The 72,089-nt window shown below is 38.9% G+C and overlaps 3 protein-coding genes across 6 annotated transcripts; 1 reads left to right on the top strand and 2 right to left on the bottom strand.

Moving 5' to 3' along the window:
- Positions 1-41,674: 41,674 nt before the first annotated feature.
- On the top strand, positions 41,675-43,439 carry si:dkey-246e1.3. 2 transcript variants are annotated; one of them, XM_044190502.1, is made up of 3 exons: positions 41,675-41,879; positions 42,010-42,106; positions 42,525-43,439. In XM_044190502.1, exons 1-3 carry the CDS (start codon positions 41,690-41,692, stop codon positions 42,715-42,717), a joined length of 480 nt encoding a protein of 159 aa, XP_044046437.1. In that variant the 5' UTR covers positions 41,675-41,689; the 3' UTR covers positions 42,718-43,439. The 2 variants fall into 2 exon arrangements, with proteins under 2 accessions (XP_044046437.1, XP_044046436.1); XM_044190501.1 differs by having other exon boundaries at positions 42,405-43,439.
- A 740-nt stretch (positions 43,440-44,179) lies between these two features.
- On the bottom strand, positions 44,180-54,735 carry xpnpep1 (X-prolyl aminopeptidase (aminopeptidase P) 1, soluble). Of its 3 annotated transcripts, none has more exons than XM_044190499.1 (20): positions 54,579-54,735; positions 53,326-53,450; positions 52,897-52,960; positions 52,182-52,286; positions 51,684-51,776; positions 51,185-51,328; positions 50,750-50,845; positions 49,637-49,718; positions 48,922-49,132; positions 48,606-48,695; positions 48,425-48,475; positions 47,931-47,989; positions 47,539-47,616; positions 47,324-47,395; positions 47,064-47,124; positions 46,775-46,844; positions 45,959-46,132; positions 45,188-45,264; positions 44,802-44,900; positions 44,180-44,474 (listed from the first exon to the last, which is right to left on the bottom strand). In XM_044190499.1, exons 2-20 carry the CDS (start codon positions 53,440-53,442, stop codon positions 44,355-44,357), a joined length of 1,863 nt encoding a protein of 620 aa, XP_044046434.1. In that variant the 5' UTR covers positions 53,443-53,450; positions 54,579-54,735; the 3' UTR covers positions 44,180-44,354. The 3 variants fall into 3 exon arrangements, with proteins under 3 accessions (XP_044046434.1, XP_044046435.1, XP_044046433.1); XM_044190500.1 differs by having other exon boundaries at positions 54,637-54,728; XM_044190498.1 differs by lacking the exon at positions 54,579-54,735 and adding an exon at positions 53,694-53,909.
- A 929-nt stretch (positions 54,736-55,664) lies between these two features.
- Positions 55,665-70,919, bottom strand: cusr (Copper-only SOD repeat protein). The gene is made up of 10 exons (XM_044190651.1): positions 70,620-70,919; positions 64,587-66,669; positions 64,106-64,205; positions 61,597-61,674; positions 60,730-60,834; positions 59,534-59,666; positions 59,235-59,349; positions 58,095-58,219; positions 56,759-56,839; positions 55,665-56,142 (listed from the first exon to the last, which is right to left on the bottom strand). The coding sequence occupies exons 1-10, from the start codon at positions 70,657-70,659 to the stop codon at positions 56,051-56,053; spliced, it is 2,952 nt and encodes a 983-aa protein (XP_044046586.1). The 5' UTR covers positions 70,660-70,919; the 3' UTR covers positions 55,665-56,050.
- Between the last annotated feature and the right edge of the window lie 1,170 nt (positions 70,920-72,089).

Here is a 72,089-nt window from a genome sequence, read left to right as displayed (position 1 = left end):
CAGTGACCCAGGTAATCACTTCCAAAAAAAAAAAGAGCTGAAAAAGATCTTTGTGGTTACTGCGTAATTTGGGTTCCAGTGTTGGTCTCAGTAGTGATATCATGGTCCATATATCAACCTGGGCTTAGATCTCTTCTCCACTATATCTTTGTCAGAGTCGGCTCTGTATCTGTGCAGATGTTTGGTTTGATAAATGTAATTCTGGGCAGACATCGTGCCCGCAGATGCACTTCAGACCCTCCATGTACTCCTGTAAGGACATTTCTCACTTTCACATTAAAACACACACAAAACATGCAAACACAAATTGTGATTACTGATGGAGAAAAAAAGTACTAATCCAATTTTGCATTTGTACAATGTACTCCATTAAATACTAAAAGCTGACGCTCAGAACTTTACTGATGTAAAATTAGAAGCAGTCACAATAAAATTAACTGCCGTTAGTGTTGAATCATTTGAAAAAACAGAAATACAGAAGTATACTGAATGAAGAAGATTTGAGTGTGTTTCTTGACCTGGAAGTCAAAGGCTTTAACAGTAAGGACAACAATTAAAACACAGACATTTAATGCATGAAAATAAGAATTTGCAGTACCAGCTGCAGACGTATTTCCAGACAGAAGTATTTCTTAAAAATTTAAATTAACTTGAAAATAATATAACTAATAATGATTATAAGCTCATCATATCTTTTCACATCCCACCATAATCTACAAAGGAACGAGTAACCACACCCATCAAGTAAATGTAGTGGAGTAAGGAGGAAAAAAATAATTTAAAGGCCTACAAAATGGAAATCCTCAGGTAAATACTAATACTTCAAAACTGTGCTTTTGTATAGGCCTTTAGTAAATGTCTGACACACACACACACTAACTCTGGTCTGGTCTGCGTTATGACCAAATCATCCATGCATCATAAACTTTGACTCCTTCCTAACCCCATAAAAGAAATCACCTCTGAGAAAACAAGAGTCAAAACGTTTTTCCAAACAAGTCAACAGCATTAGCCTCCAATGAGCTGTTACACAAGTTTACACCCAAGCACCAACTTTCAGCTATTTTACTGTTTTCTGTCCGACTCAGGCTAGCTGAGCAGGTTAGTAAGCCAAACAGTGGGACCTGTTGCCCAGGTGGAGAGCAGAACACGTCTGTCCACAGCACGTGGAGCCCAGACTGAGTTATGGAAGGAGAGGGAGCTCGGCGGGGCGCCAGGACTCGCTTTACTGTTTATTTACACTCCTGTTTAACAAGCTTTATGATTCATAAGCCGCTGCTAACGGCCTTTATGGGACCAAATATTTATGTAAGTTAGACCTCTGGTCACTAGTGAGGAAACTCACAAACATGCGCGCGCACACACACATACACACACACAGTGATCTGCTTTTCACTCTGCCTGCAAACAATTTCTCATTATGAGCATGTGGCCCCAAAACACCTTAAAGCAGACAACTGAGATTAGCTGCTGATGAATGGCTAAAACACTGTGTGTGTGTGTGTGTGTGTGTGTGTGTGTGTGTGTGTGTGTGTGTGTGTGTGAGAGAGAGAGAGAAAAAAAAGAGAGAGAGTAAGAGCTTAAAGCAAGACTGGCTGATGGAAAAAGGGGCACAACAAAGAAAAGGGGAGCAAAGGGGGACAGTGCTGTAAAGGCATAAGAAGGATGAACAGTGAATGCAGCAGGGGCCAGCTGGGACTAAACTCAGGCCGAGGTCTACAAGGAATGGAAGGAGAGCGTGACGGAGTGATACAGTGAGAGAGTGATGGTGCTGCTGTCTTCACTGGCGGCTGCATATGTTAATCTGAGGATGTTCTGGTGCTCTGGTTCCCATTACCACCCAGTTCTTTCCTCTGGACCTGTCGGATGTGCGGGACGATGACGTAGGCAGGGGCAGATTTAGTGAAGAAATTAAACATTCTTCATCTTAAAAATGAAAAGATTAATTCACAAGAAATAAAACATACATTTGATTACTCAAGATTACACAGATGAGTCAGATTGTTGACTTTCTACTTGTACTACTGTTATGCTACGTTTTAGCATTCACCATTATCGTATAACAATATAAATAGGTATAGGCCACATTGGTTGCTGTTCAGAAAAAGTTACATTCTCACTTTATGGCCTCTGTATGCTTAAAACAGAGTGTTTGTCGGATCGTTACACGCAGTGTTTAAACTTCTTTTTTATTCTTCACACAACTACTTTTGTCCCTTTTCATGTGTACAAACTTCAAGGACTGACTTCTTTCACCTACGCAACACTGCAAAAATCAGGCACATCCTGTCTCAAAATGATGCTGAAAAACTAGTCCATGCATTTGTTACTTCTAGGTTGGACTATTATGTTGCAATTCCTTATTATCAGGCTGCCTGAATAAGTCTCTTAAGACTCACCACTTAATCCAGAATGCTGTGGCACGTGTACTGACAAGAACTAGGAAAATAAATCATATTTCTCCAATATTAGCTTCTCTGTACTGGCTCCCTGTAAAATCCAGAATAACATCTTAAATCCTTCTCTTCACCTAGAAAGTTTTTAATGGTCAGGCAATACAGGCATCTTAAAGATCTCATAATACCTTATTACCCCACTTGAACACTGCGCTCCCAGGATGTAGGGTTACTTACTAAAGCTATGTCACTATTGCTATTTATCAAAGAGGAAAGTCTTAAGCCTACTCTTAAATGTGGAGATGGTGTCTGCCTCCAGAACCCAAACTGGGACTTGATTCCACAGGAGAGGAGCTTGATAACTGATGTGTTGGGATGGGGCATGACTGATGTGCAAAAATATCAGACTAATCAATATTTGATATATTAAATAGCATACACAGGCCTCTGAGTATTTGAAATTAATGTAATAATGGAAGAAAACGACTGATCCAGCCAGTATTTGGAGTTTGTACACAAAACAGACATTTACAAGCAAATTTGGAAGGACCGGGGTGAAAATGTGTAAATAAAACCCACAGATCTTTGACAACTAGTGTGTTTCAACCATCCTGTACATTAGATTTGAGAATGCACATTGAGAATGATAAAAGAAGCACAGAGAAAGGCATTTTGAAAGTTGTTTCAGACACAGAGAGGTGGATAATGTGTGACAAATGTCCCTGGTCTAAATCAATCCCAGGACATATTGTTGTTACATGGTTTGATCCATGAAGCACTGGCCCACATGGTGCCCAACATCTTTTTAAAAAAATGTTTTATGTTTATGTGTCTTGTAATTGGCAGAAATAATTAAAATTGTGCTTATTTTTTGGCCACATTTTTCAAAAGACTGAAGTAAACGATGACGGTGTGAGCACCAACAGCAACATGGGGATATTGAAGAAATTAGAGCCTGATTGGACACAAAATCATATCATATCAGCTGTGGAGCAAAAGAGCATGTAAGAAGCACTGGATAATCCAATAAATGATGAAAGCTTCAGGGCACACAAAGAACAGAAACAAAACATTTATATTTTTTATAAAACTATCTGGCCGTTGCTCTTTGTTATCAAATCAACAAAATTGTTGCTTTGTGCCTACAATGTTTCATACTTTCCTCTTTACCACGTTCAAACACCTATTTCTTGAAATTTCTTTTGTGTAGGCATAAATAACCCTAAAGACTCATCATTATACTCATATCTCAATTTTAACTTTAAACAATGAGGCAGGGCTGGCTAATCTTCTCCAGACCTGTCCTTTATAACCCTTTAGAGCCCTTTATAATCCTTTAATAACCTCTGACCAGAGCCCTCTTTATGGTCTTAATCATGATGGCCGGGGTCAATCCACTTAGAACCAGTCTCTCCTCCATCACTTCCTCTTCACATCCTCTTTCATCTGACCATCATGAGGGCATAAAAATAAAAGCCCTGCTCATTTTCACTTATCAGGTATCTGATCAAGTTGTAAAGACTTTTTTCCCCCCTTATACAAAGGTGCCTAATCTGTGATGATTAATAATTACCAAAATTAATTGTTTAAGTTTATCTTTTACAATTGAAACAAGGGTATGTAAAGCTACCACATGGTTGGTAAAAAATCTAAAATGACATCAAATTGGACCCAAAAGCACCCAGAAATGTCATAATAGACAAAATGTTCACCTGTTTTTCACAAAACACTGTCACACAATAATGTGGTTGGACATCTGTTTATTTCAGCCGTACATACCCATTCAGTTCAAGACGAGTATGGCAATTCCTACTGCATAAACAGTAGATTCATCACTTTCTCTAATGTTTGCTTTAATCAGCGGAGGGCTTTAGTGATTAGCATTCAAATGCTGCTATGGGATTATTACATTTACGCACCATCTGCACTGGAGATGGATCCAGTACATTACGATAGAAATGTAGGGTCAGTGTGGATTTTTATGTGTCCAAAATGATTTATTTTATAGTCCTGCTGTGCCAAAATGATTTGTCTGTGATTAGCTTTCACTGACAACACTCAGCTGTATCTTTAACTGGTCCAAGTAAGTTTAAGGTTAATTTGAAACATCAACAAAAGAGGTTTCACGCTGTGCTAAAAGAGAGACAATAGATGTAAAAAAATATATATGTATATAATAATAGATACCAACTGTTACAAGTGTTGCAAGATAACAAATTGACTTTTCAAAGATGAACGTATTCTTGGTGGAAAAATGGTAGCAGTTGGGACCTTCTTGTTTTTAAGCTCAGGTATTTTCCAAAAAGGACATCCAGTGTTCTGGAAATGAACTCTCCAAATACCTTCAGTCAGAGAAAACTCCCCCAGGCATACACTTCACACTCAAACACAGCACTTACACCCAAAACAGCTAATGACCGCCAGCCTGGAGGAAAACAAAAACCAAATCTAAACGTCTCAATCACTGTGCCAATCTGTTTGAGTTTAGACTCAGAGTGTTGGGAGTCCCATCATGCCTCCATGTCTGAGGATTAAGGGGGTTGTTGGCATACAGGCTCTGTACTCCTATAGTCTTCTATACTCTCCTTTTTTACACCTCAATAAAGGCCAGTTTGCTTGGAGCTGAAATCTCACATCATGAGCCTCCTCTAGCTCTCCGATATCCACAATTACCTCTTTGCTGCCAGTGTTCCTCCCTGATAACTCAATAGACACACCTGCCAAGAAAAACTGTAATTATGCTTTAGGTGAGAGTTTGGAAATTTTGAAAAAAAAAAAGCATCTCAAATATGTTGTGCTTTTTTTGGCTATGTTTGTCATTTAAAAAAATGGAGTTTGAGAAAGAAAGTGGAAAGTAGAAGATGAAGCTGTGGAAAGAGGGAAAAGAAGGAAGCAGACTGAGTTAGTATTACCAAGGAAATGGCAGAGTTGCTCCAGACTGCTCAGATATAGTGAAATGAGCTCAATGGAAATTGGGTTCTCCATTGAAAAGACATAAAAGAAAAATCTGTTTCCCCATCAAAAAACACACACCTCAGAAATTCAACCCACTGTGGAGACACAGTGGGTTGTTGTCATTCTTCAAACAAAAAATCCTCAGCAGGATTTTCAAGGTCTCATTTTTATAATTGTTTGACAAGATTTTCACCAGACCTTTGTGAGCATGACAAGGTTGACGCAGGGATTACTCACAGGGCTGGTTGGTGAACTACTGTAGACTGCTGCTAGTTATTTGCTATCTGTCAGTTAGCAAGCTTGTTAGCTTGGCAGGGCTGCCAACTTTTCAATTCAGTTTGGAGTGAGATTCGGTATCGGTGTAGTCGGTGCATTTTATGATAAGGCCTTGTGTTACTTTACCTACCGCAGGGGTCGGGGTCATCACTCCTCAACCCTCTGGAATTTTGTTTAAAAAGTTCAGCAGCCATATTCACAATTTTAAAGCATGTATAGATGAAAAGCCAAGTCAATAAGCATGGTTAATAGTGATGGGCAAGGCTCAGTGTACTGAATCATTAGAATCAGTTCATAAAAAAGATTAGTTCGAAAGATTCGCTCACCAAATCGTTATTGGAGCTCTGACTGTGTAGTCACACTCACTGAACTGAAGGATAAGCCAGTGAGCCGAGAGTTTAGTTGGATATACATACCATTTGCAAACTGAAAGCTGCTATAACAAAATCCTACCCTATAATGTACAGCATGTATATTTTTGCGACACCTAATTATTAAATAAAATATTTGGTACTACTTCCTACTTCCAGACTTCAAGACATGTGAAGGAGGAAGAGGGAGAGGGGCGGGCTTCAGCGACCCAGCGACTAGTGTCTATCACTCAGGGCTCACGTTCACTGTGGTTTAGTGAACGAATCACTGAGCACCATTCCCTCGCAGTGAAAGCATCTGAGACAGTCTCAGGCTCAGCCACCGGTGTTTTCATATTGCAGGTTTCACCACGCATTGTAAACTGCGAAAGGTGGTGAGATGTTAAAAGAAATTCAGAGATTGTCAGACGTATTGGCTCATTTTCAATTTATTCAAAATCTAATGAGTACAGATGCAGCAATTTTGTTTATGCACTATAATACTATCCCATCTTTCACATTGTGTCACAACTTGGTCTCAGGCAAGCAACACAACAATGCAACCACTCCATAAACTCTATAAACAAACACAGAAGGTACTGGATAAAACAGCTATAATCTTTTCAAAACAAGAACATTATGTGTGTGAGCGCGCACAGCGCAGCATGCTTGCTCACACTTCATTAAGTGATTCAGTTCAGTTTGTTCACCCAGGAGATTCGTTCTTTTGAACACACTGTTCACGACGATACAACACTAATAGTTAGCGATGAATGAGTATGGTTGATCAGTGTACCTGCCAACCTCCAGACATCATAGCCTAAAGATCAAACCGAACCAGGGTATCTAGGGATCTTCCCCCAGAAAATTGTTAATTTCAGAGACTGTTTTCCTGCATTCTAGTGAATTTATGGAGTCATTTTGTTGCCGGACACTTCTTTTTAAAATTTTGACTGTCTGTGATAGTGCAAGAGTGGGCCCACTTAATTACTATCCCGGTGTACACTGGTGTCGCATCAGCTCGGAGGAGTTGATTCGTGCCCCGACATTATTAGCTGTAAATTTGTTTTTCACAGACCTGGTTGTGAACAGTTTCATGTAGGAACTGTCGGTAGAAAAAAAATACTTACTACATGAAACTGAAACAACAAGGCCTGTGGATTATCTTGAGTAACCTTGCCATGAAAGAGACATTGCTGTTGAGTTTTTCAAATGTATATTTTTTTATACACCAGCCGAGTGCCATATACTCCCATAAAATTCCAAAAATGCAGAAATCTATACGGCCAATATCGGTAACACTCACACACTCAAATCACACTAAAACAATCTGGATGGATAAATAGCACTACAAGTAAGAGGAAAAACATGTATTTTTGATTTTGGGGTGAACTGTCCCTTTAATGACATTTTGAATTGCGTTTCATTTCAGGATGTTGTCGCACAGTTATTTCAGGCCGAAATAATCTAATATTCACACAACATATCAGTGTTTTTATTTCACAAACTGAGACTGTTGGTTAGTTATCAAGGATCACATTTCCTAATTCTTGCACAAACACAAATGAATATACATGTTGACTGACTGTCGAGACGTCTACACACCAGCATGAGCACGTCAGGAAAATGCACAGACACAGACACACACACAGAGTCAACAAGGACCACTTCGCCACATAGAACAACCAACTGGAACCCAGGTTCTTCCCGAATAGCATTAACCCCATGACTTCCAGAGACAAAAACATTGGCTTCTATAGAAACCACTCTATAGGATGTTAGTTTTGTGAAGTCTCCAGGCAAATTGCAAACAGGAGTTCTCTATGGCCCTCCTTTTCACTCCACATTTTTACTTCACACAAACGGACAGCCATCTTTCAAAACCCATCTCGTTCCAGTGGCCGACCCACAAAGCTGAGAAGCTGTCATTGAGGGGGAAAAAATGCAAAGAGGGAGAGTTTCATGTGTCTAAGTCCATGGTCAACCTTTGAGCACCGGACTGTGAATGAGCCTTTGGTGAAGTGCAGGCTTTTAATGAATGTCATTAAGAACGTCTTGAGCTACACCAAGGTCCAGAGGCCAGCGAAGGCCACCTCTATTCACTCTTTAATGACACATCTTTATGCTTCCCCTCCAGTGTTTCTAAATCACCATCCTCCATGTTTTACACTTCAGAAATGCCAATTGGAATCAAAGTAACTCATCCACACAGTCTGTCCATCTGCAACACATGCCTTGGCTTTGGAGTAGCACTCGAACAACTGTGTCTTCGATGCACAGATGTCATTTTGTGACCTCTTTCCCATTAAAGGTAAACATGAAAGATTATGGTGAGCTTTGTGCTGCAGTAAAAATCTACAAAGTGTGGATTCTGTTAAAGAAATGAGCTCTGTAACACATCTGCTGCAGCGTTTTAAGACAGTGTCTCCCTCATACCTTTGGAGCTGGGCAACAAAGAGGCAAAGAGCATCTCAGTAAAAACCTTTAAGAGGCATGACACCCTGCTGTTTTTGCAAAGCAGAGGGATTTCACTTGGAGTGTTTCGCCTACTATTCTTTCATTTACCTTGTGAGTATGAAAACCAGTGTTTGGCTGGATTCACACAGAATCCAGAGAGGTGATGGGGTTTTTTTTGTGCTCCAGGCAGCTTACATTTATCCACCAGGAATACCTTGCATTCCCCAAGTTAAAAAAAGACAAAACTTCATACTGTTTTCCAATCAAAAGAAAGCAGAGTCAGGTTCTTTAGCCATGTTGTTAGAGGGGAAAATGGAGGAGTGGTTGTTTCTGTACATCCTGTAAAACCATTTCTACACTTTGGTTTTGTAAAGATTAAAAAATAAAGATATAAAGTGTTAATTTGTGAGCTTTAGAGGTGCTGGCAGGCAGATCTTTTTTAACTTTGCCAGAGCCAAGCTAGCTGTTAACCACTGTTTTCAGTCTTTATGCTAAGCTAAGATAAATGTTCAGGCTTCTAGAAACCACAGAAGAGTGGTGCATCTCATGTCGTCAAGTCTATGAAATGTGTTGTGTCCCTTGTTATAGTCTAATGTTAAAAGCCTATGATTTAAAATGTTCACTTTGTTTTGGGCAAACTGACTTCTGTTTACAGCTGCAGTACTCAACACTAATATTAGTATAACATTTCCACTTTGTGTTTACCTCCCTGTGTTTCAAACTGTGCATAATTTTTTACACTTGTAAAAATATATAGACTATGAGACTAGACTGTCTGTTTTGATATTGAGTTGGACTTGATTGCTCTGGTCTCTGGTCCTGACTTGGTCTCAACTTCCCTCCATCTGCTTTGGACCCAAACTCATTGTTGTAATTAAATTATTCCTTGTGAGAGAGATTTATAGACAAACCATCACCTCAACTCAACACCTCATGTTCTAAACAGTCCTCCTCAAACAGCTTTTCAGTTTTTCTCTCATTTTCTCAGGGCAGTCTATTTCACTCCCTTTTCCCCAATCTATCTTTCAATATCTTTTTCTTCTCGCTCTCTCTCCAACTATATTATCTCCCTCCATCAGCTCTCCAACATGTACATGGATCAGTGTCTCTCTCAGGTCAACAGCTCTGTCTTATCCTATCAGCGAGTCCATCTGAGTGCTGTCTCAGATCGCTGTTACATCGCTGACAGACCATGATCCCCGCAATCACTTTGGGGAAAGGCAACACCTGCCCGGATCTCCTTTCATGTCTCTTTCTCTCTAAAAAAGAGAGAGAGAGAAAAACAATTGCCATTGTTCAACAAATGCATTTTCATTGCTATCTGACACATAAATAACCTCATCACCCGACTCCTTTTTTGTGGCATTTGAGCTTAATTATAATAAGCTGCTTCTATTCCCCTGTTTCATTCCTGCCTTTGTCTTCCCCTTTCTACACCTTGTCTATTTTTTCTGTCTCACTTGCTTTGTCTCTCTCACTTTGTCACCCCTCTCATCTCATCACTAATTCACATAACTGATAAGTGTTACAGAGCAGCTCTGATTAGTGCAGATAGTGACGGAGTTAACAGTGCTCCATCTGCTGACCCCCCCTACAGGCTGTAAACCAGACCAGATGACTTTTAGATGAGAGTTATGGTCCACTTAGAGGGAGCAAAGGGTCAGGCTCTGGTACACACAAGCATTTAGGGAAAGTGTTACTATGGGTTTGGCATGTGTTTATCATGGATTTAGTTAATGGATGACTGGATTACGTTCTGACAGCTGAGGTGCTTTGGTACCAGAGGTAGCTGTGTTATTTCATCAGCAGCACAGCATGTGTATTTTTAAAATATGTATTGTGTTGAAAAGCAAAATCAAATGTCCTGAACTAGGTACATAGATGTGTCATTTTAAAGATGAATGATCTTTTGAAGTATGCAGCTCTGACAGCTGAGGTGCTGTGGTCACCACAGGCAGATGTTTTTCCAATTCTCCAGATATAAATTTAGAACAAATCAGTTATTTTACAAGCTTTAGTCAGATATGTGGTGTAAATTCCCACATTTGAAGGGTATACAATATTGTGATTTTCTACAGTGTTAAAGTACAGTGTGGTCGTACAGATGATTTTTCCCCCTTTAAGTAACTTTGATCAAATTTGAACACCAGGTGTATTTTGTTCCCTTGTAATCTCTACTGCATTGATATGTTGTTGTTGCAATGTGTATTTTAATACTCAATACTTAAGCATTTCTGATACAATTAATTATTACAATTAAGAATGATTTTTCTATATGTGAACAATTTGAGTACAGATTTAGTAATGATTAAGGGGAACTACTCCAGGTTGCATTTAAGGACGTCACAGATATACTGTACATGTATGGTATGAATTTGACTGAGGCAGGTCACCTGTCTGTGAGCAAGTATTGCTGAAATCTGAAATACTTTGATAATTGTCGACAAAGGGTGTTGACCCAAAGTTGGACCCAAACTGCACATATTTAATATGCAGGCCATGGTTACCTCAGAGTTGGGGTTATTAAGCTGGGAATTAAATCTGAGCGATCGAAATTAAAAGTCTTTCCTCTATGCTATTTTAATATAAAACAATTTCTTGATTTCACAGTAGGTATGTCTCTCATGTCTTTCTTTAGCAGAGGGACGGTGTGTTTCTCCTACTTTATAATACACAGACATGACGTAAAGATGTTCACGTAAAGACAGCTACCTGGATGCTTGGCTGCTGCACAGACCTGGAAATAAATTGACTTCATCCAGACCTTAATCACCCACACAGGGAGTGAGAAGAGGAACATCTTTGAGTCCCCCAGCACATATCGGAGAGACAGTTGGAAACAGATCAGCAGGAGGATGCAGGCCTAGGACAGTATGCTCCTAATCCGTTGATACTAAATGTACTCTGGACTTTGGTTGTGCATGTGTGTTCATGTGAAATGAATCCAGTCATTACTGTATGTCATTCATACACAATAAAATATAGACAGGATGTTGTTGCATAAATGTATGCATGCCTCATGTCAACAGACACTGTTGCGTCTCTCCACATCCAGGACGGATCTCATCTCTGTTTCTGGTGAAGAATGAATATCATTTGAAATAAAGAGTCCCTCAGTGGAGGCCAATACTTATTTTTACAGCTGTACAGAGAGTGAGGGAACATGCATGAGTAAAACAACTTCATTAACACATTAAATCACTGCTCTGCTAAAAGCCCGGAACAAGGTCTTTTGCTGTTCAAAGTGAAGAGAATTAAGTTGTTTTTTAATGCAAAGAAAACAGGTGAAGTGACTTCCTATTTCAGCACCGGCTGGGGATCGTTCAATAATTTCAGGCCTCACACAGAGCCAGTGTACATTCTGTCATACTTCCATTCATAGAGTTATGTTTCATCAAACTTGGGCGGCCCCCTATTGCAACCCTTTAACCCTTAGAGAGAGAGAGCAAGCTCTGAACTACAGAAAAATGCTGTGATATTTACATCTTTCACTGAGTTGACGATCTTAGGTCTGAAGTGTGTTTTTATTTAAATTTTTTATACAGTGAAGTTTGCATCTTCAAACCCTACAAAATCCAGAGCTACTATCCAGTTCCACAATTGATGCTTCAACATAAAAGGTGTCACTCGAGTGTACAACTGTCTTTGAACAAAACAGAATCTCTTGTAACTCATCAGATAAAAGTAGTGTTTGCCCAACCTTAATTATAGCTTAAGACACGCTGCTAACTGACGTCAATCAACTTATTCAAACTAATATGATTCACCTCTGTCAGTAGCTCTTAGCACCAAAGAGTGCTTACATAATTTTGTCTATCCCATTTAGATGAAACCTTTAGCTAAACAGCAAAATACAACAACTGAACACAAAATTTTAATAAAAAACAATTACTGAACTAACCTGCAACAAAAGCTGTGGGAAATATCCTTCTATTTAATGACAAAAATATTAAGAAATCAAGATTTAAAATTCCACAATGTTCCAGTCTCAGTTTTTTTTTTTTTTGTCAAAACCGAATTATATTCTGGAAAAATGCTTTTGTTTTCAGTGATGTAGAATAACAACATACCTGCCAATATAATCACCACTATTCTTTTAAATATCTGGCATGTCTACATCTGGCAGATTTAGATATATTTTCTTTTTACTAAATGAGTACACAAATACACAAATGCAGACACACACCCCACTCTAAGACAGAAATGTATGAGCAGACGGGTCCTCCCAGCCTTGGAGTATGTGGGAGACATGTTGATTTAGCCATAACTTGTCATGTAAACCATAACCAGCGAACATCATGTAAACCTGCGGTACTGACCCCAGTCACTGCTTTTATGGACTGACCACGTTTAGCTGTCCCGTCTAAAACTGTCACCTCCAATTTGTGGGTGTGTAGGTAAGAAAACAGTGGAGCATGTTTTCTTTGATGGACATTATGTGTAAAGAAAGGTCAGCCGCCGTAGACAGGGAAAATGCAGAAAATACCATGTCGCCATGTGAAACTATGATGTTACTGAATGTTTGTGTGTTTAGAAAAGATGGAAAAAGACAAATACAGAAAGCCAGAGAGAGAGGAATCCAATTACCTCACGAGAGTGCAACAACATACACCATCTTTGCTGTGATGGATGTTCACTTGATTTTGAGTCATTAATTAAAAACATAGCCGTGCATTTTCCCAGCTGTTTCTACTGGTTCGGTAACTGTTAAATTTAACTTCTGGGAAAAACGTATTTCTCTTTATTCTTTAATTTGTGTATTACATTTGGACTCGTGGATATTATGTCAAACATCAATTAGATGTCTGGGAGAAAAATATACAAAGAGAAATAGACACAGAGATAAAGAAACAGCCCGCAGGTGGGTAACTTAGCTTAGCATAAAGACTGGAAATGAGGGGAAACAGCTAGCCTGGCTCTGTCCAAAGGTAAAATAATCTGTCTAGCAGCACCTCTAAAGCTCACTAAGTAACACATTACATCTTGTTTGTTTAATCTCTTTCTATTGGTGGTAGGGGCGGCACGTGACGTGCATCATAAGCAGTGTGTTTTCCACTTAACTCTCCACAAGAAAGTGAAAAGGCATATTTTCCAAAAATAATCCTTTAAAAAATAACAAACTCACTGGAATGAAATCTTGACTTTTTAAGAACCAAATAAACTTCAGATTATCACTTAACTGATATTGTTTAGCATTAGGCTTTGCACTGAAAGAAAACAGAGCCATGCTCAGAACTGAAATGCTGAAGTCGTCACACTGTAAAAGTTAACCTGGGTTTGGATAATAAGGGAGATGAATGCAGGAGGCAAATGGAGGAGTTGTGGGGAAAAGGTGGTGAGTTTATTGGGGTCTCCTCTAATCTTGGAGACAGGAAGAGTGATCTGGGGGTTGGGTTTGAAGAGGGGAGATGAGTTAGGGAGCTTCCGAACCACAGCAGCGTTTTTAGTGGTCACCCGTAAACCTCTGATGATCCCAGAGCTGACAGGTTACCCATAAACCGCCATTTAAGAGCGTCCGGGAATGCTCAGAGCCGAGACCGAAGCTAGGTAGGTAAAAGGACACCGTTGGGTGCGACAGGTTTACGAGACCCCCACCCCTCTTTAAAACAGACAGGCTTTAAGCTGTCTCGGAGGACAGAGAGGATACTTTTCCTGTTGATCCAGGGAACAGGGAATTCCAGGCCTTAGTGAACCAGAACAAGTGGGATCAATGCTTTTCTGGTGTCAACCCAACGAGCTGAAGAGGAGGAGGTGAGGTGGGGGTGTCAGGATGCAGTCAGGATGACAGAGGGGAAGGGGCTGTGTGTGTTTTACCTCCACACATGGCTGCACGAGATTGTCGGCTTGTCAGCTGGCTGAGAGCAGTCAAGATGTCCTGCCAATCAAACACAGTCCAGCTTTCCCATAGCGTGCTGTTTGTTTGTGTAAATAAACATGCCGTGAGAGATTTACATGGCTCGTAATACAACAAAATGAATCGTTTCATTTTTGTTAGAAATCATAAGTAAATGGAATCAGCCTTATGGGTTTTAGGGCAAAAACATTTAAAAATCCAGACTTGCTCTTTTGGCTTCAATTCTATCACTGAATATTTGAACATCTCATGAGAAAAAAAGCCATATTCATCCTCTGTGTGTTTACATTTGTTGGCCGTCACCCCCGTCACCTCTCAGCACCCAGATGTTGTCTGTTTTTCCTCTGTTGCACTTGGACACAGTGCACATTAAGGTCCTCTCTTCACCACAAATGAAAGGAGGAAATAATGTCGTATCAAAGTGCTCTTAATGGATCTGTTATCTAGATGATCCACGTGTGATACTGCATGTAGGCAACTGGCCTTGACGAATGTTTTTTAAACTTTAAACTCATTTAGCAGACTAATCCACACAGCGCTCATTTATCAATCTGTCACTCAGGCCAATGCCAAATTATGAAAATGATTTGTTTCCCTGTGCAAAAGCTCTGTACTACTGGAGTGTTTGTGTGCAGCAAGACATCTTTGTTTCTCTTTCAAGTGAGGAAACTTGATACACAGAATGAAACAAGCACTTTGGCCACAAGGGTTGCTGTTATTCAGAAAGAGCACTTATACCATTACATTCTTGTTTTCATCGATAGGAATCAGAAATCACTCTTCAAACTGGCCGAGTGTGGGTCATTATAGGAGAAATGGAAAAAAAACTGGAGGATTTGTGGACTATTTCCACACTCGTCTTTATTGAATCCTAAACAGTCCCAGTTTAGCCCTCAGGGTTCAGAAGTTGGTTTTGAGACAGGCTAAATGAAGACGTTATTAAAAATGAAAAAACAACACCAGAGAGAGAAAGTCCCTGTCTGCACAACTCTTTTTTATGTTAAGAAAGTCACGTTTAAGTTGTTCATATGATGTGATGAGTGTTGAAGGTTGACCAGGGAGGGTGATGTGTGTGTCAGCCATATGTACTCATGTCAGCAAATGAGTGTGTGCGTATGTGTGTTTGCGCACCCATATGTTGAAGTTTGGGAGGAAACAGATAAGATAATGGAATAACAGTCTTCTGATAACAAAGAATGGCAACCATAATATGTTCTAGTTACTGGGGGGGGAAAAATGACTGTGAATGCTTGGACTCAAAGTCATTTATATTGTGAGACTATCCCTATTTTTCAAATTTTCATTTTATTCTCATTTACACAGTTACATACAGTATATTTACACCCAACATACTGAACCAAACACAGGTATTTCTTATAAATGTCACAAATCAATTATTTTTTGTATTTTAGCTGCCAATGCCAAAAGTAACTAAAATGATTCACATTACATTGCTGAGTTTCAGTTGCTACATCGCGGAATAATTAATGCAGATAGAAACAGATTCAGACACTTGCAGTGACATGTTTTAAGGATTACCTTCAGTTCCATTCAACTTTAGTTACTTCAGAGTGTAAAATGATTAGAATATTTTATTGAACACAGCATTGAAACTCTTACATGCAGAGCTGGGAGAGACTCAGAATCTTGCTCAATGACACTTCAGAACGCAGCAACCCTGCCAGGCCTTCTGGCTGAGGGATAGTGTCTGTAACCATTAAGCCACTCTTAATATGTTACAGTGAATGAAAAAGAGGGATGTTTCATCACCTCTCATGTGGTGTTAATATGAGATCACAAAGTGGAAATAGAGCTGCAGGCTGTTTATTGTCCTGTTAAATCCACATGAACAAGGCAGTGGACAGCAGCGGGCACCAGATGGACCGCTGTGGAAACACACATCACGGCCTGCTCAAGGTGACTTGATCTGATTTCAGCTCATTCAGGAAGATCAGACTGTAGCCCACTAAGAAAATCTCCATATCAGGCATTCAAAATAACTAAAATACTTGAAATTATTAAATGTTCAAAAAAATGCGACTAGTGTGTGCATTAAAAGTAGCATAACCTGAAAGCTGATTGGAGGATTACTTCTAGGAAAACATCTTTATAAAGTATATAGCAGTGTAGCAATGATCTGCATCACATCTGTACTGGTCAATAAGGTAGTTTGTATGCAAACCAAAAATAAATATCCTAAAAGTTGTACATTTCAAGATCAAGATCCAGATCAAGATATACTTTGCAGGGGGGAAATTGGTTGTGGGCTCCACAAATAAACAGCACAGCGGAACAACACAGGCAGAAAGAACAAACATGACATAAACCCAGCAGCAAACAACACATCACAAAACCAATCACAAAAAAGACAAATCATAAGACCAGCAGCATGAAAATGTTACATTTCGTATTATCTGTTTAGTTATAGACCTTGAATATGTCAAAGAAATCTGGAAGTAAAGAGATAAATCTGACGCTGTAAAACACACAGCCTAAAACCAAAAACATTTTATGGTGACATGCTTATTACTTATTTTTCTATGAGGCTGTGGTCTGTATGCTGATTGTTTGTCACATTTAAAATGCAACAGAATAGTTCTTGTTGGTGACAGGGTTTTAAGTCTTACACTCTTAATTTCAACAATTTCAAGTATCACATGAGTATGTTGAAATTTAAATAAAAGGACAGGACAGCAACACGTTCTCTTCCTTTTTCCAAAACTCTGCCATCACTAGTTAACGTTGAAACTATTTGATTTGTAACACCAATACTATGACATTCTCCGATAATGATGTTGGTGATAAAACCAATGATGATGGACATTATGACAGCGACAGATTGCCAAAGCCACAGGATCAGTCAGTTACACAACTTACAGAGGAAACACCATGTACGGTCCTATAAGCCTCGGTCAGTACCTCATTTCCTCTAATCTCTGACCCCCCACAGTGTGGTCATCACAACTATTTACTGACCGAGCTTTTAGCCCCACAGATAGTTGGGGCCAACAGGGATATTTGCAGTTCCTATGAGGTCAGAGGTCAAGTTTGGCCCCCTTAATGGAAAGTTCTCCTGCGAGCTGCCGATCACAGCAATGTATGTCTGAGCCAATCGCGATGTCTTTTCCCCCCACTGGAACTCAAATTAATTTCAAACTAAAGTGCGTTTGGGAGCAGCAAATGGAACAAAGCTGCACTGGGTGATGATGTAATGGCTGAAGTGCTATTGCTATGGAGAGAAGAAGTGCTCATGGGAATGTGTAGGATGTACTAGTGAGTTATTGTTGTAATGATGACATACGAGACAAAGCACTTTACGGTGCATATTTGGTTTTTTAGCTCATATGAAGCAATCCCGAAGTATTTAGCAGATAAATAAACCTGCATGTCTTTTTTGTGTTTTCATCCCATATTATATCCCTATATTAACTATAAGTTACTTTCATATTGCACTATAGACTGAGCTGCAGGTTCAGTTTGTCCCTGTGTTGCCTACACTTAAGCCTCCTATACAGAGAACAATAAACATCTTATTGAAGCAATATTAAGACTTTGTGGAAACTCCAAGGGGGTCTTCCTAAAGCACGGGATTAAGTTTCAATATAGCCAGAAACAAGTGAATATCAGCCAAATACCTGACACACTCCAGCATGTGAATGTGTATGTCTGCGTTTCATAATCCAACAAATCTATCAACTCACTTTAAATGATTATTCTCTGAGGTTACAGATAAGAATACATTCATTTCTTAGTTGATCAAGAAGCCTGCCAGAACATGATTTAATAAAATTCTGGCCCACATTTTCCCCTCCAAGCCACAAGATGCAGTGTGGACTTAAAGCTGAACATAATTTAAACAAAGCAGAGAGGCATGCCAAAACCTACTATTTTGAGGACTTTGAAAACATTTCATATAGAAATAACTGCAATCAATACAGTTACTTGGGCAGATATCACTCTCTTTTTAAGATAGTTTAATGAAATAAGTAACACAGTGAGAGATCCGACCTAGATAGATGTCAGAATATCAGCAGATGTCAGCGTGCTGTGAGCTGATGAATGGATAATGAATGAAAAGCAGCTAAATTTGATTCAAACAGAGATGTGGACAGTTCGATGAAGCATGATGAACGATCCATCATCTGACAAAATCAAACACCGCTGACTTCGATCTGAGCACCAGCCAGGTCTGAGTGCTTGCCACCCAACAAGTGTGTGCCTTGTACACGTATGTGTGTGTCTGTAAGGTTGTGGTTTAGTTTAGGCTGAAAAGGATGTGTAGTACATCGTGCACCTATTCATGCATGCACTCTGTGTGTGTGTATGTGTGAATTACATGCAGGATCTCATATGGAAGCGATTGAGCCACGAGAACCTGTTTCTCTTTAGAAGGCAACAATTCCATTTATCATGATTTACAGCCTCTGATGGATGTCAGATAGCGTTTCTTGGGCCTTTTCAAAGTGTCCTGGACAAAAATGTTTTGTAGTAGGTTTAGATGATAGAGACGATTAAATTCTTGGAAATGGCTGCTAACTGAGCATGATACTGCCATTAAGTAATTCAGAGCTCTGATTATCCCCCATTTATTGGCTGAAAAATGTAAAGAATTGAAACACCCTGAAACACATTTACATTAAAAATATTTAGCCACTGACCTTGACCCCACCACATGATATAACCAGATTATAAAATCCTAAAATTAAAAAAAGGGTCCATCGCTTTAATGTCAATCATTTGTGTCCCAAATTGTTGTCACTTTACATGTACAAATTTTCCACCAAAGTAAAAAAAAAAAAAAAATGAAATGAATGAACTTGGATCACTACCAGGAAGTGAGGTACTGATTTATATTTATTTCCTCAGGCTATGATTACTCATAACATAGAGTCATGTCATTATCGCCTCCAGCACAAAAAAGCACTTTCTGAAGTGGCTTGTACTTTCAATAGTCCCTGCTCTTTGATACAGAGAAAAAAACTGATGAATGATCTGTGGGATGGATCCACATTAACCATACACCAACATGAGATTACAATCTGTGAGTTTTACATTAGCTGGAGCACCGACTGTAAACAAAATAATTCAGAGTGTTAAAACCTGCTCAGAAGTTCAGTTTTGTCTATTTACTCTGAGTAGATGGATAGCTCTACCTTGGCTGGTTTTCGTCTGTTTTGTCTGATTTACTATTTAGATCTGATCTTGTCTGCCACAGAGTGCTGTGTTGTGGTGAAGGCTGCTCCCCTCTGTAATTCTTGTGGTCAAGTGTTTATGGTTTTTGGCACTCGACTTTCTCTCACTCAACTGCAGATCTGATTCTGCTTAGTTTGTCACAGTCTGGGTGGGTTTTTCTCTGCTGCAAAGCAGGTGCAGAGGCTTTCTGTAGTGCTAAATCAAATTTGAAAACTTCTAACACTATGCTGCTTGTTGTGATGGCTACTTGCCAAACCTCAACTGAAAATTAAGCAAATTAGGCTTGTGGTTGTGTATTGTAAGAATAAGAGCATTATCCACATAATGACATTAAGTGCCAGAAAAAGGATAAAAAGGATGCTGCTGTAAACAACCTTAAAAGACTCACATTAAAAAAGAAAAGATTTGCTTAACAGGAAAGTGGAAGTGGCTGTGAACAGTTATTCCATCATATTTTGCTTTGATACAATTTGATTTATGGTTAAAAAATAAAAACGTGGGGGTTCAGGATAAAATGAACAGACATCTTCTAGAGATGTCACAGATGGCTCATTTAAAAGAGTCTGAACATAAATTATCAGCAGCACTAGTGACCCTCTCTGAGGGTCAGTGTCAGTTTGGATGCTGGAAAGGAATTACAAAGGGATTAGGGCCTACAGAAGGGGATGTCACTTCCGATATCACTAAAAACCACAAATACACACTTACGATGAGGGTGTGGAGGGCCATCATTTTTTTTCTTTCTTCTTTAATGTTTCATCACTGCCCTGCTCTGTACTGCTGCAGTGTTTCTGTGTTTATAAGGAGAAGGGAAGGGCTAAATTGTCCCGTCACAGAATGAAGTTTTGAATAGGGGCACTGTTTCATGTGAATGTGGAGGGCGAAGGATTCAGGGCAAAGGGAAGAAACGTTACTCAATGAGAGTAAATTGGTGAAAAGTGGGTACACAAAGAATTTTAATATATCATCACAAAATAACTCTTGGTATGTTTTAAATGTTATTAATTGTTTATGTCTGAAAGTTTAAATACAAACATCCAAACATGGTGGTTTTACTTTTCAGCTTTTCATATTACTAAATGGAGACCAAAATGGGTAGTGTCCTCTCACAGGAACCCAAATGATCAGACTCACCAAAATGTTTTCTGGTATCTTCCAATGTAACTGCTTCTTGTCTGGATGTTTATTGAGACAGTATTTGTGCACAAACAATGATTTCTGCCAAACCTCTCTGTAGGAGTGTAGATAGGCCAAGCTGTTGAATTGAAAAGTATGCACATGTTGGTCATACTTTTGCAATAATTAAGCACAAAAAATGATATACAGGGGATTTCTGTAAACCAGAACTCTTGACAGCCAGCTGCTGAGCATTTGGGCGGTAATCAAGAGGACAGACTGCAGAGAGGGAACCAGCTCCAGACAGTCATTTATCAAAAGGGGAGAAACATCATGGCACCGCATCTCGAGGTTGAAGAGGATGTCTCTGGGATATGTTGCACTTACAGGAGGACTGGTATTTGAAAGGAGCAACAAAAGAAAACTAAGCAACCTCGAAATTGAATCTTCACTCACTCAGAGTTGGAACACAGTGTGCTAAATGTACATCGCATCCTCAACAAGAACGAGATGGAAACCAACTGGCTCTAAGGAGCAACCGTCCTCCAAAGAGGGGTCCGCTGGGCCCTCATTCAGAACATAAAAATGTTTATTGACTCAATCAAATTAATACTTCTGGACCACTGTTATTCGCTGGATGTTTTATTTCCTTACTGCAGTCACACAGGGTCTTCTGGGTGTGTTTTAATTTATGAGGTATAGGTTGGGATGTATGTGTTGATGTAAGTGACCCTATATGTGTTCGCGTGTTAGCATGATTGGATTTGTGCGTGTATGTGGATGTATGTGCGTGTATGTGCCCGAGTGTGTGGCATGTTTTCAGTAGAATGAGGTAGGTAGGACAAACACTGGGGCTAGTTTATCTAGTATAGTTAACACTGCAGGAAATTTAACCATAGCAATAAGAGAAGCCCAGTGGCTTGTTTCAACGTCTCAACCAATTTTCTCACTTTCATCTCAGGGTTATTTTGATAACATAATATGCAATGTGTAATCCGGTGACGCAAATTAAAACTGTCACTGCAACTTTATATGTATGAGTTAAATTTACATGCATTTCACGAGCCTAAATCAAGAAAATAAGAGAAAGACAGAAGATAAAGAGAGAGATAGAGAGCAGAGCAAAAGGACCTCCCGTCTAAAGCTCCACCCTGACCCCTTTACAGGCATCCTAAGGGGGCCACCTAAATTTCCCCTGGGGTCCACCTTCTATCAATGCATCCATTGTCTGTCTGCATTGGTATGACTGTTTTGCCATGCTGATGATCTACAGACTGATGTTAGGTGAATGGAAACTAAACTACCCTCATACTCCTGTCCCGCAGGCTGCATGTACAACCGATCTGCATCTCAGTGCTTGAACATTAACTGTCTACACACCTCCATCACATTAGATTAAGGTCAGTTTATTTCCAAATTTGTCATGGTGGTTGTATAAGGGCAACGCCCAGCTTAGATTTTCACTTTGGATTGAACGTGAAAATAACGTGTTCACTGAACTGGCCTTTTTTCACTGCCAGTCTAAAGTGTTTGACTTTATTAGTTATTTTTTGGCTGAAAACAACTGAATGGTGGTATAAACCTGTGATTGCCAAATAGGAGTAGTTTTACCCTCGGGGGTACTTCTGCATTTGTCACAGGGTATGTGGAATGATTGTGGAGTAACTAAGTAATTGTAAGTAAGTAAGTAATTTGAAAAACTATGAAAAAATATCCACATTTGTGTTAAGAAAAGAATTAGAATCACAAATTGGTGTAATGCTGATCTTTAGTAAATTTATTGTCACAATGATCAGTAAGTTACCAGCTACGATAAGCTGACTGCACAATACACACCACCAACTAACAGATGAACAGTTGAAACAGTTAGCTGAAAGTAATGTCAACAGTTGAAATAGTTAAAATGAATGTATATGGTGTCCATCTTACTGCAAGTTGTAGTACTGTAGTACAGATATATTGTATGTATATATATCCACATTTGTATAAGTAATAGTATTAATTAAGTAACATGGGGTACTTGTACATTGATTGGTTTACATGATACATGGTATAAACCATGATGTTGAGGATCTTTTGGAACTATCACTTCATTCATATTTGAACATTTTGATAACCTTTCAAGAAAGAACCTTGTCCTTAGCAAAAGGGAATTTTAATACTCTTGAGCTAACTTAAACCAGCTTTTCGAGGTTGAGACTGGCTCCAGAACCAGCTGCTTGTTTAAGCATCTCCAAGAGCTCATTAACCATCACCAGTCAGGATGCGCTGCATTTTAATTAGCCCAAGTATTTATTCAGAGACTAAAAAATACCTTGTGGTTTCATTAGTGTAATTTCAGCTTTATTTCCAGCTTTTATCAACGCTTTGGCTTCAGTAATTGTTTTCTTTCAGGACCCACAGATCACAGTTACACCTCTACATTAATCACTACTGCTCAATTTATTAGCAGCACCAAAAGGTTTATGTAAACTTTAAAGTGCCAACTGTGCAGGGAGCTCAGCTGGTTTCCATTTTTCTGTCATCATGGTTTTGTGTTTAAGCACAAAAGACTGCACAGCACGGCGAAATCGATACCTTATGACCAAATACCATGATAGTTAATGGTCGTGTTGCTTTCCTCCAGTGACGAATACAAGATGTTAGAGGCCTTATGGGAACTGGGATATTGCACTTCTGGAGGGCTTCAAGATGTTCTCCACTTCCACAACAGGTTGGAGATTATTTTTGATGTTGTGTTTCACTGATGTGATTGTTTCTATGGAGACAACATGTTTCTACAGCAACCCACCTACTAGATGTACTGTATATGCTTTAACGAGAACCTGCCATAGCCAACTGTCCCTCTAAAGCCATCCTCAATTACAGTGATAAGGAAATAATTAATGAGCTACTTTACCTTCCCCTGAATTGAATCAATTTTTGTATTTCGGTGTGGATCTAAAAACAGACCCTTCAGAGTATCAGATTAAGCTCTAATTGGGTAGAAATAATAAACTCTCCCGAGGTTCACAACTTTGGCTGGGGGGGGGGTGTAAAGCTAACACAGCCCCGGGTCTCCACATTGACACGCTGATTACGGCATTCAGCACGACACTGAAAAAATGTTTGGGCTAACACTTCGCACTTCTGAGGTGTACCGTGACTGGACTCTCAGAGAGTCCTTGTTTTCCCAGTGCTTTGAGTGGTGCGTTTGTGTCTGAAAGATGTGGTGGGAGAGAGGCCCTTAAAGGCAGAGGGTCACTTCTGTTTTATGTTCTCCCCAAACCTGCTTGTGTAAGTCTCATTGTAGGAGAGGTGAGGATCCATGTGATCACTCACTTGTCCAGAATTCATCATGTTTCGTCATCCCTTCCTTCTATTTAGAGCAATTTGTAAAATGTACATTTTATAGATGCTCTCCTCATCTCCTTCGACAATATAGTGACATGTATTCATGGCTGCTCCTTATTTTCAAATATGATGTTTGGCCAGTCCAGCTATGACCTCATGGTAAAATTTTGCCTTTACAACCCAATGTTTGACCTTAGCTTCTCAAAATAAATCCTCTATGTGGAGTTAGTCATCATTTGGGTCTGCGGCAGCGCTACACTTGTTGTTTCAGTGAATTGTGAAAGGAGAATAGTTACGGCCAAACCAAACCACTGCAAATTTATGATTACATCAACCACAGATAAATCTGTTTAATGTGCAGAAACCATTTAATAATAACACAGGCCAAGTGGTCTTATATACTGTGTACTGAGTATTTTTCCTACTTAAACAATTGCAGTCATAAAGCATTTGCATGAGTATTTTGATTTGATGTTATCTACTTTTCTACATTTCAGAGGGAAATGTTGTACTTTTTACTCCACTACATTTATTTGACAGCTATAGTTGCTAGTTACTTTGTAAGTTAATATTTGTAAGTTAATATTTTACATACATATATATATATATATATATATATATATATATATATATATATATATATATATATATATATATATATATATATATATCTGTTTTTATACTGCAGTATAAAAACATATATAATACTAGTGCTCTGCAAACATTGGTTCATATTTCAGCAGCCATCATCCCAGTGAAGATTCAGATTGGTGCTAAATTCTCCATGAAGACAAATATGTACTCAGGCTGCAGCAATTCATCCTCACTGATTGTGATCAGATGAAGCACTTAGAAAGCAGTATGATAACAATGACACTGATGTAGAAGTGGGGATTTAAAGGGCTTATCATAAGTGCCTTGTTAAAGCTCTGTGATGATTATAAACTAATAAAGCTTTAGTCACCTTGTTAAAGGCCCTTAATATTGAAAATGATTAATAATAACTGAGTGAATGATTGTGTATGGATGTGACAGTACAACTGTTGAAGTGATCTTTAGGTCCTAAGGGATTTCTTTTTTTCCACTGAGAAAAACATCCATAAATCTATAGGAGATGATATATTCACTTATACCAGTTGACAGCATAATTCGTCATCTGTGATAATCTGCATCTGGGCCTAAATGAAGGATAATATAATTGTGCATTGTAACAAATCAACCATCAACTTAAATGCGGGTGTTCCCATGTTGGAAACTGTATAAGTGGGCTTGAACTACGGCCTCCATCACTGTTAATAATGGACACACAACTATGGCATAAGGCTGAGAATGCAAATACAATATCTATTAATACATAATAATATTTACATTTAATTATCCGTGGTTGTGACAAACCAAAACATGAGAACTTGCAGATAGCTTACCAAGCCAACCTTTCCTCCTAATGCCAAAAATCAAAAGCATTCTTGCAAGTTTCAGGTTTCACATAGGAAGTTTGTTGGTTGCATGTCACAAGTCCGTTTTATATATATATAATTAGAAAAAATATTTAAAAAGTATTGCTTAATTGCTTATTATTATTAACTTAACTACAGTAAACTACAGTAAAGTGTAATATTTAAGACTTCTGAATAAAACAATGAAGCATTGCCTGGCTCATTTCAAGTGGTTTATCTGCAGCTGTTTGTTACAATACAAAAAAATCCAGATGTGGAGACAATCACATGGGATATGAAACATGTTATGACAAAAACACATGGTTATTTGTTCAATTACTGCACATATTCAATTGATCTGGTACAGTAATACATATCTAAATGCATTGTGATGTAGTAATACATGATAGAATTATACAGTAAAGTACAACATATTGTTACACCTAATTTGGCTGAACTCTGTGCTGGCCAAAAGGTGTGGTGGGTATTTATTTTGGAATTAGACTAATTAAATTACTAAATGAACATATCCAATCCTCTCAGTGACGACTGACTTGAAAGAGCCCCCCCCAGTGCAAAAGTCGTCAGCAGGACCTCAGGAGTGAAGGAGCTCCATCACACCAGCCCAGTACAGATGGTGGAGGCCTTACAAGCATAGCGCCTCCGGTGTGTCTGATCTCTGGGGACGAGAACCTAATACCTCCCTCCCTCCCCTCTCTCCACGCATGGACGAGTGCGCTCACCGTACCATGAGCCGCAGAGTATGCGATTTCACTGTTTGGGTTGGCAGCCGGGACCGAAACTGCTCGGTCTTGAAGAGCAGCCTGCCGGACTGTGAGGGAAAAGACAGGCATCACAGAGGAACTATTTGAAAAATCCCCTGTTTACTTTGATGGAGCTGTGCATTGTGTATTCGGGTACAATAGCAGCATAATTCATGACAATCACTTTTGTGCTGAGGCATTTCAGTGATGTTGTGTCATGTGTTGCTTATGTTTTTGATGTTCACAGCTGAATTCAGTAAATGCAGCATGAGGTCATATCTGTAAATAGGGGCCATACACTGTCTTTGTTTATGAGTTGTTTAGGCCAAACTCTTAAAGCAACACACTGGTGGTTTTGCATGTTTAAACCCATTTACTACAAACTATATACTTTATACTACTGTTAGCCATTTTTCAAAGCAGACTGTTTTGTGGTCTATATTTAGTTTTGGTCAAAATTATGTTGTCAGCTTGTAATGCATGCACTTGAACCTTTACTTTAACATCAATTTTTTTCAGTCACCTGTCAAACAGCAATCTTTTAATTCAGTAAACAAAATCACGTGATCTTCTTTTACAACTTATTTCTATTGGGCTTGATTTCCGACAGTATACCTTGTAATGCTTTCTTTGTGGAATCTGATTCTTAAATCTCAGATGTCTGCTAACATCGAGGATTTTCAAAATGGTCCCTGCTCATATATGCATGGCCACATGATGATTATGCAATTTTTTTACCAATAAATTAAGCTCAATGTCATGAATTATCTATTTTATTCAAGTGTCAAGTTTTTGTTCTTCAGTGCGACTAAAACATGCAAAAATAGCAAAATCTTCTATTGGACAGTGTCACGGCATTATGTTTGGTTTATGAAAAAAAGAACATACAGCTACACATTCTTCTCATTTTGACATTTTATTCAGCATTTCAGCATAAAGCCTGTCTGTAAAGTGGTTATATTAAGTCCTGTCCTTGATCGATTAAGGCATTTTGGGAATCACAGTGTTGTAGCCAAAGCCAAGATACTTTGACTCTCCAGGAATGAGGCCTGAAGAAAATTCCCAAATTTACCAAACTTTATATGAGTGATGAGGTTGTGGTTGGTGCTTCAGCATTATCCTAGCCTCTTTCCCGTGTCCATCCTGTGAAAACAAGTTGACCTCCATACAAGAGGTCTGCATCTATTTTTGGGCACAGCTCCTGCATCCCACACATGCATGATTCCCCTAGAGTGTCTGGTGACATCTTTTTCCCAGAGAACTATGTATACATGCGTCCTGGGTCATCTTTATTTGTCATGTAGGCACTCCCAGATCAAGTATGTGGTTCCCAGAGATGAGGTTTGCCTTGTAGAAGTGGGCAACATGGTGAGAAAACCAACAGACACATAGTAGTGTTTGCCAATGGCAACATAAATCAGTACGATTTAGCATTTGACGTCAAGAATCAGCCAGTTTCTTTACTCATAGATTAGAAATGTATGGCATATTGAGCCTATGATATGGCACTGTCAAGATTTACTGTTTCACTTACTAAATCAGAATCAGGTCTTTAATTGTGGAAAAACATATTTTATATAATAGCCTACATTCTTGGCTCATTTTAGATTTCCACTGTAGTTCCAAATAAACATGTCATATTGAATCATTTTGATTTGACACTCATCAGATGTTTGGTCACTGTGCATCCTCTCCAGAGGATGATGGAAAGTCTCCCAGAGTGCAACACTGTCTGGATCTTCTCAAACATAATGTTTTGTTGTTTTCCAAATACACTGACAAATTGTGTCAGATGCAGTAGCTCCATGTTCTCTGCTGCAAACCATAAAGTGTCAGTGATGCCCACAATTAATGCAGAGTTTGAAAAAAGGTATGCATGTTTTACATTCATTAAAGGACCAGTTCATTCTGATCACAAAAAAACTACATATTTTCCTACTTACCCTTTGTATATAATGCAGATAGTTTCAGTCTTTGATTCAAGATCTGTGTTTCTGCTGCCGACTCAATACAACGAAGATGAATGGAATATTTATTTGAGAATAAAATCATTAAAAAAAATGTATTTGAAAACTCGAGTTTATCAGCCAACCAGCCTAACGTTAGCTTTTTACTTCGCATTTACGCTTCAAAAATCATAATAGTGTCATTCATTTGTGAAGATTATTTTGGTGAACAAAACATGTAAGTGTCATAAGCTTTTGTTTGCCACAGAGCTGATTTTCTGCAATCATCCAAAATCCAATGGAAAAATCTTATTGGCTTTTTGTTGAGGGAACCAGGGCGATGTAACTTCCGGGTTGGCCTACAAAAATACGTCATGCCTGCAACACTCTATTGGATGGATTGCCATGAAATTTGACACAGACATACATGAATCCCAATGACTTTGGTGAGTCATCCTCCAGCACTACCATGAGATTAACTGTCAGGGAGCCAACACAGACACCACCAGCTCCACCCACCGCAATCAGCAGATCTCACTCACCTGAATACTGATTACACACACCTGCCACCAATCACCACTCTGCACTATAAAGCCACACTCCCCCAGTTCACTCACTGTCTGGTCTCAAACCTACCATGTGGTTCGGCCTGACTGACTTCAGTGCGTGCGTGCGTGCGTGCGTGCGTGCGTGCGTGCGTGCGTGCGTGCGTGCGTGCGTGCGTGCGTGCGTGCGTGCGGACTACTCCAACAGATAAGACTCTACAGACATTCCTAGCTCCTGCCCACACTGTCTACTGTTTTTGCTCTACCTGTGTTCAGCATATTGTTGCAATAAACTCCCTCGTCACTGCGCTTACCTCCGTGTTCTGTGTCTGCCTGCTTACATTAACATTTGTGGTTTGGGGTAAAATATGTTTGGATTTTTTGAATTGTATGGATTACCATGAAATTTGGTGCAGACATCCATGTCCCCCTCAGGTTGAATTGCAATAACAGTGATGATTCCTTCATTTTTTCATCTTGTGCCATCATCAGGTCGAATTTGAAATTTGTCCAGCACTTTGGTTTATGACCATATACCTGCAAAACTAATGACAATCCCATCAGCCTCAGCTGTGTGTTTTATTTAGTGCTAATTAGCAAATGTTAGCATTCTAACACACTAAACTCAGATGATGAACATGGCAAACATATCTGCATGTTAGCATTGTTCTTGTGAGCATGTTAGCAGGCTGATGTTAGCATTTAGAAAGGTCTTGTTAAAAACTGAGAGGTCACTTTGAGTTGAATCTGACATTTAAAATCTGATAAAATGCACAATGCTTACATTTAGCTTGGGCTTAGAGCCACCCTCATACTTCAAATACAAGTTGAGGTAAAGCTCCCTGCGGTGCTGAGAAAAGCCATCTGACTTGTTCCATGATAGATCGTGGATTCATCGTTTTCGGTACTGCTGCCAAAATCTGTTTCCTTGGCTAGATAAGAGAGGACGTGATTCCATTTTAAGAGCACTTAAAAATAGACATGTACTCCTTTCACAGATGTACAGATAACTGAGCCATTGAACAAAACAAGTGACTGACCCACATAAACAATATGAGACTGACCAAACAGACTGTCCACTTGCTTCCATTAAAATATAGGGTTTCAGGTTAATGGTCAGGACAGATTCTGCATTTTCTCCAGTGAGCTATGCGCCAACTTGTATGTTTCTGAGCCTGTCAGTGAGTCAGCAATAATTTTTCTTAGCTGTATTGAAACTCTTGGATATTGAATTTAGTTTTGATGCCAAGTTCCAGTAAGAAATTCCTTCGCACAAAACTAAAAAGGTAACTGACACACAGTTGGCAAGTGACTCAAAAAGTTCAGACATTGATCCCCTTCAGAGAGGATTTTCATGGTCAGTGGGAAAGGCCCAGTACCAAAAAAGTCATGAAAAGGTTCTTTCAGCTTAAATGGGCATAAGTCACAGATTAATTAGTTTGTTAAAATGACAATTTAGACCTACCTAAACATAAAGAGACTCATTTTTGTTGATTTATTGAGAGTCTGTTAACTAGCATTAACCTTAAAAGTTAACCTGCTGCTAGGTGTCATCATTCGGGGGCAGGGTTTTCTCTGCAGGGATGACTGATTGGATACACAGAAATAGTTTTCAGATGAGTAAGATGCACGGGGAAGAATAATGACTTCTTGTGTATGGAACACAGACACAATCATCTGAGTAAAATATGGTTTCAGCTTGCCTGCTCATTTTTCACGCCCCGCCATTTATCAACAAGAGGGTAACAGTCAGGAGAGGGAAATTACTTTTTGTTCGAAAAAACAATCAATCACTTTCACTATTTACTGTAACAATTTGATCATTTGCATGTGCATTTGAATTGCAAAAACTCTAAGCAAGAGATTTCTAGTAAATGGTAGGAAAGACAACTCGATGAAAAATACATGCTGCTTCACACGTTGTTTTTCCTCATCCTGATCATCTAAAAAGAAGCAGTTTTGTGACAGAGGAGATGAGTGTGTGTGTGTAAAGGGTATCTGAGCAGTAGTGTGTCCTCCCGTCTATGATAGTACATTCCTCCCTGACATTAACAAACCTTTTAATTCGTCTGTGCCATTAAATCTGATTGTAATAGCTTCTTTAGACAGTTTGAGCCTTTAGTTCCTGACAAGGCTGGAGGTCCTGGTCTTGAATCTTTGCACTGCACTGCAAGGCAACATGGAAACAATTTGATTTGATTAAATGATCCCATGTACTTTAATACATCATTTTACAGAGGTTTCTTTCCCCTAATCACTACTGTCTTCGCTAGCAGACAGTACACTGAACCCAGCTTGTCTGGCCTGCTGTTTGCAGTGTCATGGTAGAGTGAGGAACAAGGAATGTTGTTGACTGTGATGCTTTGCCAGCAGTCTGTCATCTATTTTCTTAAATCAGTATCTATTTGTTTGTGGCACTTGTTGCTCTGGGAAGTGTATAGTGTTTTTTTGGATCCATGTACTTGTTCAGTACCGTTTTTATCACTGATAACCAGAGACAGATGATCTGACATCACATTGCAATTTAAACCAAGCAGCTACAACAAAGTTTTTGTGTCAGTCCTGCAAAATCTAAAAGGAAGAGCTTCTTTTTCTTGATGGCACCTATAGGGTTCCTGAGGGATGTTTGTTTACCATTCACTTCCATCTTTGTCAGTTACTGGAGCCACAAAACTCACAAATGGTCAATGGTTTGGAGCCTGAATGGAGCTTAGGTGGGTCAAGTGGCATTGACCCCAGCTAAGTGTTGAAACTTGACAGACCTGTCAATCTATGTAAACACAATGTATTAACTCTGTAGTTTGTATTTCTATGGAGAAGTTGGATAATACAGTTAGAGTTAAATTTTGCAGCCATTAAAGAAACTGGAACTACTGGAAGTGGGTTCTACTTTCAGCCATTGTGAATACAACTTGTTGTATTTTGAGAATGTGGCGTCAGAGCAATCACATATATGGTCTAATATTAGCAAACTGCTTGGCTAGCTAACCCACACTTATATGTGCATACAGCTACAAAGCTTCCACTATTTTGTTTGGGAAGATTTTAAAGGTGTAACTGTTATCATCTAAACTTATGTACTTTGTATGCATGAAGGTGCTTAAGAGTCTAAATCGGGTGAAAACAATGTAAATTTAGGATGTGGTTGAATACTTTATGTTGTTGAAAACTAATGAATTTCCCATTTACAGTTTCTCCAAAGTCTATTTAAACACAACTTTATTTATTTATTACTGGAGGCAAATCTGATTGAGGCAAAATCACTTGCTAATGATGCTAAACTACACAATGCAAGGAGGAGTATGACACTAACATACAGCCACTACACACACTACCATGTGGTTCAATATATCGTCATTTGTCTCAATCTATGGGGCCAAATTTTATTTAACTTCATCAGGCCACTTTTTCTTTCTTAGACATTAAACAGGTTGCTGAAAGGTCAACAGTGAAATTCAGCTAACAACATATTACCTCACAAAGTGCACCACCCATTTATCTTTCTTCAGATTCATGATAAATGGCTTGTTAATCTAAATACAATCTACACTAATGTTATTTATATTGTTACTTCATCAAGTGACACCATCACTGTACATTTTCCAGTACTGCTTTTCCAAAGGTTTCTTATCTCATCTTGGGGCCTTTCAAAATGGATAACCTAGTTTGACTTGATGGATTGCAGATAGTAGCTGTGTTATCACGTCCAGAGGTTAATACAGCAATATTGGAGGTAGATTATCAAGACAGACGATGCCCCTGCCTGGGCAGGCTTGATAAATCTGCTGCTGTCAAATGCAATAAATGTGTACTGGAGAGAAGTGATAAAAGTTACAAGAGGAAAAGTTATGAAAAGGAAAGAGAAAGAGAAACATCACAAATAGGAAATATCACTGTCCTGTATGTCACACATGCCACATCTCCTTTTCTGCATTGGCAACAAACAAAAATTCAGCATACTCCTACAACATGAGCACATTAACAGTAGTTAAATATTTCCCTAATGTTGTCTCTTTACTCCTCTCCTCTCCAGAGATTGTCTCTTTGGCCTCAGTTCCCCCCTGCAGCCACTCCAGTTCAGATTTTTTTCTGGCCAACAGCAGCTTTGGCAGAAGGAGTTTGTTTTTGAAGAAACTGTTTAACTAAGACTCCCCAGTCTGCTTTGTCACACATACCAAGATAAATAGATGTCTGATGGGCTTTGTCAGATAACAGAATTGACTCATTGGGACCCTGAAGGGTCTACACACACACACACACACACACACACACACACACACACACACACACAAGTGTGAGTGTGTACCATGTTCAATACTAGATGTGCACAAGTGCAAACACATAGTACACATGCACATATTTAACATAGTGCTGGAGTATTTAGTTCATTAAAATTAAGGTTTATTTGGATTTTAAACCTTTGTGTGTGTGTGTGTGTGTGTGTGTGTGTGTGTGTGTGTGTGTGTGTGTGTGTGTGTTGCATGGGAGCTCCACAAAAGAGCACACAAACACTGTGTTCGTCTAGATAAACTCATTAAACTGTAACCTCTCTTGGTTCAAAACCTTTCCAATGTTTGGAAATATAATAAAGAAGCCAAATTTTCCCCATTGATGACCTTCTAACATTATAACCAAAATTTATTTCTGAGTACAGTTAAAATGAACTTGAATAGTAAAGGATAGTAATAGTAAAATAGTGAAGAAGGATTCTAATACCACCATGTATCACTAATTAGGGACACAGTTAGCAGCACTTTCCCCAAGTGTGGCAACTGCAGACACAGCAATACATGTAGTTGTGGACAAATACATTTTAGTCTATTTCTACTTGATCACAGCTGTATTAAATTTAGTCTAACTTTGTTCATGCAGTCATTTTTGAATCCAAGTTTTATTTTTTATGAAATCTTTACACCGGCCTTTCATCAAACACTTAAAAAGATTTACAATTTAGCAACTGACCAAAACCACCCAACAGTTCTGACCCCATCAGTCACCTTATCACCTTTAACCTCAGTCTGTTAAACTGACAGGATATTTATATTGTAATGTTGTTTTTGAGGCTGAAGTGAGGCGATGTTGCAATCCTTTTTTCCGCTGTGTAGTAGAGAGGCAGGGAGGGACAGTAGGTGGTCTGAGTTCATGGGAACTTTTTCTGTTTTTGCTCATTTTAAATGTGGCCAAATTAAATCGAGTGGCATGATGTGATGAGGGACAAAATTGCCACAAAATAAAATAATATACAAATAAACTCTCACCTGCTCGTGAGTTACAGTCGAACACACTGTTTAGCATCCTTCCGATTCACAGTGAGTTGAAGTGGAGGATCACTGTTGACTTTTTATGGAGAGCTGCAACTAAGAGCACTTTCACTCCTCCAATCAGTTACTCTCATATTGTGTGGCATTTTAACAACAGTATATCATAATAATAACTACATGAATTAAGAAATATGCATGCTGAGTATGAACCAAATGCTCCAGGGATTGTTTTGCAATACAGTACTACAAAAGGTAATTTTTGGACCATTTTGGAAACTTGCACTGTACATTTTTGACTGGCTAGCATACTTAAAAACTTGTAGCTAATTAGGGAGCACTATAAGCATAACTTGCACAGACTAAGTGTCCTCCTTTAAGGACTTCATAATACTTAGGAGTCCATCATGCTATGTGTATTCTGCAAAACTATACAGCTGTGGGCAATTGCAATATTGAACATTTTGCACTTATCACTTTTGAGATTTCCACAGCTTCCACCTATCTGAGTCCAGATTTCACTATTCCTCCTCAGCTCCTCTTGCCATGGCTCTCGGCAACAGTGCTTTACAAACATTTGCTGACCTTTCCTTCCCCTTAGTGACAAATACTGAAATCCATTCACTCCAAAAACAACTAATGGGGACAAATCTCCTGTCAGACTCTGAATTTCCTCCTTGTGGACATCCAGCCTCTTCCAACAATCCCCTGCATCCCAGCCTTAAGTAAACTCCAGACACAGAATCTGTCCAGAGATGTTGAAAACCCACAGCAAGTGCGTTGCTTTCAGTCCAGCATGCAGTTCCCACACACAGCCTCCAAGGCCCATTTGCCAAACTGTATTTACTAATGGCAAGCAGACGATTAGGCCTGGATATCCTCAGGGGTGCAGCAGGCTCTTGGTGCCCAGCCAACAGTGCACAGAGCTGGCTGAGACTGAGCACCCAGGTGTGGGGGATGAACCATCCTGCTCAGTAGTACTGAGTTATGAAAGTTGAGTTGGGTGATAGTTCATGATTTGAGTGATAAATGTGAAGTACAGGTGGTAGTTTAAGAAGATAGGACACTCCCATGGGATTATAAAGATATTTCAAAACGTATGGTTCCCATCAAGAAATCCTCAATTGAAAAAAAAGATGTCAAATTACCACACACAGGTGCTCTCATGTTTAGACACACAAGATTAAGTGAGTTTGTTTTTTTTTCTGAATTAGTAAAATCTTCTATTGTCAACATTTTGTTATTTGAAATAAAGAAATGTGGCATTTTTGGAAATATGCTTGTGTGTGTCAAATGAGAAGATGTGTTTCATCTTGCACATCCAGTAAAGCAGTAGTGTAGCCTAGCTTAAATCAAAGGCTGGGATTACAGGGAAGCAGCTAGCCTGTACTGTACCTGCTAACATAATTGTAAAAACAAGGCAGTTTTAAGAGCTTCTACAGTATGTGTTAGAGACATTTCTCAACTAACAACAGCTGGATGCAGTGACTGCACAATGTAATTCTACAATGAACAAAAACAGGTTTGGTGGCTATCTTCCTCTAGCCATAGCTAATAAGATGAAAGCTGGGAGGTGTAGTTTCTCTTTGGACAGTGTTAGGCTAGTTGTTTCCCTCTGCTACAAGTCTTTAAGCTAACACAACCCAGTCCTATCTTTGTACTGAATATTACATTTACAGTATATTGATCATTACTTTGAGTAAGACAGCAAACAAACATTTCTCAAAATGATAGTCCGCACTGACAATCTAGCATAGACCATGACACTGACTTTCTTCACCAGCTAGTCGCTAACTCTATCTGATGTTTATGAAAGCTTGTTGGAAACTTAGATTTAATGTTAGAGACTAAATGTACGTAAAACAAACAAAATTAAAGAGGAGTTGGGTGTTACTTCTCTATGATCTTACCACTATGAGTGACCCCTTTCATATTACACAGAGTCATTCCATCCAATGAGAAAGGCCCTACACACCTGTGGTACACACATGTGTTTTCACTTATCTGCCCGATTAATAATTTGACATCTTTATCACTTTAGTGGAGCATTGACTGTGGTGACCTATTGTAATTTCAAAGTCAAAGGCCTTTAAAACCAGCTAAGACCTGTTGTACAACAGAATATAAGCACTGTTTTCTTAATGTTTTAGAGATACGATAGGAACATACTATTTCACATATGAAAACAGGTTTTTGCTCATTCTCATACTCATACTGGCACTGGCACAAGTTAAAGCCTAGCTTGAGGAGTTACCGTCTTCAGCAAATCTTTGCTATATAGGCTCGGCAATGGAGGGTAAATCTCTGCTGTAAATCTTCAGGTCAGTGCTGGGATAACATAAAGCTTGAACAGACCATATTAATGTTCTTTGCTACAGTACACACAGGATACTCTTATAAAAGCATAGATGCACACACACACACACACAGACTCTGGCCCCGTTATGTGTTTCTTCTAGGTATTCATCTGTATAGGCCTCAGTGTTCCACTACTGTGTTTGTTAGAAGCCATTTGATTTGGCTCAGAGCTCATTTCTTGTGCAGTACAGTATGGGTGTCCAGGGTCAGACAGGGTCAAGGAAGTAGCACATTATCATGTTTTATGGGTCATGCACCATGTACAAGCCTCTTTCTGATACTACTTGGTAAAGTTTCACAGGCATCCACTGAGGGCCACAATATCCTGTGTTAGATCCTAATTGGACAGAACAGCGATGACAGCAGGCATCATTAAATCACACATATTAACGCAACGAATGACTTTTCACGGCTCCTTGGTGTCTCCTGTCGCTGACACTGTAAATCCAACCCGGCTCATTCTTTATTCTCCTCACTGCCAGAATAGGTTTTACCTTCATGCTGCCAAGAGAACAGATCATTATCCGTCATGACAAGTAATTTTGTCTCAAATTCAGACTTTAAGGCTTTTCACAGAACTAGAAAAAGTGTTGTTTTCCTTGTTTCACGAATTTTCAAGAAATGACCTTCAGTGTCTTACTGTATACTGACACCAGTATACTACTGTTCGATATGTTTTAATTCTTTTGTTTGTTTTTAATATGGACCCGGGATTCCCTGGAAAACAGTATAAATACTGGTGAATTACAGTCAATTTAATTTAAATTGAATTGAAAGAGTAGGTACTAGAATCATCAACAAAATTATTTTTGTTGTTATAAATGAGGTGAGTCAGGGATGCATGATGCATGATGTAAGACCTGCTCCATCAACATCCCGGATCAAGCACTCGACGGGTGGACCGTGTTCTGAGCTGACGGAGCGCAAGACTCCGGTGAGACGAAAGGAAGATGCTTGGTGCTCGAACGCAGGCAAAGTGGACGGACCCTGTTTCCCAAAGTCGAGCTTTTTATGTGAAGATAAAAACCATACCATCTGCTGTTACATTCTATCAGACCCAAATTCAAAAAATGCACTGCAGAATTATTTCCTGGGTGTATACATGTATTTAATATAACTGTAAATATTGTTTTATTTTATTTATTTTATATGTTACCCTATTCTAATTCCTTATAACTGAGAAGCTGAAACCAATGACTGTTTAGCATTTTTACTTCAAAAAAATGACTTAAATGATTAATGAAGTGATTATCAAAATTGTTACACACTAATTTTCTGTCGATCAGCTCATCAATGAATTGTTTCAGCTCTAATTAGCAATATGTGATCTTTAAAGAATCCCAATCTCATATTTTCCTCTACTTATGTACATAAGTTTACAGTATAAATAAAGACATTTCATCAAGATTTAAATTATGTTTAGACTTATTTTCATTTCCACAAGTTCACTCTTGGGATCCGTTTAACACTACTACACAACATGATAGTGATTTTTTTTTTTAAAAGAATCAAATTTAACAATGTGGGCCTTTATAATAATAATCTTGCATTTTCCTCTAGTGTATATCTTTCTCATAACTTCTGCTGTATATAATAAACCTCCATCAACAGTGAGTCTTTCACCAAGAACAGAAGTCACTCAAACTCTGAGGCATGATCACTGATACAAAAAATTATCAAAATCAGAGAAAACACAACGAGCATATGGTACCCAGCCTTTGTGTATCAACAATGTACCTCCAGAAGTTTAACTGACAAGTGTAATAAATCAAGGCAGGACCTTCCTGCTGAACCACATCAGAACAAATGGATCACGCCAGAATGCTAATTCCCCACCAGCCTCTGTATAAACACAGGAAAGGGGAGGCAGAGGAGCAGAGCGCGTGAGGAAGGGTGAGGAGGGGTGAGACAGGGCGATGAGGGATGGTCAGGAATTCACTGGCCAGTCAGAGAGAGTGGGGAGGGTTTGGGGAAGATTATAGAAGAGATGATTGAAAGAGTTTACTGCATTTTAAGACTTGGAGAAAATATGAAATAAAGGATTCTATTGAAAAGCTCCTCAGCATTAAATGTTACCCTCGGTGGATCAACTCTGTTAATACAGTCATATGGCCAACCAAGGAATTGCGATACCATTACATGAAGCCAAAATCTGATTTCATTTCGGGCGATCAATCATTTTGTAGGAGCAGATGCCAACTTTTTCAAAAGAATTCACATTTTGGAGCAAACAGACGATAACACAGACTCAGATGCACGAGAGAGAAAGAGGAAGAGGGTGAGGAAATGAATGAAGGAAATAGTGACTCATATCATGAGAATGTTGGGTCCAAGCCAGTGTGTCTAATAATCATGAGTCATTGAGCAAGACATACCTGTTCTCACCTGCTTAGTCACTGTAAGCAGCTGTGGATAAAAACACAATTAAAAATGGCGAAAATCTAAATGTAATACACAAAATGCTGACACTGCCTGATAAGAGACCTTTGGGTGTGTATGGGAGAGACTTTGTGAAAGTTATGAAGGAACATATTAACAGTCTGTTACGCTGATAAGTGAGGTGCTGGTTGTGGATAGGCTGTGAACGTGAGAGCACGCATTAACACTGACATTAAATATGTTATTCACTGTGTTTCCTAAAGCTGACATCCTTTCAGATACACTTCTTATTTAACCTGGCAGCACATCAAGGTTTGCGTTATATAAACACTATAAATACTTAAATACTTTGCATGATTTTAAAACAATTCACACTGAACTGGAGGTGAGCCGATGTAGCTGTCAGTGTTTCTAAACTGTTTATTTGGTTGGAATATACATTGTAATCATCAGTGTTTTCTGTTTAAGCATTTAGTTTCTCATTTTATATATTAATTGTTAAAGATTTTAATTTACTATGTATCTTTTTATTCCTTGTTATGGTATATTTATTGTCATTTTATCAACCTTACATCATCGTTTGATCTTATTTGCTTTGTGATACTTGCGTATTCTCTTCATATTTTATCCAGCTCAGTAAGTAAGTACTTTAGTGATATTTTACCAAACATATTTGTAAAAACCTACTTGAGTAAAGTAGCTTATTTAAAATATACTCAGTAAAGGTAACATTTTAGAAAGAGAACAAGAGGCCGAGACATCTATTTGAAATCAATTCAATACAGTGCACAAAGCAAAACCAGATGACTCTCATCACTTTTTGTTAACTGAGTGTTGTCAGTTTACAACTAAAGAGGGGTTTTCCAACAGACATTCTCAGTCAAACCAAGCACAAACATCTAAATGGTATACCAGCTAGTACAGGGGTATTATGAGTAAGTACATGTCATTAAACCTTCACCAGTAAAAATAAAACTATCAAATACTACAATAATGATTCAAATTACTCTTGGAAAGTACACACCTTAAATAAAAACCTAAGTAAAAAGAAACAAAAAACAACAACAAAAGGAGTAAATGTTATTTCACTGATTATCCATCATGATAAATATCGTAATTTCCGTATTTTAGTTTTGTGTGAAACTGAGAAACACTGAGTTGGAATATTCTCACTCTCATTCCCATGATAGCTGCCACAGACAGAGTTGGTTTATGCATACCAGTCTGCTCAAATAAACCATACCAACTTAATGCCACCCACATGCCCCTTAAATCAAAACAGCTTAACTCTGCAGAGAAGCAGGATGGATGTGAAAATTAAACAGCCTTTAAAGACATTTAGGAAGCTAATAAACAGATATTCCAGCCTCTGTGTCACAGCTTATTTCCTAATCACTCAATCTCTCTCTGTCTTTGTTTTTCTTTACTGTAGGCTGGCTTGGAATCATAAAGGCAACTGCTGTCACTCAAGATCAAACTGCCAGACTGATAAATACCACAGAGCTGTTTCTTAATGAGTTATGTTGCCTCCAGACTAAGGTACAGACCTACAGGCAAGGTCTGACACCTAGTGGATGATTTGTTAAACATAAAAGACACTGCCATAAAAGCAAAAATAAATTTAGAACATTTAGTTATGTGATTTGTATTTGCATGATGCAGTTTCAAATAATTGTCCTTGCATCGATATACCTGATATTCTCTGTACTGAATAACTACTACTGTTAAAGTAATGTTAAAAATAGACCCTAGGAGAGCGACAGGAAATAGAAACAGTTCATGGAATATCCAACAAAACCTCCTCATAATAATTTTCTGACATTTAATCAGGGACTTTGAAAAGAAAATATCACGGAATATGGAGTCAGAAAGCATCAAAGTAGATACAGATTTAATTATATTACTTCTACTGCCATTGCCACCAGTGTTATCATTTATTTGGCACTTCTTACTATGACATAAACAAACCCATGACATATCTTTTGCATTTACTCAATCCATTCAACTGATAAGAATATCTAGAAGTCAAAGTAATTAATATTCTTTGCTTGAAAACCAGATGAGCAGAAACTTCTACATATAGTGCCCGGTTGTCAGCAAACACTAAATTGAGTTACAAATAATTTCCTGGTCTATCTTTTTAGCTTATAACACACATTATGTATTATCCTATGTAGTAACTCCACCCAAGAACTCCAAGTAGGTTGATGCAAAGGTCACTCGCAAAGAGGTAAAACTCTCTCTATACAGTAGCTTGTCTTGTCAAACGGGAAAAAACCCTGCTTTAATTAGATGCTCAACTAATTGCATAATATCTCCCGTGGTGCTGCAGGGTGAAGTGAAGCATAAGGAGAAAGGAGAATGCTGTCTTTGTTGCCTTTTTGCTGCCTTTGGCTAGCGCAGCCATTTGGAACCACTGGACGGCCTGCAGATCTGGTCCTGGTTTTCTCACTTGAGTGATTTGGTGCACTGTACTCCTGTCCCCAGAACACATAAAACAAGCAGTGATGAGTGTAAAGACAACAGGTGTACGGCAGTCATGGTCAATAAATTTGAGGCTTATGATTTGAATGCTGCCTGGGTCTGATCAGCTTGAATTTAGTGAAAAGTCATCACAGTCAACACATGGCACACAAATGTTTGTATATTAATCATGAGTGCAGATGGCAGCAAGACTTCTTAAATGTTCTTTCATTTGTCTCATGGATGCATCTGACACCAGAGGATTTACATTGCTGTTAAAGAGCAAAAACCTGAAAACTCATGAGAACACCATATTTGAAGTGAACTGTATTTAAGTTCCTCTTTGCTTCCTCTCACACATTTTCAGCGGTGGTATTTGCAAGTGTTAAACATGCAAAATCTCTGGTCTTGGGTCACCACTAAGAACTTATTACAAACAGTATAAAAGGCCCAACATCTCCCACCCCTCAGTGTCCCCCCAAAACGCTGAACAGAATAATGAGCAGTAAACAAGGGGAGTAGAGGGGAGGGAGGGTGTCCAACTTGAACTGAGGGGATGACAAAAGAGGGGGGTGTCTCCACAGCGACTGAGTCGAGCTGTTTGAGTCACATGGCCCGGGTTTCTATTGAAACCAGTGAGAAGAGGCTCGAAGCTCAGCCTTTAGTCCATGTTTTTGAAGCCAATGGCAGCAACATGAGTGGAGCCCAACAGCACCGAGCAATGACGGCAGACAGCCTCCCTCTGAACGGGACAGCAGCTTTGGGACTACATGACCAGGAGATGAACACAGCTCTGTTTGGTCTGTTGTACTCTTTTCTATCAGTTAAATTGCTTTAATTTCACAGTACTGTCACCATAGAGTTTAAATGAATTAATGACTGTTTCAGTGTTTCGTCTAAGTGAACCTTCTGTGTTTTTCTTCTACCCAGAGTTCAAGGTGTTTAACATCGTCATCATTGCCCTGGCCTTGTGTATCCTCACTATCACCGGCCTGTACTGCATCACTGTCTGCTACAACCGCAGCAGGTGAGGATCAGATATCAGATATGCATGATACTTTAAAATGATCCGTGTAAACATGTGTGTATGACCTGCTTTCTCAGCTTAATTAGGACCCATGGAAGTTTCTACATAGGTTTAATAACATATAGGACAGTTACATCATCCTGTGTACTGATTAATACAAGATTCAAAGAAAATTTGACATTTTAATGTTTACTTGTCCTGCTGAATGTCTTTAAAGCTACTGTAAATTCAAACAGAGTACAATGCAATGTGAAATTACATTAGTCATTAGTGCAATTAGTGCCATCTTCTTCACCAGACAGTCAAAGAGAGCCCAAGTGTATGAGAGTGCAGTGACCCGAGGCGAGTCACTAGACCCCGTGGCAGTCAGAGCAGTGAAGAGGTCGACCAGCTTCATCAACCCTCTCGCCTTCTTCAGGAAACCAGAGGTAGCGAAGGACAACTCCAGGATCTATTACATCTACAGTAACCCACTGCCTGTTGGGGTGAAGGAGGAAGAGGAGGAGGGGGGGACCAGAGCCCCACAGGGACCACTGTCGTTTCAAGAGTACGCCAATGATCCCAACAGTGGCGTCATCCTGGACCCTCCAATTTTTTACATGCAGCTTTAGAAGGTGGTGAAGAGTTATGCCGTGCGGGTGGGAGGGAGAAGCTGTCTGAAGGTCCCAAGGTTGGCTAGAGATCTAAAAGGTCTGAGGTTTGACCCCTGCAGGAAAGTTATGTCACCATGTACAGGCCATTAAAGGGGCACACCACTGATCTTACAAATTAAATTCACTTATCATGAGCAGTACTATTCAGACTGTAAAGAACTGTTGTATAATGTCCTCTGTAGCTCAAGTCTGAGAAAATCACCTTGATGATGTCATAGTGATGTCATCAGGGTTATCTCAGCATATGCTTGGAGACTACGAATTTTTAACAGAAAGTCTACGTTACAGACTAGGGCATGAAGTTTGAAAGATGTGGGCATTTACCAGACAAGGAACTTAAGATGCTATCAAGTTGCACTATGGGGAATGTAGGATCCAGTGTTTGAAAGCTTAGGATATTTTGTCCACTGCTGCTTCAGTTTTGACCATTCTTTGTTTTAATCTGTGTCTTGTGAATACTAAATCAGTGGTGTACCCCTTTAAAGCCCTGATCTACTTTTTCATAACAAATACTGATTAAGTTTAAAAGTGTGTAAACTAAAAATGTGGGTGGGTGCAAGAGCAAACAAGGATGTGTATCTGATACTAGACCATGCAAATGTATTGGATGCTACTTTATGAAAATACCTATCTTGACATCACTGGCTCGAAGTCTTGGCCAACATAAAGTGTAACAACAGTTTTCTGTCCCTAAAAGATAGATGTAGGACTTTAAGGTACCCTGTGGAGTTTTTGACCAGTAATAGAGCTATGGAGCATTGTTGTTATTAATTGTTCCCAGTTTTGTTTGTATCACATACACATTCATGAGCACGTGGCAACATGATCAACTCATTCCTGCCACGGTAACGGCTGTTCCACTGATAGACAGTTGGCGGGCGCGCTCATAAACCAAAAGCCACCAAAAGCAGGGGACAAGAAGACTACGCTAGCAAACATGGATGTAAACAATGCCGCATTTCAAGTATTTTTTTAAATGGCTTTGCAAATGTTTTATAAAGATAGAAAATGCATTCAACATGATTGTAAAGATTCTAGGATACACACAATGCATTTTAGTGAGAAACACTGGATGTAAACAGAACACTCAACAGGGCATCTTTAATTTTAAAGGTGCAAAATGTAAGTAGAGGATTATGTTACTAGTTATATAGAGGCCTAATAATCATGTATATGTCTAATATGTCTTGTCATTGTGGATTTCTTCAGTAAATTCATATTAGGATAGTGTTTCAATCATCATAAGTCAGATTTTTTCACTTTCCACAGGACTACATTTTCTATATCTTAAGAAAGTTCTTCCACATTTAACTCCACTGGATAACCACAAAAATGCAGGTTTGCCAAGCTGAACATGAGGCTGTCACAGTTCAAGAGAAACTGATTATGTAGGAGACACAAGGTAGTAAACTTAAGAAAGTTCTTTCTTGATTTTTTTATTGATCATTAATAAAACTGCTGATATGATGTGCTTTACAAAAGAAGCAGAGTGTGAGACAGAAAAAGATGAAAAAAATACAAACGATTATCACTGCAGAGCAATTGATCGTACAGTACTCCTGGACAAAGGGATCGGATTGCACAAGAGTCAATCCTCAGACGATTGGCTGGGTCTCTCTGATCAGCCACTCCAGTGCGTCCTTCCTGCCCTGCCTCTCCAGCTCTGCTCCAACCACCTCCCGGCACTTCCTGTGGTACTTGTTCACCCAGTCGCGCTGCAGGACAGAGAAGAGAGGCCGTCAAAGAGCTGTCACACCATGAAGAGACTGTGTTTAAGTAGCGCATAATGTAATAGGAGTAGCTGGGAATATTATCAAACATTCAAATGCATAGTTCATGATTTTAATATAGGTCATCTTAAGCTAAATTGTTCCTACTTCTCACATTTTTTCTCCAATTATTGTTAAGTAAGCTACATTTGATGTGTTGTTGTATTTGAAGTATCACATTACCAATAAAAATATATTGAGATGAATTTCACGAGGTTGAATTTGTCTTTGATTTTGATTTTTATCTTTAAAATAAAATTGGATATTCCTTACCTCCTTCTGAGTAAGCAGCTCTGTGTTCATCATCTTGATTTGGATAGGAACCAGAGTGAGGGGCTCAAATGTCAGACTACCTCGGTTTCTGTAGTTGTACTGAACACAAACAGACGAGAACAAAAACAACTGATTACAACTGATCCTATGATCAAACATAGAAAAGAACACCTTAAATCAAACAATGATTAACAGGGCATGTGTATTGCAAATAAAACATATTGCTCCAAGTATTCAATTTATGGATTCCATTACCAATAAGGCAGCAGAGCAACTGTTTCCTACAGCATTAAACATCTGAAAAATCAGAGTGTGAACAGCACTCTTTAACCCTACTCTGTATTTTTAAATTTCCATTAGGCCTGGTTCTCAGTTAAAGGACCTACTTTGGGCTTAGCTGGTATAACAAGGACCACATTTTCAATACGAATGCCAAAAGATCCGTCTTCATAGTACCCAGGCTCTAGAAAAAAGGAGGAGAATTGAGATGAACATTTAGAACATAATCAAAATGAGAAAACACAAAATAACAGAGTTTTGGAGGACCTAAAATGTATTTGTGTTAAGGTGTTTTTAACTTCTGCAAAGATTTCCACTTTTATATTTCCAGCATGAGAAATGGCTAAACTGCCAATCAAATCACATCAAAGGCCTGCAGGTGACAAAGGAAGGACAGTATTTTTATTTCTAGAGGAGCTGCCTTAGGGTGTCTGTGTGTTTTTGGCTGTAACATATTGAAGAAGAAACAGATGCAGCATGTTGTTCATTCCAGCAGTGTAGCCTAAAGCAAATTTATGACACTACTGAGACATTTGGGAAGATTTATTTAATTATGGCCCGCTGTTGTGGCACTGGTGACATTTTCTGTGTGCCTGTGGTCGGCTCTATCAGTCAGAAGTGATGTGGCATTTGAGAGATCTGTAGTTAACTCCTCCCATATGAAATAAGGTATAAACGCATCAGTCAGTTGGCATTACGGGCAATTTGTTTGGCCATATGCTGTTGCTTTTAAAGGATGAAAAGGCAAACATAGTGTGTAATGACTTGCGTGCGCCACATAGATGTATTTACCATTTACAGTATGAATGAAAAGAGATTACAATCCTGCTACGGTAACACTGACTTGCTAAATCAAAAACACTCTCCTCCTGCCATACCATCACTGACGATCATGCCGGCCTCCAGAGGTTCATCAGCGAAGGTCTTGTAGCTGATGCCGCAGGGCCCCTCGTGGACGTTGAGGAAGCAGCCCACACCGTGGCCCGTACCGTGAAGGTAGTCCAGCCCCGACTCCCACAGAGCTGCACGGGCAAACGAATCCAACAGGTGGCCTGGGGAGGGAACGGAGGGTTAGAGCTAGAGATCACACTTAAAGTAATACACTAAAAAGTCATCAATAGTTTCCCCCCCATTTTTTAATGGCACAAAAATATTTTAACATAATTTTTCAAATGTGAAATTGAGTGAATTTGTCTATCTGTTAGCACTTTTAGCCTAGAAACCATTTCTCAGATTTTACTGAAACTTTGTGACACGCTGCATCTTATTTAAAATTGACTGGCCCCACAGGAATGCTATAATTAAAGGTCAAGTTTTCCATAGTGTAGTTACTGTATACTGGCTAGAGGTTTAACAGCAGCCTGCTGTGTCTCTCTTCTCTAAACAGTGTTTGTGCTTGAAATTCTCCAGTCCTCCTTTAGCTTGACAACACTAATTTCTGACTATACAAGATTACTTACTGATTTGCCAAAAGGATGCCTGCATTATTCTTGAGCAACCATATGTTTACTTGTTGACTTGTTGAATATAGATATTTTATTCTTAGTCTCAACAAAAGACAGAAAGAATGTAATACTGTGTAACTGAATTAATCATTTGAGCCTCGCTGTTTGTCAATGCTGAACATGTTTTAATGTAATACCGGTATACTATACAGTGTGAGATAACCCCCGTGTCAGAGTAGAGGACAGCACCTTTCGTCCCGTTGGGAAAAACAGCAGCACTGACAGCTATGTGCCCCTTCAGTACATAGGTAAAGCATTCCTAGAGGAAAAAGAGAGAGCACACAATACAATACAATAAAATAAAATAAAATCAGGTTTGGGATGAACTGTATATGTGTAATGACACTGCACTGATTGTTAGTTTAGTTATTACTGTTGAAAATAAGAATAATTCAAATAACTTGTCAATTAAACCCTAACCTGAGATTAGACTTATTTTGACAGTGAAAACACAGCACTAGCACATCTACAAATGTACCTTCTCAAAAGCAGATGGTGTCCCAAAGTGCATGGTGCGTGTGACATCCGTGGTTCCATCACTGCCAAAGACAGAATATGGATGCAGATGTGTGTAATGCACAAAAAACACAACTGTTCCTATGTTGTCTGTGTTCTTGGTATTAACAGGCAAGGAGGTGGTGATTGTCTGAATTGAGACATACGTATAAGTCATACCAATATTAGACATGGCTGGTTAGCCTAAATGCAATTGATGTGTATAAAAAATATCTTGGTTACACATATTGAGCGCCAGAATCGATCAGATAAACTTCGTTCAGGGAGAGGGTTCTGTTGGTTTCAGGCAGTGGTCTAAAGGAAAAAGGAAAAAAGTCACGTATAAGGCTTAGTTAACTTTTATTAAAGAACAACAAACACTCTTTCATAAAAAAAAAAAAAAAAAATACAGTTACACAAATTTTATACACCTGGGTCTGTTTCATTAGCCAACTGACCTGTAATGTATGATTGCTCCATTTGGACCAACGCTGGAAATTGTGGGGAAACTGAGGCCAACAAATTCTTTCTGTTGGCTGAAAAAGACAAATCCACACATTTACAGGTAATTAAATGTTCAAATGTTTTAGGATCTCTTCCGTGCAATTAAGGGAAAATACTATTGTAAGAGTTTCTGTTAATCACAAAAACGAAATGTAAAAAAACATTTTTAACATTTTAGAGTGATAAAAATATTACTCTTGTTCAAAAGGCAGCACACTGAGAGATAATAAAACATTTTGAAATTGAACAAAGCATATTAATTTTAAGGCCTTCAGCAGACATTTTGCAACCAAATGAGGAAAACCAATGTGGTTTGTAAAACATTCATGGAAAAAAAAAAAAACACCTGCGTAATTCTTCAGCCTTATCGGCAGCGGAGATCTCTGTCACCGTGCCTTTTGGAATCTATAAAACAATAATCGCAGCACCCAGTAATGAGGAAAGAGTTAAAATAATAATGGCAAATTCTAAAGTTCAAGTGCAAGCCAGGTTACGTAACAACCTCCAATCAAAATGTTAATCAATTAATCATTAATGTGAGAAAATAGTAATTCTAAAACAGTTGCTATATCAAGACAAATAGCCATAATAGGGGTTTCCTCAGTACAAAACGTGTTTAAGATAAGACAGAGAGATGCCCAGAGAGCTGAGGCTTATTAATTAATGAATTTATCATAAAAGAAATCAGAAATGTTTTAGGCCTATCTATTTATTTAAAAAAAACTTTTACAGCCTTTTAAAATTTTCTTTTAAAAGTCCAGTGGGAACCCTGTGAATACAGAGTGGAGGAATATGTTCTTTTCTCTTATGGAGCTAGAAATGTATGACCGAAATAAATACCTCCTTTTCCAACCAAGCAAAGAGTTCACATAGGGCCACTGCATCCTTGATCTGTTGGGGAAAAGTGGAGAAGATGTGATACATTTTCTGTGAGGGAAATCAGACAGTTTATGGAGATGTCATGAAGTCAGTGATCAGGAGATATGCACTACAGATTTTAAGGAGGTCCAAAGGTTCTTACATGGGCCATTTTCATGCCTTGAATCTCAGTCGCGTTCTTCACAGCCTTGGCGAGGCAGAGTGGAGTGTAGGGAATTGGAGTCCTGTGGGCCTGAAATAGATCAAGAGGAAACATTATCATCGATATAAGGATACAGATGATGAGATCTGATAGGCAGCAGTTTTTCATACTTGGGAGAGCAAATCCAAATTCCTCAACCAGGAAAACACAATCAAGATACAATCTAGCTATTTTTATGTCCTCTGCTGTGAACACCAGAGACAATTAACTATCTTCTAAATGCTAACCATTTGTGGTTGTGGTAGTGCACTCTCACCTTGGGGATGACCTGTGTGAGAGCACAACTGGCCTTGTCACAGATCCACGTTTTGTCCTTGGGGCCATGTGCCGCGCAGATGGCCTGGAGCTCGGTGTAGACCATCTCGTACGGGAACGTGTGGATGCTCAGCTCAGGCTTGCTGGGGGAGTCCAGCTGCAGATGGTCTCTCAATGCAGGATCAGAAAGACGCTTTAGGTCCACAAAAAGCCTGCAGAGATGAAGGGGAAGTTCAATGAAGAAGTAAATTCAGGTGGAAACCTTGTACCTCCAATGGTGGTTTTAATGTCTGTAAAGGATAATGTGTGTGTTATTATGTATATTAGTTCATAAAATGCCTGTGAAATTATAATGCAGGGGCATTCAGTAATTTTGCACATTCCATCCTTTTTTAAACACTCTTTACATATTATTTTGATTGTAAATTTCTATTTTGTATTTATGATTCTTGACTTTTTGCAATACTTGTTTTCCTTTTCTCTTACGATGTTTTATTGTAAATTTACATTGTTACATTGCTACTTACTGGACTGTGTGTACGCCTGTACATGCCAAAGCACTTGTCTGTATACTGACTGCATTTTCAGGAGTTGCTGACTCATAATTCATCATCACTATTTTTCCTGTAGCCCTTCATATCAGTCAGTAGCATTAAGGTAATTAATAGAACACTGATCCTGCCAATATGTTCCTGCATTGTGTTATATCATATTACCTTATTGTGTTCATCCCCACAATGGCATATGCGAAGAAAACTGGGTTGTACTCGATGTCGGCACCACGGAGGTTAAAAAGCCCTGAGAAAAGGAAATAACAGGACATTACATTTTAATAACATCTGATAAAATTTAAGTAATAAATTGTTTCATCCCATAATGACTATTATATTATTATATTATTGGACTGGCACGAGCGAATCCCCTTCAATTTAACGGCCATTGAATCCCTCATGACTGAATGCTACATGATGACAATCAAAAATCAGCATTGCTCTAATTAACACAAACTCTCAGACCAAACAATCAGAAACAAGAGCTCATTAGGCACGGTGAACAAGGTGCTCAGACAGGCATCTAGAGGGACACCCGTGCATCCCTCGGTCCTTGGATCGTGATCATGTATCAAAGCGGACTTATGTAACAGGAGTGATGTTGGGTATGGCTGCTGCTTGTTTTACACAACAATAACTAAAAACTGCTAAAAAACCTAATGTGACCAACTCTACACAGCAACAAAAGAGGCTCTCAAAAAGGCATTTTACTGGGCTGTAATGTTTAGCCACAGGCTTATAAATCCAATAGCCCTGGGCTAACATGTTTCAGTTTGGGGGGGGTGTCTCCACCCCTAGCAATAAACTGCACTCTGGAGCTGTTATTTTAAGCGTTATCCCAACAAACACAGGATTAAGATTTATTGTATGGTTACAACAAAAAAGAGCAAAACATAATGTTTGCTGTCCAGTTAAATGAACAATAAATGAGAGGTTGCTGTGAGTCTTCTAAAGATTTTCATGAGTGAATTCATGAAAATCCATTTGAGCAACCAGTTGGGAAGTAACAATGTTCAAGTACTGGACTTAAGTACAATTCTGAAGTTCCTGGTAAATGCATTTTACTTAAATACTTTGTGCTACTATATCTTCAGAGGCATGCATTTATTGTCTGCCACAAAGATGTTTTCGTTTATACTATCGCTGAAGGTGCTCAAGTCTGAAATTCTACACATCGTTGGTTTAAGTAAAGCATCTCGACACTTCCATTACTGTGTTTAGTTACCTCTTTGGCAGAAGTAATTACACTAATGTTTATTTCTGAAAAATTAACCATACATGCAATCTCGTCCAACGCCGTGGCAACAAACCAGGTGATTTTCCTCTCCGTCATCTTGGCTCGCAGCGCTGTGATCTTGTCTTGCCAGGACATACCTAAAGGAAGACAGCAATGCTCATCAACATGGCGTGGCACTTCATTTTCCTCAAAAACCTGTATATCTAGTTACACTGGACCCTTTATTTAGTTTGGAATCAAAAGATAAGAAAGGTGAAACCAAAAGTAATAATAATCCAAATTAAGGGCAATATTTCTGCTCACAATAAAATTATTCATACAAGAATATATGGTGTTTATGTTCTGAGGGGATTTCTAAAAATATTTCATGATTTTAATATCTCTGTATCTCTGAAATGAAACCCTAATTAGCAATTTTTGTGAAATAACCGTCTATGGAATAATGAAAAATAGTGTTAATCCAGTTTTGCACTGACCGGTGTACTCTAATCCCAAGGTGTGTAGCTGTGTGGAAGGTCTTTCTGGGCGGTCCGTCCAGATCACATCGATCAGGTTATCCTGCACTGCCACCAGAGAGTGGCCTGCACTGGTCAGAGCCTTGGACATGTTCTTCCACTGATCTAAAACATCAGAAGACTGTGTTAAGATGTACAAATAGTGGTAAAAAACATTTTATTTTCTCTATAATCAGACTGGGCAAAAAAACCACGTTGGACCCTAAGTCTATATGTCTGCCGGTCATGCAGAGGACTGAAGTTCAGTTCCCTAATGGAGAGGCAAAAATAAGTGCACTCTGTATAGCTGTTGTGTTTGAGGACTTTTGTTTTGTATATTGTAAATTTAAACCTCTAAAATGTATGATTTTTGTTTACCGGAGCATATTTCCTGCTGTATTCTGGGAAGAGTACAGTGTTCATACTGCTCTGATCGTCACTGTGTGTCCTTCCAGTAATGTTGATCCACTGCGCAACCTACCAGCAGCGATGATCCAAGGATCTACTCCCACTTTGGAGTTCTCTGGCAGGACGCTGATCAGCCAGTCCTCCTGAGAGGGTGTCTCCTTCAGTCCTAGATATGGTTATACAAAACTAATTGATCACGCACAAAGACAGAGACGTAAAATATGCCTGACTCATACAGCATCTTCAAAGAATTATTTTTGTCTTAAAAACGCAGTGCAGACATAAATAGGACAATATTTCTCAAATTAGGTCAAAGCATTCTGACTTACAGTCTAGCTGTGATTCATGCCTTATCATCATTGTGGTTAAGATTGTGTTGTATATAAAGAGTAAGACTCCATTACAGAATCTGTGGTACAAATCCCATACTTTAGACATAAGTACTCAAAAATAACCACAACTCTTAAAATTAGAAAAAAAATTAAGCTTAATAATCATTGTTTGTGTTTATAGCTTACATAACATTACTAAGAGACAGTTATTATTTTCATCACAGAAACACCAATATTACCCATCTTCATAAGGGTCCAGTTGTTGTCCATCTGCTGACTGGCCTGGAGGAAATATCGCCCATCAGTCCACATTGCAGCATGCTGCTCTGTGACGATGGCTGTACCTACGCATCACAACAAACAAAGCATATTTGACATTTCCAATCACAGATGCATTGTTGGATCCAGACTGTACGATGGATGAATGTGAAAGTATGCGAGAAAAAATTATACTGGAACGGTGATACACTAGTCTATTACTGTCTGTCTGTTACTCGTCTGCTGTGTCAGTCGTGCTTGTACAGTAAGACGCTGGGTCAAAATCTGTTTGGTCAGTTCTGAGAAGCAAAATATGCAGTATATGCCTCTGAAATGACAGCAGTGAACAGTCTGAGAGCGAGTGAGCTCTCCAGCTCTCGTTTCAAACTGCGTGAACGGCAGGGCTTCCCACAGTGATTTATTACAAAAGTAAGCCACCTCGACTAAAAAGTACACATACACGTACTAACTAAATTGAACATGAGAACTGATTGGGATCTGTGTGGTTTACAGAATAAAAGCTGGATGTCCCTGCAATGTATTTATCACATTGCCCTAGGTCCTAGGTTTTTCCACATTGGAAATTAGATCATGGCTTCCAGTCTGCCCAATTAAGATTAGAACTCGGGATGACTGATTAACTTAAACAAAATACACTTGCATGTACATTGCCACTCACAGACAAGCAAAACATACCTGCAGAGCCATTAAATCCACAGATAAATTCGCGTCTGCAGTCACACGGTGCAATGTATTCACTCTGAAAGTTATATGGACAGAGAGAGGAAGAGAGAAAGAGATCACCTTCAATAACAATCAGTGTGAAGTGGCCATCAACCAGTCAGACATTTTAAATGCCACCTTTGCTGCTCTTTGCACATCATGTCTGGAGCATGGAGAGGGAAAATGGAGGAGCAGTGGGCAAAGGGCTTCAATTAATTGCGAAGGTCAGACGAGACGATCAGAAGTGAATCAGGACACACACAAAATAAAAGGAGGCAGGAGTAGCAGCTGCACTACTGTGAGCTTGTGCATGTGTGTCTTAGTTTATATTTAGGGGTGACTTTAGTCTTGTAAACATGCATAAATGTAGCATCCCTATGTTCTGTGTGTGATCTCACTTACCTGGTGTGCATCTCCAGAAGGGACGATGTAAGCCTGTATGGGCTCAGAGAAGTATTTACAATTCCTCATGGCCTGGCGAAGCTGCCTGAGCAGCTCTCCTGTGATCTTTGGAGACATGGCTGTGTCTGAATGGAAGACAGAACATGGCGTACTAATTAAAGACATAACATTTAAATAATATTTCTTGATACCACAGTTTTTCAAAACTGACCTACGGTGCCCTTAATATGCAAGATCTGAATGTCAAATGTTAAGATAAAAGCTGCTAGAATTTACCACTAATTTCAAACATCCACCCTTTTAACAACAAGCAGAGACATTCCCTCATGTATTGTTATTCAGACACTCTCTGATTATCCATAGATTACCTGACTTTTGAGAAGCCATGCTGATTTCAGGTGACTGGAGCTAGACAGTGACTGACTGTAGCCTACCGACTATTAACGTGGAGCTCAAAGTCACAGTCCACACCTGGATCTTTAACCTGCTGTAACATGCTGATTAAGCCACTATCACAGGAGTTAAATATTAAACGAACTAGACTAAGTGGCAGGTGTCGTCAGGTCTGTGACCTATTTTCACTGCGACAATCTCCTAAAACAAAAGCCAGGGGTTACTGTGCAGTGTTGAATTCACTATCCACATCCACTGTAGAGCGATTTAACTTCTACGAGCTGACCAATCACGTTGCAGTAGTCTACATCGATGAGCTCTCCTATTGGCTAAACACTCCGCATGCGATTGTTGTTTACAAGTTGGCATTAGATGAATCATATCTAATCTACTTGCGAGCTAACTAGCTAGCTACAATAACATTAAACAGTTGCTCATGACATTCTGATAAGAAACTACAAAACACAGAGCTTGGTTTGAAGTGGACGGGCGATGTTTTTTTTTTATTCACACATCATTGTTCATCAACAGGCCAACCATAAAACACAATAAGTCATTCATTCAGTGTGTCGCCGTTCATTTTAGTAGTGGGTGTGGTAGCACAGTAGGATATTTGTAAAGTTACTGGCTATTTTTTCCATGTGTACAGCTCTAAGTAGTAAGCACGCTTTTCGCTCAGCTTCCATTACGGACAATACGCTACGGACACAGGCGCGGGATGACAACCCGTTTCCTCCATTTGAAAACAGTCAACATCTCGCAGTGCTCAGGCTGTGCCACCGGGAGACGGGACGTTAGCTCCCCACACCGTTAACGTTAAACTTTCCTCACATGCAGTCAGTGAAATGCTGAATACACACCCGGTGGTTTCGTCTTGGAAATGTGTTTCTTGGGTTTAAAAACGAAGCGCTCCTTTACCAGCTTGCGTTAATTCCCAAAACAGGAGGCTGCCATTTCGTCGTTGACGTTTTTGGTCACGTGACTGCAGTTTCTTCCAGTAGACGCAGAGGGATCCAGACTCGCCTCTTTTTCTGTAAATAATCCATGCATACCGTACACTGAAGAATACGATAAGATATTATCTAAATATCGCTACAATTATATTATTATTATTAATTATATGTACTGGCACTACACAGTGAGTTTAAAAATTCACCACTGTACTTGAGCAAAGCAGCCCAACACTACTGGAAGGATATGGAGGTGACAGAAGGTAGTAAAAGGTATCAGGCAATTCAGAAATGATATAATAGGCCTACCGTTAGTTAGTTAGTTAGTTAGTTAGTTATCGTTAATAAAAAAAAGTGTAAAAGTAATACAAGTCAGTAGAAAAAAATAATGAAACTTAACACACACACACACCTTTTTTTGTTTTGTCTTGGCACACTTGGCACAATCAGGCTTCCACTGGCTGTATAAATTTTCATATTTCCTTTTTACTAACAGTTGAACTAACAGCTTTGTTATGTAATCACTAATATTTTGATTCATCTGATTACCTTTTAAGGTCTTCTGTCCATGAGGACTCACACTCAGTGGTGAGTTTAAAGACCTATGGTAGGTCTATTTTTTTATGTTTTTTGTCAATTTCTCAACCTCCCAAGAAGTGTTATGAGCTAAAAAGACACAGCAAGTGTCCTGGAGGAGGACGGACACCTAACAGTGAGATCTTTTCTTATTAATGGTTTATGAGTAATATATAAAGCAAGAGTTTATTATTTATGAACCATTAATAAAGTCCTTAGTAGGACTAACAAACCCTATTTAATGATGCTTTATTAGGAAGTGGTACCAAAAGCTTATATGAATGCTCTTCTCTTAAAATGCATCACAGGATTAACTGTCCTGCTAAAGCACTGCATATTATGGGCTTATACATTTATTCATGTGCTAAGATATGTTTAGGGGTTTAAAGTAAGGGGGTAAAAAATGATTGGCACAAGGCATACAAACATTATTGTATTTTATTCAAATATATGGATAGTGCATACATTTAAAATGTCTGGATATCTGAAAATGTACATCAGGAACTTCACCCACCCATTTAACAGCACAAATGAATAAAATATGAGCAATATCTGTTTCTATAAAGGTTAAACTGAACAGTTAATTAATAGCTTGTTGCCTAAAATGATTATTACAAAAAGTAAAAATGTAAAATGGCTTTATCTTTATTGGCTGACAAAAGCTGTACAAAGAAAGACAGTTATTATTTGCTTGATAATTGATCATATCACTTGGTGGGCTACATTTCATAAACATATTTACATTTTTATGATATGAGGATCCGTGTATCTCCACTGATGATGCATGGTGTAGCTGAATCTTTGAGCTATGAATAAATTGCAGATGGCAGCCAGCAGGCAGCAGCAAACATCAAGCCAAGAAGCAAACTTCCTGGCACCAGCAGCAGACCTGCACTTCCTGAGGGCGTCAGATCAGAAAGGTGTCCACAGGTTATTCAAGCAAGGAATGAAATTCTATTGAAAGACACTGTGACTCAGTGTAAGCTATTTTTGTACTCTGAGATCATCTTGTTCAAATTTAGAGGCAGATCCAGTTCAAAGAACAATGTTTCCTTCAAGTGCCCATCAAAAAGCCATAAATGAGCTAAAACAAGAGGTTTTGCTTAGAAGTAATCTAAGACTGATCTTTGGAAACATGGCATTCAGTATGCAAATTGTGTTTTGTTGGATTTTTATTTGATCATTGGTTGGCATGACTTCCATGCCCTCCAGTCTTTAAATGTAATACATCTTATGTCATTGTATTGTTGCCAACATTTACTGCAGTTCAACTCTGCCATGTGTAATTCCTTAATATAGTCTGGAGTAGATTACCTACAGCCCAATCACTCTCCATCAAAATCAATATTTATTTAACAAGAGACTGTTTCTTTTGGAGAGCTGGTTAAACCATCCAACACTGAAGGACTTATAAATGTTGTTAAATACACCCTTAAATACATAAACAATTTCACATTCCCATTATGCACCTAAAGTCCAGGGAAAGCTATGATTACAGTATGGAGCATACTTACTTGTACATGAGTCAGACTCTCTGAACACGCCCATCTTCTCACTGGTTTTGACAGACTTCAGAAGTTCTGTGTTGACATCCCCTTTAAGATACAGACAATGTGGCAATACTTAATCACACATAGACGGTCCAAGCTGTAATTACTGATTTGTTGCACTTGACAATAACTGTAGCTGAGTCTAAAGGCAGTTGTGGACTTGCTTTTCCATCATTAAGTCAGATGATTTCATACCAGAAATGGTGCAGTGTAATTCAAATGTTTCAGACATAACAAATAACTTTTATCACAGAGCAAGTTTGGTTTTCCTTTCAATTGGTTTCTTTTTTCTCAAGCAAAGAAAACATTATTGTCATCACACTCTCAGCTGCATGCTGTCTGAAAACTCTTGTGTGTGCATCTTTCCCCTTTATTACTGTCATACTCATAATCACGGTAAAGGAGGCCCTCTCAGTAATGATTGCAATAGTAAACTCTCCACCTTGTGGGAGACATCTGAGGACATAAATACCTGTCCTGTGCTATACTGTGTGAAACCTCTGTACAGACACTTCTCTGTTCCCCCCTGGGACAGAGGAAGGGATAGAAAAATGAGACACATAGACACTCAACTCCAGCATCAGGTTACCGAGCAATTGTTCAGGTTTTCTAAAGGTTTTTTTCAATGCCTATAATTGTTCATTGTCCTGATGAACACAGCCTGGGCACACAGCTTGCCCAGATAGGTCCTAAAAGCCTGAAGTAGCTGAAGTGTTTACAGACTTACATGCTGTACATATAGTCCTGGCCATAATGTATGCAACACTTCCTCTTCTAAATCACCATGGATGCAGGTTTTTTTTTTTCCTTTTTCCATGTCCAAATCATCGTTTGGTCTTTCCGGATAAATATTCAAATGAGATTGATGTGTGTTTGTTTCTCTTTGGCACTCCCATGTCCTTCTTGGTATTTCAGGTTTTACATTCAGTGAACTGTGGAGATGATGTGTTAACACCTGTGATACAATGCTCATTGCCACATCATTTAACCACAGTGAATGCAACCTACATAATTCGAATTGTTACAATAGTGTAGGATCAAACCTGTGTGCCCCCACCCTAGGTATAATGACTGGTGGTGTCTGTCAGGGAATTTTAAATGCGTGGTTAATGGTTACACCATCTAATTGTTATATGACCTCCAGTATAAACAGAGGAAGAGGAATTAATGTTTACATGCTCACTTCCTCAGATCAAGTGTTGTTGTGTTGAAAGGCAATTCTGTTTCCCTTTTATCGCAAATTAGATGTATTGTTCTGTTGATAGATGAACATCCTTTTTTTAAAGGGTTTGTGCCTTACCAGATACCATGAAGTTGACTTGCTGGCACCTTCCATCAGCTGCAGAGCGAGGAGAGCTGGGCAGGATGCTGACTCTTGCTGCTTCCAACTGCAGGACATCTGCAACCCTCCTGCGGAAGTCATATCTGGGCAAAAAGAGATGAAACTTTGCAGTCATATAATATAATAATTAACTGGAAATACAAGTCATTTAAATCCAGATATTATCAAACTACGGTGTTTGATCCACTACAACGACTGTAATGACTTCTTGGTAAAACTTAACTATAATAAGGGTAACAAAGCACATGCTTATACAGTATAACACATTACTAATGCATGGGTCATGATGATTTAATGAATACATTAAGTTATTATTGGCGGATGTAGCATGAATTCCTGTTGCTCACCATTAAGAAATGGGCAAGTCACAATTACTTTATGTGAATAGTTAATGGGTCATAAATTAATAAATGTTAACTCACGCCACCAAATTAGCTGGAATCCAGTTACATAGAAAAAGGGCCTTGCATTTGCTCAGCCTCTGAAAGCAGAACAGTACCTGTTCTCATAGAAGTATGAAGCTGCTTCATGTTACTTGCATGCCCCTGTAGTTAACAGAAATAGTCTCTGGTAATGTTGATGTTTTAGTATGCTTTTGATAGTGAATGTTGATGCACTTTCACTTAGAATATCAAAATGTACCATCTGACCGCTAGACGGGCTGAGAAATGCAACGCACATTGATGATCGCTGTGTTTTGACACAAAAAAAACTGAAGCTTCCTTATTTTGAATTGTTTCATTATCTATGAGACATCATGGCATGAATAACAGATTATACGACAGATTACTTTGGTTATGGGTACAAAAGTGATGCAGCAACGAGGATAATGTGAATACGTTTCTACGTAATGGATATTTTCTCTGGGAAGGGCAGCAAACAGAATTTCTTTTGAATCGTACAGTAGGCTATTGTGTGTTTGCAAGTTGTGGTTACAAGATATTCAGTTTCCTCAGTGGTTCAGATATTTTATGAAGATGAACTGGTTTTGAAAATGACAGGTTGGATTCAATTCTCTAAATTCTAAATTAAAGTCTGCCAAGAGATTTAACATTCTTACGAAAGGGTATTAATCATGCAGGTTTTTATTACACTCACCTGCTGAAGTTAGCCACACTGGGAAAGGTCTGCTCTGCTGAAGGGGATTCTGGGAGGATGTCGGCACATGCGATGATGCTGTCTCCGTTCTTCAGCACTAGAGATCTGTGGACCACTACAAACAAAGAAAAACATTAACTGCATCTGTTCTTTTCACATTATTACATACCTCATATTACATTTATTTCTTTGGGTGTATACATCCTAAATTGCTAGCAAAGGATCACTTCAAAGTTTTATTTAAATCTTTAATTGTTACCACTGCTAATTAAACACACACTTTCATGTCTGTGTGGTACCTGTGTTGTCTCCAGAGAGCTGGATGATGCTGTCAGTGTAGAGCTGTCTCTCAGTCAGGCTGACGTTGCCTTGTCTCACAGATAACTCTCCCACCACACAGCTGAGAGGGTTATTTAGTGAACAGCTGGAACTCTGAATGGGGAATAGAGAGAAGGAAGTACGTTGCACATTTACCACAAAAGCTCAGTTTTGGCACCATAATTGCAGTTGGTTATGCATATTATCAGACATTTAATTTGGTTTCTTTTATCAGAAAAAGAAACTCAAAAGTAACAGACTTCCTTCTCTGCACTGCTTGAAAGTTTTGTTCCATTGTATATACAATGGCAAACACAAATGTCCTTGTAACATCTTCAGGTATTAATTGTTAGTAAAAATCTTTGCACTGGAAATGTTCAAACATCTTACTTTCTGACCAAGGCCTTTCATTTCTAAATCATCGATGAAGAAAGCTCTTGTTGCAAAAGCACTGGGCGTAGTATGATTAATGTTTACAAATGGACTAACTTGACAAAACTGGGAGGAAAGACATTATGGTGTCAATAAATTTCAGAGAAAGAAGTTACATGATTACATGACAGACAAAAGTAACTTGATAAAATGTTCCTTCTATGACTGTAGTAGACACTAGGTTTGCTGTCTTGACTTGCTTTTCTTTTATACATATAGTACAGTACATATACATACAGTACACTACGTGATCATATAATGAGGAATTTACAGAGATATATTATTCTTATTGTGTAACATGCACTGCTAAAAAACAAATAGTTCTGAAAGGGACATCTATCAAGCAGTTTATTCAGATATCAGGCTGATGTTGGCATTATGTAATTATTTAAACTGACTGAACTTAGTTGCTTTGATGATGAATTTGCAAATGGTGTCTTCAGATGGAGTCAGTAATGTAATTCACATTTTTTGTTACCTTGCACAAGTGATAAGGAGCTGATTTTATCCTGCATATACAAAATTCTGATTAAGATAATCAGAACAAAAATCTACACAAATTAAATACTTAGAATACTTAAATATCAGCAAACACATCTGCAGTAAAGCTCTGCGTAAAGTCGGAAAAAAATCGTAAACTAAAAATGCCGTAAAAGAGCAAAGGTTTAGATTTACACTGCTGATTTAGCGGCTTTGATACTTAAGTACTAGTGTCAGCCTTCAAAAAGAGTCAACTCGGTCTCACCATTGACGTCATGTTGAAGGGATTGAATGTGCTCCCGACACTGTTGCACTGGCTGTTGTTGGCGCCCATGCGGTTGTTTGTGATGAACAAGGATGCCACAGTTGTCTGCAGGGAGGGGTAAAATACAAGTGTGACTGTTTGCATGTATTGTTTTTGTTTGTTGTTTTGTTATTCTTTATGTGAATTCTGTACGTTTATGTGGTTTAATCTTGCTGCATTCAAAGGCAAGGAAATTAACTTGCTGGACAACTATAATTATCTGGGAGCTTAAATCAGCTCTCCACCCTCATTGTCCCTCATGCCCTCAGATTACATGGTTACCTACTTTGTCCTGAGAGTCAAGAAAACATTAACAGGCACCAAAACTTTTTCTTGCAGAGCCCTCCCCATTTCTCTGGATTCAACTCCTTGCAACTTCAGAAAGCAAATTCTGAGTAAATCTGCGTAATGAAACTCGAAACCTTTCTTTTATTGTTGTCATTAAACCAACTCTGGCACTATCAATGTGGATCTGTGTGTGTTACAAGTTTTTCGTGGCATCTCTTATTTCATTATCACTTTCTAAGTTATTGTCCATTTTAATATCCTACTTTGCAGCTATCATATGCTCAGCTGCTCAGGTGTCTCACCTGTCACAGGACCTTTCCTAGAAGGTTTCATTGAAGTTTTTCTGTGTATGCTTAAAGGGTTTAAGGTTGTTTGTGCTACGTGGAAATGCATTCAATATTATAGTTGATTATTAATAACTGATTTGTTACTCTTTTAATTGTTTGTATGTTAAGGTTTTAACAAGGAGACTTCCTTATTAAAACGACCTGTATAAACGTTGCATTCGTGGATATGTGTACAGTATGACTCTGTACTTACATTTTGTCTTGTCGATGATTGAAGGGTCACCTCCAGTGTGATATCACTGCTACTCCCATCAGGAAACATCTGCTGGCGCTGAGGAGAGAGAAAAATCCAATATTAGTGGACAATTACAGTAGGAAGAATCAGTGTGGATTTGTGGATACTGCATACAATTATGACGGTAACTACTTATTAAGGCATTCTTACACTCACTCTGTGACTCTCTATTGAGTAAAACTAGCAGATTTATGTTGAGGGAACACATTTATTCCCCAGACTCATCATTTTCTCCTTGATAATATAGCCTCTTTGGAGATATTACAAGCTCTTATCCATAAATGTAGTGCAGAGCTCAGTATGGGGCCTCTGCAGGGCGGCTGACAGAGACAGCTGTTCCCTTGATGAGCTTCCTAGTTCAATGGGCCTGTAGGTTCCACTAGCCACAGCAGACGGATGTTAAGCTAAGCTAATGATCTCGTCCCTGCTTCCCATTGCTGCTGTTTGCAACCCACCACAGGCATAATGAATTCACTGTCTGTCCAGCGCAGCAGAAATACACTGTCATGTTTTTGTGGCAGGTTGGCTCCTAGTAAGTTAGCAAGAAAGAAAACCTTGTATGTGTTCTGTGGCTATCAAAGAAAACTCATCTGATTCTTACAATTTGGTCCTGCCATGTGGAAATCTTGTAACTTCTGGTGATGGGCTGGGCTGGGTGATTTTCACTAGAATTGATTATATGATCTTCTATAGAACAATGTCTGACATTTTGCATTCATAATCCATTTTACATTTTACAATGTCAGTGTCAAAATGTATTGTCCTCAAGTTACAGACAAAGGCAGAGTTTCTTATCCTAATTATGGAGGGTGATATTTTACATGACTGAGCCATTTTCAATGAAAAAGGACAATGTATCTCTGCCCCTAAATAGGCAATATATCCTATTTCAACTCAGGTCATGCACAAATAAACACACATTAATTACCACACTCAAAAAAGTGCTGGGCTGTTTCTATAAACACACTGTTGGGTTGCTGGGTCAAAGGGGTTGTAAGGGATCCATTCACAGTTGAACAGCTGGTTGGGTTACTTTGACCCAGCTGAAAGTTTAGCTCTTCCATTGTCGAATTTTCTGGATCCATCTCTTGCGGTCAGAGGTTCACAACACGGTGGATTTTATGGTAGATTATGAATACTTTACTTATATTTTAATACATTGTGGTAACAGCATGATCTTGAGCTCATTTCAGTGCAAAAATACAATCTGGGATCATGGGGGGAAAGGGGGCGCATCAGCGCTGAGCGCACTAGTGCTTGCAGAGCTCGTTGGTTTTCAGGTAAGCTGCCACTTGAATTAAATTGACATAAAATTTTGTTAGTTACCGTTATGGGACATTTAATAAAGTAGCTAGTTTAGCTAACGTCGGCTAGCTAGCTGTCGTTGTTCCCATGGCCCGTTCGCTAGCGTCGAGACCCCCACCGAAATCTCGGCCAGATCACCGGGAAGCAATCGGCGCGACCCGGTAATTAAAACAGGTAATAAAGCAGTTTCACGTTAAAACTCAATGTTTCTCCGACGCTTTTCGGCGGACACAGACGTCCGGGGCATGCGAGCCGAGCTGTTTGCTCAGTTTTTCTCTGATAACTTAAGATCCAGACGTCAGATGGTTAAAATCCTTCATCTGGTTAAAATATATAGTTAAAACGACCAAAATGACGGTGATCGTGACTTGAAACAGTAATAAAATAGTCGGCTGGAAATGTTTTAATTGAAAACTGGTAGAACTGTTTCATAACTCTAGCAGTCAACTGAACACCCTGGTGGTGTGTGCGAAAGCGATGTGCTCATGTGTTTTGTTTTTTCTACCCACCTAATGTGGTCCCTGCTCTTTAGACCTGCCAGCCAGTGATGTTATTTCTGCTTCACTGCACTCTGGCAAAGTTTAGTAACCTGACCTTGAGCAATACAATTTGGTCAGCTGAGTTATGTCTACTATAATTGCTGGTGTGACCCACCTACAGATAAATGCAATCTTTGAAAGGTGGTGTGGTTACAGCCATTGTGGAACCGATTTACACATCAGAGTCTGTTTCAGGTTCTGACAAGGTAGAAGAATGTGTGGAATAAAAAAGACTGTCTCTGGTTCTGCTGCATTGATTTTTATCCTTTTTTTTAAATTTGTCAGTCTTGTCCTACAATGTTATAGGAGTGCAGTGCTAAATTGGTGGCCTACTCTTTTAACTAGTCTGATCAGATCTAGTCTGACAAACTTAGAAATAAAATAAAAAAAATCTTTTATTGTCACTGCAACAAATGAATGTATTGTGCATTACTGTTTGATTTTTTGCACTTCATTAATTTCACTTTAAAAGTAACATTGAACTTGAAATGAAAAGGTGAGCTGAACATGGGGTGTGTTGGACAACATAGACAGATTAGCAAAAATACTGATGTAGAATACAGTATATTGTAATTTAAACTATATTGGCATTAGTGGAAAAATACTTTGACTGTGGTTCTTACCAGTCTGACTGTCCCAGTCACTGTACTGTTGAAAACAGCCTTGGCAATAGTCCATTGACCATCTGAGTCTCTGTCAGCTGAGATGTCAGCACACCTCATTCTGAAGAAAAAAAACCCATATGCACAGAAAGACACAAAAACACAAACAAGATTAACAAAACATATCCAAATCCTGTAGGGTTAACCTTTAGAATTTACTTCCTCACAATATTTTGTTGAGTCATTCTCAGTGAATGAGGTAGATATCTGTGTGTTATAATACAAAACATAAGAAGGATATGACTCGATGTTTATGACATTCTACACCTGTAATTGCCAAATACCAAAGCGTTTATGTTCTAGGAAAGAGTCAGTGGCTACAGTACAGTATTTCACATCCTGTACAGTATGTGAAATATTTACTTCTCTCTTTCATTTTCACCATCTGTTGATTTCCTTCTCTGTAATAAGCACAACATCATAAATGCACACAGATTCTCACCTTGATCCGTTGGAGTAGTGAACCACTAGTGACCTTCCCACAATGCCGTAGGGTCCAGTTAATGGCATGTCAGGGTCCATATATATAGCCTGAGACTGTTTGAGGCCATTCAGCACCCCAAACTTCCCGCTGATGTCCCCAATCTCATACTGGTCCACTGTGCCAGCTCCAGGGGCGGGGTTGTTTGATACATTCCAGGCTAATGGGTTGAAGTGGCCCATGATGTTTGCGTTGGAGCAGGGCTCTACGCTGCCAGGTTTGATGGGCAGTATGTGAACATGGTAACCCCCAGCTAAGGAGTTCAGGTTCATCAGGGACACATTTATAGTCGTGGGGCCTTGTGGGACAGCCTGGGAGAACAGCACCTGGCCGCTGGACATCTCGGGGCCAAACCAGTTACCCAAGCTAGCTTTGGGGACCCGGACCATTGTGACATTGGCACAAGCAATCCTTAGCCCTCCTCTTTCTGCTTGATGGATGACCATAGAACGACCAATAATGCCTTCCCCGGGAAACCAGGAAGTGACATCAGTGAAAAAGTTTTTTGCTTCTACTCCGCCCACTCTGGTGCCGAGGTTGATGGTGGTGTGTTTGTTGGAGAGGTCTCCCACCTCACAGGACAAGGGACTGGATGGGCCACAGTGGAGGGCATAACTGATGTTTCCTGTGCTAATGTTAAAGGGGTTCCAGTGTCCTCCTGTTGTGCTGCAGTGCCCTTCATCATTATCCCTCTCTGAGCTAATGGGGTAGGTGTGAACATGCCAGTTGTGGTTACTGGTTGGTGTCATTGTGGGATTTCCATATGACAAATCCATGAAGATGGATACGTCAGAAAGAGGGTTGTTCTTCAGCTGGGTGAACCAGATCTCACCAACCACAGGGCTGTGAAATCTGGCTCTGGCTACGATCACTTCACCTGGATAGCTGATGCTGGCACAAACATACCTGGCACCACCTGGTTGGTGAATCACAACTGAGCGACCTACGATGCTTTTCTGTCCAAACAGAGGGAGGTTGAAGTCCATGAACACCATGTCCACCTCGTTTTTACCTGCAAGGGACATATGCTTGCCGCTGAGGTCACCAGCCTCATATCTGTCGTGTGTTGAACCAGGCATTTTCGGATATGTTGAGTCGTTAACGTTTACTCTGAATGGATTCCAATGCCCACCCACATTATCATTTGAACACAGGCTTGATGGAGGTGACCTGACTGAGGGGACAGGAAAATGGTGGACATGGTAAGGGCCGACACTGCTCTTTAAGTTAGTCAGGTTCACCCTCAACTCTGTCACATCAAACGGGGAAGCCTGACGGAAACTGAAGTATCCTTTGATCCCTCCCATATTCACATCAGCGCTCACCTGTTTTTCTGGCACATTATAAATCTGAGCACACTTGTAACTTGACCCCATGTGGATGAGTAGAAAGCCATTGTTGATGTTGAAGCTGGTCAGGTCCAGACGGGATTTCTCAGGCTGTAAAGGACTTCCAACTTTTACGACACCCAGATTGGTCAAAGCTGAGGGATCTAAGCTTCCAAGAAGAACATTACAACTTGCGGCGGTGCTCGTAGATCCAAAGAGAGTGACATTGGTTTGTGAGGCATTGACCTGACCGATTGTAACTAGGTCTGCAAGCAGCCTAGGGTTGGTCTGTCCTGTGTTAAGCCGGATGTAAACATTACCCGCAATGGGACCGGTGAACATGGCCTGATGAGTCAAGAGCGTCTGACCTCGACTTATAACCGTGCATACTTTAGTGCCATTACATGTCTGCAAAGTCAGCGAGAAGTCGTCCAGGTTTGAGCTTTGTTCGAAGAGGTGTGACATGTTGACAGTGGGGTTTGAGGCAGGATCAGCTGTGAAAGTGAAGACGCTGGAGCCAATATTGGCTTCAGAACAGGGCTGAGCATAATGGCCATACATGACGGGGAACTTGCTGAGGGAAAAGTTAAGTGAACCACAGGATCCAGCGGCAGACACGTTAACAGTGGCCATCTTGGAGGTGGAGTTAAAGTGTACCTGTCCTGTGACTCCTCCCATGTTCAGAGGTGCCAGAAACTGAACACAGGAAATGGAACCTGAAAAGGATGACAAGGAGGAGGTGATGGTAGTAATCTGGGTTCCTACACTTGTTAATGCGCAACCCACCTCAACAAACAGAATGCTGATATTGGATGATCCTGCAAAAACCTGAATCACGTTTTTGAATGTTCAATTGCCAATGTTTAAATAATGTTCCTATATTATCTGTGAATGTCACAATGTGGTCAACGTTAGACAGCTAAAACAGTTGGATTAATGTATGGGCCATCATGCATCAAGAAAACCAAAATTAAAGATCGAAAGTTGAAAAAAAAAAATATATAAAAAAAGATATCTGTTGACGTTTGAATTAAGTTTCTGTATAAGGAAGTTAGAGCCTTTCAGAAAAGTGTTCAGAAGGTAAAGCAGAAGAAGAAGAATAAAGATATAAAAACATGTTTAAGAGTTTGCATTGCTGAAGCGAGCATGCTAATTAAACCTGTTTCAACATATATTTTAACATTTGAAAATCTGTTTAGTTTAAAATTATGCCACTTTTATATGGCAAATGCATACATGATGTCAACATGAATCATATTCAGGTCATCACCATTTAGAGACACATTGACACATAAACCATAACACATAATCACTAGACTATAAAGTTAAGTTTCAAACTATGGAGTCAGGATAGTGAATTTGAAAACAAAACCTGAACTGAAAAAGGAAACACTGGCATTGAAACATTTATATTGGAAAAAGTTGTAATTGAAACAAGTATTTGCACTGAAACAGGTTTCACTGAAAAATGAAACACAGACATTAAAATGTATTTAATGTAATTTAATTTTATTTTGTTATTTTTTGGCATTTTTGCATCATGTTTTTCAGTGACAATCTTCAGATTTTTTCTTCATGTCACTTTTTTTTACGCTGTCAGTTTTTTTTTTCAGTGTCACTGATTTTCAGTTTCAACTTTCTGTCAACCGTTTTGTCATGGAGAGCATTGGTCTGAGGGGAGGAGGCAGGGAAAGCGTGATTTACATATAATCTGCATAGTAAGGAGAGAACATCACTCTTCCTGAACCAGCCGTCCTCTCGTCCGCTCCGAAGCCTCTGGCATCAATGCAAATCTCGAATAGGCAATGGCTTCCACGAGTTCACCTGGAACTTTCAAACAGCAACTTAACTCTGTTTCTCTCTGCCGTTGTTTTCTCACATAGAACCGGGCTGGGTTAAAGTATGTTGTACGCTCACCAAAATGGTGACAGAAAGTTGAAACTGAAAACCAGTGTCATTGAAAAAGAAATTGACACTGAAAAAAAGAGTGACATGAAGAAAGAAAAAATCAGAAGATTGTCATTGAAAAACACATAAAAATGCAAAAAATATCTAAATAAAATGAAATAATTTTTAATGCCTGTTTTATTTTTCAGTGAAACTTTTTTCAGTGCCAATACAACTTTTTCCACTACAAATGTTTCAATACCAATGTTAGTTCAGATTTTGTTTTCAATGCCAAATTTTATTTTCGATGCTAAATTTAAAAGTCACTGTCCTGACTCCATATAAAACGACCTATAATCTTTGAAGAATTCTTTTGTTAGGCAAGACACTATATACAGTAGTAGTTTTTGTAAAAGCACTAAATCAGTTAGATTATGCCGCTTGGTAGGTGACACAATACTCACCATATGTTGGAAACACTGTTTAAATTAGGTTGCATGCACCTTTTAGTTTCTATGCTCAGTAAAATGTTATATATAGCAGCCATTTTCATTTCTGTAATGTTATTCAGGCTTCAAGTGAGAATTAATAGTTGAAATGTTACTTTCACAAGACGACCACAGTCCTGGTCTAAAATTATTGTCATTAGCTCTATTTTGATTGCCATTTGAATTCTATTTAAATAGAATAACAGAACAATACAGTGTATGTTTGCAGTGTTTTTAAAAGCAAACCATTTGACTTCTCTTCTTGATGTGAAGTGTGAGCTTTATTTGTAAATGTTCTAAACCTTGTTCAGATTAGACTATATCAACTTTTCATATATAAAGAAATTATTCATAGGCATTGACTTAAAGCTATAGAATAATGTAATGAAGGACTCCTAAGGCAGAACTTTGGATAAAACACTGTTTAGGTGGTCAGAAGGTTGTAAAACAGATCGTCCCCATTCTTGAGAGTAGAGCCTTAAAACCTAGAACCATTGTAGTATAACTGGTTAGTTTCAGGGCAAAAGTTGTCATAGACATGGTCTTGGAGTAAACCTGGATTCTGGATCAAGGTCTTTTCTGAGCCCCATTTTTTGGAACAGAAACAACCTGTTAATTGGGTAATCTTTCTCTTTCTGGAATACCACCCTGGTGTGATGTGGTAACATATCCGGTTGCTAAGGATTGTTTGCGTACTATTTAATCCAGGGGACTACAAATGATCAATACACTGTAATACACATTTAGTTATGTCCACTTATGTATGAGTGTTCAAAAGTTAAACTTACAGTAATTCATTGTGTTGACTATTTGAGACTTTTGACAGATCTGTACATGTTGACTGAACTTGGGTTTGCAAGTTATCAGTTGAAAAAAGTAAGAAAAAAGGTGGAGTGGGGGGGTGGGAGCTAGAGAAATTTAATAGTTACTGTGACTTTGAGAGAAACTGTCTTCTTTAAACCATGGCAAGGTTGAAGCATGGACATAATCTAGTAGTTATACACTGCAGATAAGTGATATATTGGAATTTCAACTAAAATATAGACACTTTGCGCAAACAAGAAAGGACTACTGCCACTGGCTGACTATGTACCTGACAATGGAGCAACTCAACCTTACCGTGTAACAAGGAGGATGTTTTGCTGAGCTAGTTGGGTATGAAGGCATGTTTGAGATGTACCAAAACCCAATGTTTAAGTTCATGTACAATAAATAATTAAATGTTTTTCAAATAAATGTTATATTTTTGAACAGGTGCAGTAATTCAGTGTGAAGTTCTGTCATGTACCAGAGATACGCAAGCAAAGAAAATTTTAATTACAAGAAACAAAAAAACAAGCAAATTTGATTATCAGTCACGATAACTAGTACATGTAAGTTGAAACAAATTTGGAATTTAAGTCCTCAACTTGAAATGGAAAATTATATAAATGTAGTTAAGTTATTTTAAATTGTCACTGTGATTTACAATACTGCAGAAATGTTTGTAAGGAAAGTTTTGCCCTGACAGTGTAAAATAATTCTTTGTTTTAACTCACATTATTAAGCTGAAACAACAATTGATTAAAAGGTAATCAACCTTCAGTCAACTCCATGAACTAATGTCTGAGTTGAAACAAAGGTCATCTTCAAGTTGAGTTAACTTGCACTCAACTTGAAGATGACTCAACTCAACTGCCTCAACTCAGGCAGCAGGTGAACTTGCATTTCCAAGTTCAACCAACCTGAAATGCCTCACAGTGTAGAAATGCAGCATGTTAGAAATGGTGGGCATGCAAATTGGTTGGTTGTTGTCAATTTACAGTTAATCAGCAAGTTGTGCATACTTGGTATTTAATGTATGTATAGTTAGAGAGTACTTACTAACATCACATGGTTCTAATTTTATCATTTAGATAGTTTCAAGCCTTTTCACAACATAGTCATATTCACAGGGGAGATGCAACCTACTAAGCTTTCATCAATAACGCTGAGCTGCTGGTGAAACAATTGGTCTCAAAACAAGTTAAACATTATAAAGAAAGGTAAACAGTTTTAACCAAACCCAGCAGTCTTTGGCCATTGAATAGTCTGTAGGTTTTCCTTCTTACGGAGAAAAAGAGCAGCTAATAAACACAGCATCAACCAGAGCAAAGAAACTAATCAGTGAAATGACCATCTGTTGGAAAGAACCCTGCAGACTCTCTGTTCTCTTTGGCACAAGATTTAAAAACAATGACATAAACATTACACTGCGGAATACATAAATCATGCACGAAGTCCATGTGGCACTTATACTGCAAAATACTCACCAAGTAAAGAAAACAGCAGGGCAGTTGTCAGGAGGCACATGTTGGCAGATGAGTGCAAAACACACCAACGAGAAAACGTGTATTTAGAAAAACTGGAAAATTAGATTTTTAAAAACTTAACTGGTCATGCAAATCCTCATTGAAGGTATAGTTAAGAAAACAACAGCTCAGTTACAACATAAGACGTTCAAAGACTGCAAAATGATGGTGTGTTTGTGTGTTTGTGTGTGTGTGTCTAAGTGTGTTCTCCAAAAAACATGTCAAGAGTGACTAGTTTTCAAAAAATGTGCAGCCTCTCGTGTGCTTCTGTTTTTCAACTACGGTCTGTCTGTGTCAGCCTGTGATTGGCCAACAGGGTGACAGTGTGTCATGTATGGAGGGAGGGGAGGGAGGAAGAATATTTGGCAGCCTGGATGGGTGGAGGTGGCCCATCCCTGTGGTGGCCATGCTCAGCGGAAGACAAAATATAGGTAGAAGAAAGGACCTGTTGATCATTGAGCTTATATTTTCAAGTTTTCTGCTGGGCTCTATTTAGTGGTTGTTAATATAGCAATATATCAACTTGTTGATGAACCTTTCTTTGGTTAATATTTTTGGGGGATTTAGATCAAAGTAAAATTACTCAGTTCGTTGAATTGAAAGTGAACTGATCCTTTATGTTTGTTAGTAGGCTTTATACGTTGTAAGATAAGGTTACACTTTAATGTTTCTAGTTTTACTTTATCAGCTTGTATTTCAATAATCTTTTAAAATCAAATGCTTCAACTTTATTATTACTTTGCAGGCAGGCATTAAGCACACAGGTCACAGGAACACACTGATGACAATGAACAGCTGCAATCTATAGTCAAAGACATACAAGTGATAAATAAAGACAAATAAGGTGCCCAGAATCAATTTACAACCCTATTTCTCCCTCTTCCTCTTTCCTCTCACAGAATATGCCTCAGCTGTCCTTGTGACAGGGTTGAGGGAAAAAAAAGAAGGAGAGAAAATAGTAACTTGCTCTAAGAATAGCATCCCAATGGCTCATCATTGTGGGCTGTTTAGGGTAGGCCACGCAGCTATTTACACAATATTGGAGGGCCTGTGAAGTGGGACAGGTCCTTCACTTGGCTTGTTTAGATCAGTAATTGCGGTAGGAGCTGGAATCGTGACGTGACCATGTCTCTGTCCCTGCTCATACACACAGGTACACACATTTGCACACGCACACATACATGCAGAAAATAGGCACAGACAGCAAAAGACTGGGGCAAATAGAAACAGAGCATTAAAGAGGTAGCAGACTGTTTTCTTAATGAGCATTACACAAAAGAGTTAAAGAATGCATTATGCAAACATGCAGGGCCATAGTTTTATGACTTACATGTGGGTATCATTTACCAGAGATTTCAAAAATATGCCCATCAATGTAATGCTAATGATTCATAAAATCAAACTTTATTTATTCTAATTTACTGCAGGTCA

Source organism: Siniperca chuatsi, linkage group LG3 (assembly GCF_020085105.1).
Source record: "Siniperca chuatsi isolate FFG_IHB_CAS linkage group LG3, ASM2008510v1, whole genome shotgun sequence".
Taxonomy (NCBI): domain Eukaryota; kingdom Metazoa; phylum Chordata; class Actinopteri; order Centrarchiformes; family Sinipercidae; genus Siniperca; species Siniperca chuatsi.
Note: the sequence above shows the minus strand (reverse complement) of the source record. Positions and strands in the feature narration are given on the sequence as shown.

Excerpts from the sequence above, each read along its gene's own strand:
- cusr (XM_044190651.1), bottom strand. The coding sequence starts at position 70,659 with ATGTGCCTCCTGACAACTGCCCTGCTGTTTTCTTTACTTG. Across the intron at positions 60,835-61,596 it reads AATCATCGACAAGACAAAAT|ACAACTGTGGCATCCTTGTT; the intron begins GTAAGTACAGAG and ends CCCTCCCTGCAG. Across the intron at positions 56,143-56,758 it reads AGAGTCTGACTCATGTACAA|GAAGTGCAGGTCTGCTGCTG; the intron begins GTAAGTATGCTC and ends TGACGCCCTCAG.
- si:dkey-246e1.3 (XM_044190501.1), top strand. The coding sequence starts at position 41,690 with ATGGCCCGGGTTTCTATTGAAACCAGTGAGAAGAGGCTCGAAGCTCAG. Across the intron at positions 41,880-42,009 it reads GATGAACACAGCTCTGTTTG|AGTTCAAGGTGTTTAACATC; the intron begins GTCTGTTGTACT and ends TCTTCTACCCAG. Across the intron at positions 42,107-42,404 it reads GTCTGCTACAACCGCAGCAG|ACAGTCAAAGAGAGCCCAAG; the intron begins GTGAGGATCAGA and ends CTTCTTCACCAG.
- xpnpep1 (XM_044190498.1), bottom strand. Across the intron at positions 51,329-51,683 it reads TCCTTGGATCATCGCTGCTG|ATCAGTGGAAGAACATGTCC; the intron begins GTAGGTTGCGCA and ends CTGATGTTTTAG. Across the intron at positions 48,476-48,605 it reads AAGGCATGAAAATGGCCCAT|ATCAAGGATGCAGTGGCCCT; the intron begins GTAAGAACCTTT and ends TTTCCCCAACAG.